The 60,948-nt window shown below is 31.6% G+C and overlaps 2 long non-coding RNA genes across 2 annotated transcripts; both read left to right on the top strand.

Moving 5' to 3' along the window:
* The first annotated feature begins 9,705 nt into the window (after positions 1-9,705).
* Positions 9,706-15,159, top strand: LOC139495430 (uncharacterized). The gene is made up of 3 exons (XR_011657338.1): positions 9,706-10,986; positions 12,645-12,746; positions 14,422-15,159. It is a non-coding gene; the product is annotated as an uncharacterized lncRNA (long non-coding RNA).
* Positions 15,160-18,537: 3,378 nt separating this feature from the next.
* Positions 18,538-23,533, top strand: LOC139495429 (uncharacterized). The gene is made up of 2 exons (XR_011657337.1): positions 18,538-19,115; positions 19,806-23,533. It is a non-coding gene; the product is annotated as an uncharacterized lncRNA (long non-coding RNA).
* Positions 23,534-60,948: the final 37,415 nt, after the last annotated feature.

The raw sequence follows: 60,948 nt of genomic DNA, 5'->3' as shown, positions 1-60,948 counted from the left end.
GTTTTCAAGATGACCACGTGTACTGAATTACACTAAAGAAGGAATTCTCAATATGACCTGCTGAACTGAATTGTATAAAAAAAAACCAGGAAGTTGTCAAGATGACCATGTGTACTGAATTATACCAAAGAAGGAAATTCTCAAAATGACCTGCTGTACTGAATTATACTAAACAAGGAAGTTGTCAAGATAACCATGTGTACTGAATTATACTAAACAAGGAAGTTGTGAAGATGACCATGTGTACTGAATTATACTAAACAAGGAAGTTGTCAAGATGACCATGTGTACTGAATTATACTAAACAAGGAAGTTGTGAAGATGACCATGTGTACTGATTTATACTAAAAAAGGAAGTTGTCAAGATGACCATGTGTACTGAATTATACCAAAAGAAAGAAGTTCTCAAACTGACCTGCTTTACTGAATTATACTAAAAAAAGGAAGTTGTCAAGATGACAATGTGTACTGATTTACACTAAAGAAGTGTATTCCAACAGGTGACATTACACAAATTGTTCTTTTATTAAATGAATGATTTATATATCATCATGATTTGCTTTTTATATAAACCACATGTTGGTACAATAATTATTTACCATATAAACATTGAGTATTATGAATGTTTAATGAAATATGTCTACAGTTGATTGGTTTAAATCATTTAATTTATAAGATTTAGAAATCAATATTTGTAATTATTCAAAAACCCACATTTAAATTATTTCATACTTTAGCATGTTTAGATTTCATAGCCATATTTGCACTTGTAAAAGTATTATATATCCAAATTTTCAATTATTTTACATGCCCAACTTTTATTTTTGTTGTAAGAAGTGTAACTTAAAACAACAATATATCATATAAAGCGAAATAAAGATAAAGTTATATCATGTATATTGGTCATGATTTGTAGAGCCCAGAACTGTCAAGAAATTGTAGACACAATTCAAAATGTTCAGAATATGTCAAGCCATACTGATAAAAAATAAGAATGTCAAGAATATGTCAAGAAATTTCAAGACAGTATTCAAATGTCAAGAAATTTTAAGACATTATTCAGAATGTTGAGAATATGTCGAGTAAATTTCATATAAATTTAATATAAATGAGAATTTGTCAACAAAAATTAAGACACAAGTCATACTTTTGGAGAATGTCATGCAAATTAAGACAAAAACTGGTCTTTTCAGACTTTTAGACTTTTGTAGTGGAACCAGCTCTCTTTTTAAATGCCATTTTCTCTGGCAGCATGATCTTTAAAATGTAAATAAAGGCAACAGTAGTATACCGCTGTTCAAACTCATAAATCCATGGACAAAAACAACATCGGGGCAACAAACTAAAACTGAGGGAAATGCATTAAATATAAGAGGAGAACAACGACACAACACTACAATGTAACACACATAGAAACGGACCAAGCATCAGACAAAATCCCACAAGAATAACAAATATAGCATCAAAACCAAATACATGAATTTGGGATAGACAAGTACCGTGACACGTCTTATCGCAATGTGAATTTACACTAAAAAAAAAGAGAAAAACGACGCAACGTTAAAATGTAACACACACAGAAACAAACTATAATATAACAATGGCCATATTCCTGACTAGGTACAGGACATTTTTAAAGGAAAAAATGGCGGGTTGAACCTGGTTTAGTGGCATGCCAATCCTCCCCTTTTATAGCCATGTGAATTATAACATTAAAATGAAAACTCAACACCACAGGACTACAATATAAATAAATTGGAGAATACAATTGACAAATAACACGAACAACAGCCAACAAAAGGCAACAAGTTGAACATTTTAATACGCCAGAAGTGCATTTTATCCACACAAGATCTACTAGTGATGCCCAGATACAAAAGTCTGAAAGCCGAAACATTCGATCATGTACTTACATAAATTTGAATGGTTGAAGAAGAAAGGTATACAAAACTTCAGATTACTGTTATTTCTATAAATATCTTTTTCTGAAATTGTATCTTTGAAGCTTAGAATCATGAATTAGCTCTTTCTTCTTTACTAATGGATACAACAATGCTCCTAGTGTTGTTTACATCATGTGATGAGAGTTTTTGCACGATCAGCTGCTTGTTCAGGGGTTATGTTAATGATATATTTTCTCTCTCCAATAAATTATTAAAAGGCAAGCATGTTACCTTGCTGTTGGCTTTGTACAAAAAATACTTGTCAATACATTTCCATTTGAAGTTTCACTGGTGTATCAACATATTTGATTACATAGACATCTCTTATAACCCTTTGATTTCTTAGGAAACTCTTCGAACACTTATGATTATCCAGTTGGATTCAAAACTTACCTCCGTAAGGACCTCATTATGTATTCATATATTCATTAATGGCGGAGCTGCTTCTACCGATGAAAATGTATTAATTAAAATTACATACATGCCTGTAAAATGAAAACGGGTATTCATTATATCATAATATAAATTGGCTTACTGCTTCTGTACATCACCCTAGAAACAACCCTACAGAGTGAAATTGACAAAACACAGCGCAGTTTCAATTTGAGGTTATTAGTAGAGGTGTTAGTTAAGACTTATGTTAGACACTTAAAATGAAAGATACAATGGCAGCAAGTACAACTGAAATAATGCAACTCTTTTTCTAATGCAAATTCCTATCATCGCCTTTTCTGGGCAGAACAACAAATAAGCAGTAATGTAAAGTCATTGAAGGGTATGGTGTCTATTCTTGCAGCACAAATCAAGTGCAACATACTAGGCTTTAAGGGATTCTGGTTTCATCACTCTTCCGAGTTGAAGGGCATTGTTCGATTATTCGCAATATACTAAAAGTGACAATAGATTTTTGCCAGATTTAGTGAAAGAATAAAAAAAATGAGGCTTCGAAAAAAAAAATGTGGAGTAAAGTTGATTCGTGGAAGAATCATGTAGGACTTCTTTTCGACGAAATCAAAGTAAAATCTGACTTAGTGTACGATAAGCATAGTGGCGAACTAATTGGATATTGCAATCTAGATAAGGTCGGACACAAGATTAGAACTTTGAAGAGATTATGGAAGATACAAGTACTACAGAGACAGATGCAAACATTGTTTATTGAGTCCCCTTGTGTATTTTAAAAGTGCTACATTCCTTTTGCAATCTAGTATTTTTTTTATTAATTTGACCATGAGTTTAAAAACAAACCAAAAGACACAGACTTAACTCTGATTTTTCAGAGGGAGGAGTTTCCAACAGTCAGCATGTTTGGTTGTCGTATTTAGGTCAAATGTGTCAATGTCGAAGTGCAACACATCACATGCATGATAAATGAAATAATAAGAGTTGGGAAGTGTTTTAGATAATGAATATGTTAAATGCATGCCAATTTGATAAATTAATTATTCTGCAGTAGTCAATATATGCATGTGCAAACAAATCTTATTGGATTTAGAGCATTGGTTTCTTAACAAAGCCAACAGATGAGGGACGCCTCCCGGTGCGGGAATTTCTCGCTGCATTGAATACATAAAAAGTATAATCACAAAAATACTAAACTCAGAGGAAAATCAAATAGAAAAGTCCCTAATTATGGTGACCTTCTACTGTTGTCAGTTCTATGGTCGGGTTGTTGTCTCTTTGACACATTTGCCATTTCCATACTTAATTGTAATGATAGGGACACTGTGTGTCTTTTATCATTGTCTACCTGTTGTTATTGACAGAAACAACAAGTAAAAGTATGATAGGGAAATTGTATGTCTTATATCATATTCTACCTGTTGTAATTGGCAGAAAACAACAAGTACAATATGATAGGGACACTGTATGTTTTATATCATATTCTACCTGTTGTAATTGGCAGAAAAACACAGGTAGAATATGATAGGGACATTGTATGTCTTATATCATATTCTACCTATTGTAATTGGCAGAAAACAACAAGTAAAGTATGACAGGTACACTATATGTGTTATATCATATTCTTCCTGTTGTAATTAGCAGAAAACAACAAGTACAATATGATAGGGACACTGTATGTTTTATATCATATTCTACCTGTTGTAATTACCAGAAAACAACAAGTACAATATGATAGGGACACTGTATGTTTTATATCATATTCTACCTGTTGTAATTGGCAGAAAAACACAGGTAGAATATGATAGGGACATTGTATGTCTTATATCATATTCTACCTATTGTAATTCGCAGAAAACAACAAGTAAAGTATGACAGGTACACTATATGTGTTATATCATATTCTACCTGTTCTAATTAGCAGAAAACAATAAGTACAATATGATAGGGACACTGTATGTTTTATATCATATTCTACCTGTTGTAATTGGCAGAAAAACACAGGTAGAATATGATAGGGACATTGTATGTCTTATATCATATTCTACCTATTGTAATTGGCAGAAAACAACAAGTAAAGTATGATAGGTACACTATATGTGTTATATCATATTCTACCTGTTGTAATTAGCAGAAAATAACAAGTACAATATGATAGGGACACTGTATGTTTTATATCATATTCTACCTGTTGTAATTGGCAGAAAAACACAGGTAGAATATGATAGGGACATTGTATGTCTTATATCATATTCTACCTATTGTAATTGGCAGAAAACAACAAGTAAAGTATGATAGGTACACTATATGTGTTATATCATATTTTACTTGTTGTAATTGACAGAAAACAACAAGTAAAGTATTCTTAGTACATTGTATGTCTTATATCATATTCTACCTGTTGTAATTGGCAGAAAACAACAAGTAAAGTATCACACAAGTAAAAGTATGATAGGGACATTGTATGTCTTATATCATATTCTACCTGTTGTAATTGGCAGAAAACAACAAGTAGAATATGATAGGGACATTGATTGTCTTATATCATATTCTACATGTTGTAATTCGCAGAAAACAACAAGCAAAGTATGACAGGTACACTACATGTGTTATATCATATTTTGACTTGTGTAATTGGCAGAAAGCAAAAAGTTAAGTATGATAGGGACATTGTATGTTTTATATCATATTCTTCTACATATTGTAATTGGCAGAAAACAACAAGTATAATATAATAGGGACACTGTATGTTTTATATCATATTCTACCTGTTGTAATTGGCAGAAAACAACAAGTAGAATATGATAGGGACATTGTATGTTTTATATCATATTCTACCTGTTGTTATTGACAGAAAACAACAAATAAAGTATGATAGGGACACTGTATGTCTTTTATCATATTCTACCTGTTGTAATTGGCAGAAAACAACAAGTAGAATATGATAGGGACACTGTATGTTTTATATCATATTCTACCTGTTGTAATTGGTAGAAAACAACAAGTAGAATATGATAGGGACATTGTATGTCTTATATCATATACAGTGTCCCTATCATATTATACTTGTTGTTTTCTATATGTAATTGGCAGAACACAACAAGTATAATATGATAGGGACACTGTATGTTTTATTTCATATTCTATCTGTTGTAATTGGCAGAAAACAACAAGTAGAATATGAAAGGGACATTGTATGTCTTATATCATATTCTACCTGTTGTAATTGGCAGAAAACAACAAGTAGAATATGAAAGGGACATTTTATGTCTTAAATCATATTTTGCAATTTTTAATTGGCAGAAAACAACAAGTTAAGTATGATAGGGACACTGTATGTCTTTTATCATTGTCTACCTGTTGTTATTGACAGAAAACATTAAGTCAATGTATGATGGGGACATTGTTTGTCTTATTTCATATTCTACCTGTTGTAATCGGCAGCAAACAACAAGTAGAATATGATAGGGACATTGTATGTCTTATATCATATTCTACCTGTTGTTTTTGGCAGAAAACAACAAGTATAAAATGATAAGGACATTGTATGTCTTATATCATATTCTACCTGTTGTAATTTGCAGAAAACAACAAGTAGAATATGAAAGGCACTCTGTATGTCTTATATCATATTCTACCTGTTGTAATTTACAGAGAAAAACAAGCAAAGTATGAAATGTACACTTTATGTTTTATATCATATTTTACTTGTTATTTGCAGAAAACAAAAAGTAAAGTATGATAGGGACATTGTATATCTTATATCATTGTCTACCTGTTGTTCTTGACAGAAAACAACAAGTAAAAGTATGATAGGGACATTGTATGTCTTATATCATTGTCCATCTGTTGTTATTGACAGAAAACAACAAGTAAAAGTATGATGGGGACATTGTTTGTCTTATATCATATTCTACCTGTTGTTATCGGCAGAAAACAACAAGTAGAATATGATAGGGACATTGTATTTCTTATACCATATTCTACCTGTTGTTATTGGCAGAAAACAACAAGTATAAAATGATAGGGACATTGTATGTCATATCATATTCTACTTGTTGTAATTATCAGAAAACAACAAGCAAAGTATTATAGGTACATTGTATGTTTTATATCATTGTCCATCTGTTGTTATTGACAGAAAACAACAAGTAAAAGTATGATGGGGACATTGTTTGTCTTATATCATATTCTACCTGTTGTTATCGGCAGAAAACAACAAGTAGAATATGATAGGGACATTGTATGTCTTATACCATATTCTACCTGTTGTTATTGGCAGAAAACAACAAGTATAAAATCATAGGGACATTGTATGTTTTATATCATATTCTACCTGTTGCAATTGGCAGAAAACAACAAGTATAATATCATAGGAACACTGTATGTTTTATATCATATTCTACCTGTTGTAATTGGCAGAAAACAACAAGTAGAATATGAAAGGAACATTGTATGTCCCTATATGATATTCTACCTGTTGTAATTAGCAGAAAACAACAAGTCAAGTATGATAGGGACACTGTATGTCTTATAGCAGGGTCTAGCTGTTGTTATTGACAGAAAACAACAAGTAAAAGTATGATGGGGACATTGTTTGTCTTATATCATATTCTACCTGTTGTAATCGGCAGTAAACAACAAGTAGATTATGATAGGGACATTGTATGTCTTATATCATATTCTACCTGTTGTAGTTAACAGTAAACAACAAGCAAAGTATATAAGGTACACTATATGTGTTATATCATATTTAACTTGTTGCAATTGGCAGAAAACGACAAGTAGAATATGATAGGGACATTGTATGTCTTATTTCATAGTCTACCTGTTGTTATTGACAGAAAATAACTAGTAAAAGTATGATAGGGATATTGAATGTCTTATAACATATTCTACCTGTTGTAATTGGCAGAAAACAGCAAGTAGAATATGATGGGGACATTGTATGTCTTATATCATATTCTACCTGTTGTAATTGGCAGAAAACAACAAGAATAATATGATAGGGACACGGTATGTTTTATATCATATTCTACCTGTTGTAATTTGCAGAAAACAACAAGCAGAATATGAAAGGGACATTGTATGTCACATCATATTCTACCTGTTGTAATTAACAGAAAAAAACAAGCAATGTATGAAAGGTACACTATATGTGTTATATCATATTTTACTTGTTGTAATTGGCAGAAAACAACAAGGAAAGTATGATAGGGACATTTTATGTCTTATATCATATTCTTCCTGTTGTAAGTGTCAGAAAACAACAAGTTAAGTATGGTATGGACACTGTATGTCTTATATCATAGTCTACCTGTTGTTATTGACAGAAAATAACAAGTAAAAGTATGATAGGGACATTGAATGTCTTATATCATATTCTACCTCTTGTAATTGGCAGAAAACAGCAAGTAGAATATGATAGGGACATTGTATGTCTTATATTATTGTCCATCTGTTCTTATTGACAGAAAACAACAAGTAAAAGTATGATGGGGACATTGTTTGTCTTATATCATATTCTACCTTTTGAAAATAACCAGTAGAATATGATAGGGGCATTGAATGTCTTATGTCATATTCTACCTGTTGTAACTTGCAAAAAACAACAAGTACAATATGATAGGGACATTGTATGTTTTATTTCATATTCTACCTGTTGTAATTGGGAGAAAACAACAGGTATAATATGATAGGGACACTGTATGTTTTATTTCATATTCTACCGCTTGTAATTTGCAGAAAACAACAAGTAGAATATGAAAGGGACACTTTATGTCTTATATCATAATCTACCTGTTGTAATTAACAGAAAAAACAAGCAAAGTATGAAAGGTACACTATGTGTGTTATATCATATTTTACTTGTTGTAATTGGCAGAAAACAAAAAGTAAAGTATGATAGGGACATTGTATGTCTTATATCATTGTCTACCTGTTGTTATTGACAGAAAACAACAAGTATAAGTATGATAGGGACATTGTATGTCTTATTTCATATTATACCTGTTGTAATTGGCAGAAAACAACAATTAAAGTATCTTAGGGACACTGCATGTCTGATATCATATTCTACCTGTTGTTATTGACAGAAAATAACAAGTAAAAGTAGAATAGGGACATTGTATGTCTTATATCATATTCTACCTGTTGTAGTTATAAGAAAACCACAAGCAAAGTATGATAGGTACATTGTATGTCTTATATCATTGTCCATCTGTTGTAATTGACAGAAAACAACAAGTTAAAGTATGATGAGGACATTGTTTGTCTTATGTCATATTCTACCTGTTCTTATCGGCAGAAAACAACAAGTAGAATATGATAGGGACATTGTATAGCTTATACCATATTCTACCTGTTGCTATTGGCATAAAACAACAAGTATAAAATCATATGGACATTGTATGTCTTATATCATATTCTACTTGTTGCAATTGGCAGAAAACAACAAGTATAATATGATAGGGACACTGTATGTTTTATATCATATTCTACCTGTTGTAATTGGTAGAAAACAACAAGTAGAATATGATAGGGACATTGTATGTCTTATGTCATATTCTACCTGTTGTAATTGGCAAAAAAATACAAGTAGAATATGATAGGGACACTGTATGTCTTATATCATATTCTACCTGTTGTAAATGGCATAAAACAACAGGTAGAATATGATAGGGACACTTTATGTTTTATATCATATTCTACCTGTTGTAAATGGCATAAAACAACAGGTAGAATATGATAGGGACACTTTATGTTTTAAATCATATTCTACCTGTTGTAATTGGCAGAAAACAACAAGAATAATATGATGGAGACACTGTATGTTTTATATCATATTCTACCTGTTGTAATTTGCAGAAAACAACAAGTAGAATATGAAAGGGACACTGTATGTTTTATATCATATTCTACCTGTTGTAATTGGTAGAAAACAACAAGTAGAATATGATAGGGACATTGTATGTCTTATGTCATATTCTACCTGTTGTAATTGGCAAAAAGATACAAGTAGAATATGATAGGGACACTGTATGTCTGATATCATATTCTACCTGTTGTAAATGGCATAAAACAACAGGTAGAATATGATAGGGACACTTTATGTTTTATATCATATTCTACCTGTTGTAAATGGCATAAAACAACAGGTAGAATATGATAGGGACACTTTATGTTTTAAATCATATTCTACCTGTTGTAATTGGCAGAAAACAACAAGAATAATATGATGGAGACACTGTATGTTTTATATCATATTCTACCTGTTGTAATTTGCAGAAAACAACAAGTAGAATATGAAAGGGACAGTGTATGTCATATCATATTCTACCTGTTGTAATTAAGAGCCAATCCGCCAGAAAACCATGCAATATTCAGAAAATCGTCCAAATCGACAATCACAACTTGACAAATTTTTATATATAATCTCAATCCTTGACATAAAATAAAAAAAATTGGCTACTTAATTTTCGCCAGAATTGTATCTATTTTTAGTAACAGCCTCATTTGCATAATTATGTAAATTCATTAGAAAACCAAGGAAAAATCCAACATTTAATGCCTTTTAAGAACTACCCAGATGCATATTAAATGGGGGAGTTGAGTTTTTAGAGTAATGTCAGTTGGAACCCATTTATTTTACCATGTTCTGGTCAATACAAATGAAAATTTAAACTATTTGGCACATTGCCAGGAGCACGGACGCAAAGGCTGGATTTTTCATACATGAATTTACATGACTTTTACTTGCTTCTAACTTGCAAGACCCATTCCGTATATGTTTACAACTTATATTAGTTTTAATTATGGTGTATTTTTTATAATAGATTAAAATATTAAGCTTGGCAAATGACTAATACATGTTAATTTTTGCCTTGGAAGAATGGTGATTTTAGTCCCGAATTGGCACATTTTGATTTTGATTTTAATTTAATTATAAATACAATTGTAATAAAATAGCTAATAAAATCATTTAAAAAAGTAAAATAGATATGTCTAAAAATTTAAATAAGACGTTTTTGTACTGCAAGTGCAAAAATCAATAAATATTGGCTGAAACCAGGGAGTACATCTTTTAAGCTCTTCCATTGACTTATCTCCCTTGGACAACATGTCAGCTCCCAGTGATGAACTTGGCAGACAAAGTTTACAGCGAAGTTTGCAACTTTAATAATCTAGGAGGAGTATTTGGGCTATCCCAGCATTATGCATCTTCATATTACAAACTATTTAAGATATCTGAATGCACTAAAGACCAAATTAGCATTTCCCAAAAGAATAGTTACTGCCAATGCAAGAATCTGCCAATCATGACAATAAATTACCAGACAATAATCATAACTTAGTGAATAAACATGATGAAAACTATGGTGTAGAATTTCCAACAGGAGTCCTTGTTTTATATAAGACGAGGAGTGGTTTATTTTCCTATGGTTGTTATATCATCTCGTCTTAGACATGTTAGAATATGCTTGAAGTACAGGGACTTTTATGGAATTCATTGACATCATAGTCAAGCAAGATGTCAACATCCCGTCCAACGTCTTCCAGCAAGCCAATTTGAAAGCTGACCAAGGATCTTCATCATTTCGTGACAGGGTGTATACAGGACGAGTCATTCCACTAGGATCAGGTACATTTTACAACTCTTAACAATCAATTTTCATAAGTACAACTCTTAACAATCAATTTTCATTAGTTCCTTATACATGTATAAAGGCCGTTTAAGGGGGTTTCATTAGGGGGGGTGGGGGTTCTGATCCCGGAACACCGCTTATTGTTTTGTTAGATTCCAGTATCCCAGCTATACTATGCACCTAAGCAATTCTCATTTTTTATAATTTCCCTTGTCCCGCTAGACCTTAATTCCTGTTTTCACGGCACAATAATTTGACTTTCCCCTGTCACGCTTACGAAAAATTGGCAATCCCGCATCACGCTTAGACCCTAATGAGACCCACTATATAGTCAATCTGAAATTAGGGGACCAACATTTGATACAATAGCCAGATGAAAAAAAGAACGGAGGGAGTTGAAGTTAAAAGGGCATGTGAATATTCTTTAACACCTGACCTGTTTCTAGCACATCTTATCTATTTCCTATAGCCAAGTGCAAACAAATAATATACTGTAAATTGAGAAATTATTGTAATGTTTTTATTATTGCTAGAATGTGAAAGGGTAATCATGTAAAACATTTTTATTTTGAAATTGCAATTTAATTAAAACTCACATGTTGAGTATTTTTTATATGAATCAAACAGGATATTTCTGAACATCGCAAAATTTAAATCACATTTCAGTCTTGAATTATAAAACCGCATTAATAAACCTATGCAACAGTTATATATTAAATGTATATGGCATGAGTCTTGGGACCATTTAATTACCAAAAAGAAAGGGGAAGGATTAGAATGGTCAAAATATCCTTGTCAGCTAAGGACAGAATTTAAATTGTTAAGCTATTAACCAGGGTACAATATACATCATGTACATGTATATTAATTTTTTGCTTAAAAAACAATTTATAGACCATAAGCCTGATAAGCATGATAGTAATCAAAATTTATTTCAACATGTTCAACATTAAGCAGGACAATATGTTTTTATTCTCTTACCCTTAGTTTAATTTTAAGTTTTTAATGGAAGTTGTACATGTTCAGGTCTTTGTTTATTAAAAATTACCTGGTTGTAAAGCCTCATTCCAATAGTTATCAAAAGTACCAGGATTATAATTTTATACGCCAGACGCGCGTTTCGTCTACATAAGACTCATCAGTGACGCTCAGATCAAAATAGTTAAAAAGCCAAATAAATACAAATTTGAAGAGCATTGAGGATCCAAAATTCCAAAAAGTTGTGCCAAATACGGCTAAGGTAATCTACTCCTGGGGTAAGAAAATCCTTAGTTTTTCGAAAAATTCAAAGTTTTGTAAACAGAAAATTTATAAAAATGACCATATAACATGTTTTACATACAACATACTGTACATGAAACACTAGGTAAATTTATCTAAAGAATAATCTTGTTTAATGATCTATTATACAATGTCAATGAATGTAGGCCATGGCGACTAAAAAATCAAAAGGCATTGCAAACTTTTATAAAGTTCAATTTTGGGACCTTACATGTACATTGATGTACATGTATGTATAAATGTATGAATTATAATTATAGAGCCCTTTTTAAAAGAAACAAAAAAAAAATGCACAGTGATGCTACACTACCCTACAATTCCTGTGATACAAAATTGAAGAATTATTTTATAGTTTAACACTTTTCATTTGTAGGACTATTGTCATGATAATAGATGCAGGCAATGCTGATGGTTTTTGTGAATGTGACAATAAATAGCCAGGTCAAACTAAATACATGTAAAGAACAAGATACTGGTAAGATATTATTAACTTATATATTAATTTTTAAAACTGTTTGGAAAATATGGTTATCATGACATACAAAGTATATACGTCATCACCTTTATCTATACTATTAAACGAGAAGACCTCATTTTGGGTGTCGCTTCTCTTCTTTCCACAATAAATTAATCAACACGCCTCTGTGTCCTTTAGGTACAGTGCATAGTGCCATTTGTCATCCATTCATATGATTATTCAGATTGAGTTATTTTTGGAGAAAAACGAGAAAAAAGGCATCCGGATATTGTCCCGTCATTGGACGAAATTTTAAGTCAGATTAGACTTCCGGTTTGCGTTTAACTGTATACTTTGAACATACATCATTGTACATATACAAAGAATAAAGTGTATTTTCAGAATTCTATCTGCTATCATTTTCAAGTTTACTATCCACGGCAGTCACAGAGTTTAATAATAGATAGGGTCTGTATACAATATCAATGACCACTATGAATCGATTAGTAAACTTAGAATTGAAAGTAAATACACTATATTTATATAGTAATGAATGTTCATAATATACAGATAAGCGCTAAAAATATTCATGTGAACTTTTGATACCTTTTCTGAAATTCTCCAGTCATTAAATCTTTTACAAAATTCATTGATTACAAAAAATAAGAAGATGTGGTATGATTGCCATGTTGAGACAACTCTCCACAAGAGACCAATATGACACAGATATTAACAACTGTAGGTTACCGTACGACCTTCAACAACCAGAAAACTAGCGGCCTTATTTATGTACAAAAAAATGAACGAAAAACAAATATGTAACACATAACCAAACAACAACCACGGAATGTTCATAACATACTAAATGTATGTTCATATTGAAATTGATAGAAAACCAAAAATGGGAATATTGGAAATAAAGGAGGAGGGATAAAAAAAAAGCATTTTCCTGTCCCCAATAACCTATGACTTATGATACTTTTGCTGAAATTCTCCAGTCATTCAATATTTTACAAAATTCTTCCAACAACACTTTACATACTTTAAACTACGCTCTGAATGCCCGCGATTTCGCGGGTGTGTTCTAGTAATAATCATACATCAGTTTTATTGAACATGTCTTTGTTATCTTGGTTTTCCCATTGAAAAATCACTTTTATACTAATTCAATTTGTAGTAGGAATACATGACATATCAATTATATACGAACAAATTAATATGCAATCGATCTTCAAAAAAGGCAGGGCGCCCTGGAAACTGTAAAAAGGGCACAGGGCGCCACTCGGAAAAGGGCGGGCGCCGCGCCCTCTGAAAACGGCCTAGCTGGAACACTGCATGTAGTACATTCGTACATATGTAGGGCGGCTCCTATGTTTTGCATTCAACAACTATTACATTTTCAAGATGGCCACCAAGGATGGCAAAAAAAAAAAGTTGTCATCTTTATTTCCTGTCAGTGGTAAACATGTAAATGAAAAATATGAAAAAAAGTGGTATGATTGCCAATTAGAATAAATGACATAGAACTTATATGTAAGCTATATGTCTTCATATGCCATATGGCCTTTAACAATGCACAAGACCAATACTGCATATCTATTCAGCCATAGAAGGCCAAAAAATTAGAAAATGAAAAAATATGAAAGCTAACAGCCTGATCTATATATGTACATGTATGTTTTGTGATTTTCAGATCTAGACTCACAGCTAACTGAACTTTTACAGCAGTCAACATCAGATTGGAAGACTGATAATGCTTCTGACAGAAACAATTTCAACCAACCAAACAAGTAACAGAAACTTTGCATCTTTAAAACACTACTTACATCTTCCATGGGATGATGTTCCAAAAAAAAAAACAGTTCATCATTAATGAAGATTTTTATGTTATGGATTTTCTTTTACAAGAAAGTTAATGTACACTTGTTTTTATAGTAAAACCTTGCTGTTCAAGTATCAAAAAAACATTTAACTTTATTGAAATTTGAAGATTCATATGACTTGCTTTAATTTTGTTATTTCTCAGGATGTCATGTAGAGGTACAGTCATGACAGTAATCTAAACAGCTATTCAATTTCATTCAAAATTCTTTGAAAATTTGGCACTAGTAAATATAAACTGAAGTAATTTGTTTTTCGTTTAGTTATGGGATTTTTATGGCCAGTAACAAAGTAGTCGGTGCCTTAAGTTTTACCCTTGTACTAAAATTCAGATTTTCCATAATTCCATAATTCAGTCATTCCGAAACAAACTATTATACGGTGTTTTTTTCTAAACGCCATAGATATTGGCCTGATTTTTGGTATGTAAGTTGACTATGATGAGTTACAGATCAAGTATAAGTTTTGTTCCACTCCCCTAATTTCTTTTGAAATTACCCGCTATGGACTTTGATAAATTGTTGAAAATCACAGTTATATGCACTTTTTTCCTAAAACAGATTATTTTATTAATTTAGAGTTTATTAAGAATTCTAGAAAGTAGATCGATATGCATTTTCAATTTTAACTGAGATTGTGTCATGCAAAACATAAATACCACTATCTGCTGTGTCCAATGCCATGGTAATTTGAGCAGATATTAATTTTTTTAATCATTTGTTGGCCAATGGTAATCATTATATGAGTACATCATAAAACTACATTGACCATTCTGGAATAGCAATACTGGATAAAAGTACATTGACCATTCTGGAATAGCAATACTGGATAAAAGTACATTGACCATTCTGGAATGGCAATACAGGATCAACCATTCTGGAATGGTAAAAGTACATTGACCATTCTGGAATGGGAAAACTGGATCAACCCTTCTGGAATGGTAAAAGTACATTGACCATTCTGGAATGGCAATACAGGATCAACCATTCTGGAATGGAAAAAGTACATTGACCATTCTGGAATGGGAAAACTGGATCAACCATTCTGGAATGGTAAAAGTACATTGACCATTCTGGAATGGGAAAACTGGATCAACCATTCTGGAATGGTAAAAGTACATTGACCATTTTTGAATGGAAAAACTGGATCAACCATTCTGGAATGGTAAAAGTACATTGACCATTCTGGAATGGCAATACTGGGTCCAACCATTCTAGAATGGCAATACTGGATCGACCATTCTGGAATGGCAACATGGGATGGACCATTCTGGAATGGTGACAGTACATTGACTTTTTTGGAATGGCAATATCACATTGACCAATTTGGAATGGTCCTAGGTCTGTTACTATATGGATCTTTTTTTGTTTGGCAGCAGTACTTAAGCAGAGCATCACTGTCTTTCTTGCATCGTGGGAGTTTCATTTCTATCAGGTAACATAGACCATGAAAATATGAGTAATAAACTGTTCAATTTTGTTTTCTGTTGGAGAGTTGTCTCATTGGTTATCATATCACATCTTCTTATTTCTATATTCAAACACTATACCATTAGAAAAAAAAATGAAATACCAGTGGAATATAATTTATGACTGAAACTTTGTAAAACTTGCATGTAAACAGACTTAAAACATGAAATTTGCATTTTGGTCAACAGCATCATTTACAGAACCTGACTAATAACAAGAAATGACATACCAAAAAGTACTTGAAGCTACTAAAACCTACTGGTACCAAAAAAAATATCCATTTCAAGTGATAAATAGAGAACAATATATATTTACACTTTGGGTATTCAGCTGAATTTTGTTTCCAAATGACCTCAGATTTGTCTCCAAATAACCTTTTGAATTGTGGTGCAATTTTTTATGGGAATTTGTGTTTTTCATTAATGTTTGTGATTTTACTTTTCATTAATGGCGGATTAATTTGCATACAAGTGTAAATATGTCTATACAAGATATTCATATGTTTTTTATTCACCTTATTCCCCTTCTTATTAACTATTTAGGCACAAACCATTTTTGTATTGATCTTCACTGCCTTAATCAGAGTTTTATGAAATATCAAAATAAACACAGATATCAATGACTTTATAGCACAAGAACTTTATTTGCATATTTTTAACACACAATTTTCTTGTGTAGTAAAAAAAAAAAAATATCATAAATATTCATAACATGCATGGTAATAATGATACAACATCATTACATATTTATTAACTGGTAAGTTATTTAAACCAGATATAAAAAAAAACTGCATAAACATTTGGAACTAGATGCCATTAAGACGGGAGCCATCTCTGTGGGCCCCACTGTCAATAACGTGGGGTAAACAAGTTGTATGGATAATCTGATATGAAGCATTATTTGAAGTTATTACATAGTCTCATTTGTGATTGTTTGTCAGGTATAAAGTATGAAATAATAACAGCTGTCCTCTCAAAATATAGTGTGGATCAAATTTGTTAGCGATGGACAGACCAACAGACAGACAGACCTTTGACCTAGGAAGTTGTACATACATCAGGACACACCCTCTGGTGTTGGTTAAATTGGATGTCAAGTATAATATTTGAAATCATAACGGTTCTCAAGATATAGAGCGGACACGATCTTCACCACAGGACACGGGGTTGTCAACTGAAACCAAAGTTTTTTTTACCTTGACCTTTGACCTAGGAAGTTGAACATACATCATGACACGCCCTCTGGTGGTGGTTAAAATGGATGTCAAGTATAAACTTTGAAATCATAACGGTTATCTAGATATGGAGCGGACATGATCTTCACCACAGGATATGGGGTTGTCAACTGAAACCAAAGTTTTTGACCTTGACCTTTGACCTAGGAAGTTGTACATACATCATGACACACCCTCTGGGGTTGGTTATAAAAGTATTAAGTATAAAATCATAATGGTTATCTAGATATGGAGCGGACACGATCTTCACCACAGGACACGGGGTTGTCAACTGAAACCAAAGTTTTTTTACCTTTACCTTTGACCTAGAAAGTTGTACATACATCATGACACGCCCTCTGGTGGTGGTTGATAAACATGTAAAGTTTAAAGTATGAAATCATAATGGTTCTCTAGATATGAAGCGGACAAAGAGTTAAAGTGTTACGGACGGACAGACTGATCACTATAGGGCAACCCGCCCAAAGGTGGGGCCCTAATTAAGAACCATAATCTATAATTACATGAATGAGTTGGTGGTCTACATAAGAAGTATAATAAAATTTGCTTATATTTTGCGAGAATGTATACTTTACCATGCTTTTTCATTAATATAAGAAAAATGTAACCCAGGGTTCATAAAAGTTAACTACAGGTTGTGCGAAACTGACCAATTTTAAACAAATTATCCTTTAAAAATACATTATTGTGAATACAAGAAATCTAACAGATAATTTTGAAATAAAATGAGACAATTTTTAACAAGAGACCAAATGACACAGAAATAAACAACTATAGGTCACAGTATGGCCTTCAACATTTTTTCCCAACAAAAGTCTGACTATATAAGCAGCTTCAAAGGATAGAATCTGTTGTATTAAATTTTAAAACATTAAACATCAAGAAAAACAACTGCCTTTATTTAAAGGTTTTGACAAAATGTGTATATTTTAATATGTTGATTCAAACTATTTATTACTGTGCATTTTTGTTGGCAAAATTAATAGCATTAAAATACAGAAAATAGTTTGACAATCAAATTTTGTTAATCAAATAACTGTATGTCACTGCATGGTCATTTGCCATGATATTGAAAGTGGCCGTGCACAATTAAGGATTTGATTGTTAATAATTTGAAAATTCAGTGGTCTTAAATTTATACAATCAAATAAAATTTCAGTAGGCTTAACTCTATACACATCTAGTGTTATCATGAAAATAAATTAAAAATAATCAAGCTTGTCAACCAGTGAATAAGAAATAGTAATAAATTAAAACATCAAATCCATGTTTGTTCAACTGTGACTTATATCAGCACACACAAGTGTATTAGCAGCATTTTGTTTTTGTTTATTTTTTACATACTGCGTACCTTACACAAATATACGACTTGCACAGAAAAGGAAGAGGACAACAGGGCTTGCTCTTCCTAATTTATCATGTTGCTATGTACATGTAAAAATTGTTTGTGAATTGATTTTGTTTTTCATTAAATTTTGTATATTATCCTTTTTAAAACTCTTTTCTCAATGCATACATGTAGGAAGAAAAATTTGGTTGACAAAAATGCAGTTTTTTATTAATTATCCTCTGCTTATATATTTTAGCTATTCAAAGAACTTCAAGGCATCAAAGATGAAGACAGGACATCTTTTCTTCAAGATGCCCTTGACAAGTCAATTGAAGTGTCACTTAGAAAAGTTAAACTTGCAAAGAAAAGAAAAAAATTAGAGGAGTGTATGATGAAAATAACAAAATGTAAAACTCCAGATTCGTGTAAAGAGATATATCCAGACCATTGGGATGGAATTGACAGATTTATAGGTATTAGAAATTAAGTTGTATTACAATTATCTGAAGATAAAAGCAAAAACGTAATTTATAAATATTTAAACAAGGGTTCAGTTTTTATAATACCTGTAAATTTAAAGAATAAACTGAATTAACACAATCATAAACTTATCTGACACCCTCAAATCTAAAAGCTGCATTATAAAGAATTTAATATGACAAACAAGTTCATAGTTGGGGCTAATAATGTTTTTCGTGTGGTTTGGGTATGTTTTCTATTTCTGACATGAATAGATAGTTCTCATATTACACTGTCCTGTGTGTTATACAAAAATGCCTTTATTTGTTTAGCCAATGAAACCTCCTGAAACAATATTGCAGCATTTTCATTGGCTATTTGTTAGGTCATTGGTGACAGTTTAAGGTCACAATGATGTAATTTCTTCCAAACGTTTAAAAATGTTTGAAAAGGACATGTGACGTCACAATGCAGTTTTAATGTGAAAGCGACTGGTCATACATTTCATTGATTTTTTATAATGCAAAAATGAATGTTTACCATAAGAAAAATAGGTTCAACAACTAGTGAGAATAAGATAATATTAAGTACAAAAACAATGATAAGTACCAACTACAGGTGTCAACCATTGTGTTGCTCATGCAAGTTTAAATTTGATGCAATCTCCTAACTGTTTGTAATTCTTTTTAATTGTATATTTGCAGGATTGGAAATAACAAAGAATGTGATTCCTGCAGTATTTGTAGAATATTGCCAGGAAGCATCTGAAACTGCTGATTTGGATGATTGTGTGCTGAAGGATTTTAATCCTGAAATTAAATTCACAGTGACTTTAAATCGAAAAGATATAACGCAAATTTGTCACATTGAAACAATCATGAATACATATAAAAAAAAAGGCTTTCTTGAAATTAGTAAAAAAACAAAATGAAATACTTAAGGCTGTTGATGAATCCATATGTACTGAAAAAGATGACACCATGACCATCAGTAACGACTCGGGTTTTTCTGATACAAGTATTGATATAAGTGACAGCGCTTTTATTCAAGATGAATCTCTTACAGATTCACTCACTGATTTGTTGAATGAAAGTAATGCTGAAACACAGCCGCCAGAAAACTGTACATCACAAGACTTATTCAGCAATTGAAAATAATTGATATTTTGTACAATTTAAGGTGGTACACAACACTTTCACTCAAATGCATTTGGCTCCTTTAATTTTCATTAAATTTTGACAAAACATTTACTTTGACCTGCTCAGAAAAGTATAAAAAGTTATAGATTTTGAACCACATAATTTACGGGCATGATGTCACTGGATAATATAGCAGTATGACATCATTGAGAAGCTTAATTTCTCTTTACTATTAGTACAAGATTAAAATGTTCAGTTGATTTTTCAAGAGTTGTCTCCCTGTAGTGTTACGTACCACCTTAATAATTTTTAATATTTTATAAATCAAATGTGTACATAAAAAATGTAAAATGGTAGAAAGAAAATTACAACATATGTAAATTATTCATCTCATATATATTTTGTAATACAAAGTAAAACTATTCTGTATCAAACTAGCATGTTTTATATGTACTTTAGAGATAAAAATATGAAAAATAATGACTGCACAGGAAAATTTTGTGTTTTATAGAAGGAAATAAACTTCTGGTGTTCATAGATATTTGTGTTTATCTTATTTTATATTGAATTTTAACTAAGGTTATGATCATTCAATGTTTTGTGGGTTTGTCATTCTTTTGATAATCTTTAAATGGTTTAACTTAGATTTTCTCAAACATTAATTAATAAGGAAAACAATAAACATAGTTGGTTAATTGACATAGATTTTGGGGGGAAATTTAAAAAAAAAAGTCTTGTATACTTTATTTTATCACAAAAAGCTTCTAATTAAAAAGAGAAAATGTTTGTTCTTAGAAAATAAATCCCAAAAGAAAAATGGATGGTTTGTGCCTGAATAGTTAATAAGAAAGGGAATAAAAAACATATGAATATTTTGTATAGACATAATTACATTTGTATGCAAATTAATCCACCATTAATGAAAAACACACAAGTTCCCATAAAAAATTGCATCACAATTCAAAAGGTTATTTGGAGACAAATCTGAGGTCATTTGGAGACAAAATTCAGCTGAATACCCAAAGTGTAAATATATATTGTTCTCTATTTATCACTTGAAATGGATATTTTTTTAGGTACCAGTAGGTTTTAGTAGCTTCAAGTACTTTTTGGTATGTCATTTCTTGTTATTAGTCAGGTTCTGTAAATGATGCTGTTGACCAAAATGCAAATTTCATGGTTTAAGTCTGTTTACATGCAAGTTTTACAAAGTTTCAGTCATAAATTATATTCCACTGGTGTTTCAATTTTTTTTCAAAAGTATAGTGTTTGAATATAGAAATAAGAAGATGTGATATGATAACCAATGAGACAATTCTCCAACAGAAAACAAAATTGAACAGTTTATTACTCATATTTTCATGGTCTTTGTTACCTGATAGAAATGAAACTCCCACGATGCATGAAAGACAGTGATGCTCTGCTTAAGTTATTACTGCTGCCAAACAAAAAAAGATCCATATAGTAACAGACCTAAGACCATTCCAAATTGGTCAATGTGATATTGCCATTCCAAAAAAGTCAATGTACTGTCACCATTCCAGAATGGTCCATCCCATGTTGCCATTCCAGAATGGTCGATCCAGTATTGCCATTCTAGAATGGTTGGACCCAGTATTGCCATTCCAGAATGGTCAATGTACTTTTACCATTCCAGAATGGTTGATCCAGTTTTCCCATTCCAGAATGGTCAATGTACTTTTACCATTCCAGAATGGTTGATCCTGTATTGCCATTCCAGAATGGTCAATGTACTTTTATCCAGTATTGCTATTCCAGAATGGTCAATGTAGTTTTACCATTCCAGAATGGTTGATCCTGTATTGCCATTCCAGAATGGTAAATGTACTTTTATCCAGTATTGCTATTCCAGAATGGTCAATGTAGTTTTACCATTCTAGAATGGTTGATCCAGTAATGCCATTCCAGAATGGTCAATGTACTTTTATCCAGTATTGCTATTCCAGAATGGTCAATGTAGTGTTATGATGTACTCATATAATGATTACCATTGGCCAACAAATGATTAAAAAAAATAATATCTGCTCAAATTACAATGGCATTGGACACAACAGATAGTGGTATTTATGTTTTGCATGACACAATCTCAGTTAAAATTGAAAATGCATATCGATCTACTTTCTAGAATTCTTAATAAACTCTAAATTAATAAAATAATCTGTTCTAAACGCTTTCAGATATTGGGCTCATTTTTGGTATGTGAGTTACAGATCAAGTTTAAGTTTCGTCATGCTACCCTAATATTTGCTGTAATTTCGGGCTTTGGACTTTGAAAAATTTTGGAAAATCAAAGTATAGGGACCTTTTTTCTATTAAAATGCTTTCAGATATTGGGCTGATTTTTGGTATGTGAGCTAACCATGATGAGTTACATATCAAGTTTAAGTTTCGTTCCGCTGTGTATTTTTTTCCAGAATTAAGGGTTTTAAACTTTGAAAATTGTTCAAAATTCACATTTATATGGACATTTTTCTATATGCCTCCAGATTTAGAGCTGACTTTTTATATATGTGAGACAACCATCATGTTTGTATCCACATGTGTTATTGAAATTGCAGATTTTCAAATTTTTGAGACGTAGCCTTTCGTGTTGCTTTGACACATCTAGTTTAAGATACATTTATGATTATCATTTTTGTATTGACTACATTACAGTAGATGCATTTATGATTTTCATGTTTTTATTGACCACATTGCAGCAACATAGATATATAGGTACCTGGCAAATATTACCTTGTTAGCATACTAGGTTCAAAGGGCCATAAAAAAGTCCATCTCTTAGTGTCAAAATCATCTCTATATTGCAACTGTTTACATTTTTCTCTTTTAAACTATTATTTTAAAAACTTTAGAAGAAGTATCATACATATATGTATATATATATATATTGTAAAAACTATCAAAATGTCAAGATCTTTTACTACCCAAAATTTTTCTGAAAAATTGGCACGTAACATCTATGAGCTATTGTACCTGAAGTGTGTAAATTTACAAATTTTCAGAGTTTTCTGCTAATATCTGACAGCTATATCAATATGATATAAGAAAATATTGCAAAAGTGGTCAGAAAAACTTATTTTTATAGCCTGAACTTATTCTAAATTATTTTAAATTTATTGCTTTTGAATTATGTGTTTTTTATCGTTTTGAGGTGCACAATTTGTCAATTCAAGCTATTTCGGCTCCTGGGAGCCTCTAGATTTGTAATGAATAATTTGTATTTGTATATGATTTTTTTTCTTAATGTATTAAATGAAACATTAATTATTCTTTTCCTTTTGTTGTTATACTTATTTATAAATCCAGATCTTATAATATCTCAGATTTTAAAAATTAGACGGCAAAATTGAGAAAATTTGAATATGCAGGCTACCCCATTTTGTTGTAGCATATACTAGACACCAACATTATTTGCCGAGCTTAATATTTTTTTTGATTGAGTATATATAGTTATACTTTGCAAGTAGATATGTTGTTTTACAATAATAAACGGGTCTTGGAGTATTTTGGCTCTTAAAGATGACCAAAATCAGCCATTTTGGACTTGAAGCTAAATAGGACATATTGAAACGGTTAGATTATACATACACTTTATAGACAGCATTGTTATTTCTATGCATTCTTACACCTAAAGTGATGTATTACTAGGAACAACTATCAAAAATTTATAAATATTGCCATGTTTTTTTATTTAAACCATCAAAACATGCCAAAAAAGGCTTATTTTTGACGTTTTCGAGCAATTTCTGCTGTTTAAAGATGGCGCCTCAAAAAAATCGGTTCAAAATTTCCCAAAAAAATATTGTGTGGTTAATTACATCAATAAGGTGCACCAATGTGCCAAGTATGAACTCATTTGGCAAAATTGGCATTCGGACAGTTTTGCATGGTTTTCTGGCAGATTGGCTCTTAACAGAACAAAACAAGGAATGTATGAAAGGTACACTATATGTGTTATATCATATTTTACTTGTAATTGGCAGAAAACAACAAGTAAAGTATGATAGGGACATTTTATGTATTATATCATATTCTACCTGTTGTAAGTGGCAGAAAACCATAAGTAAAGTATGATAGGGACATTTCATGTCTTATATTATTTTCTGCCTGTTGTTATTGACAGAAAACAACAAGTAAAAGTATGATAGGGACATTTTATGTCTTATATCATATTCTACCTGTTGTAAGTGGCAGAAAACAACAAGTAAAGTACGATAGGGACACTGCATGTCTGATATTATATTCTACCTGTTGTAATTGGCAGAAAACAACAAGTTAAGTATGATATGGACACTTTATGTCTTATATCATAGTCTACCTGTTGTAAGTGGCAGAAAACAACAAGTAAAGTATGATAGGGACATTTCATGTCTTATATTATTTTCTGCCTGTTGTTATTGACAGAAAACAACAAGTAAAAGTATGATAGGGACAGTTTATGTCTTATATCATATTCTACCTGTTGTAAGTGGCAGAAAACAACAAGTAAAGTATGATAGGGACACTGCATGTCTGATATCATATTCTACCTGTTGTAATTGGCAGAAAACAACAAGTAAAGTATGATATGGACACTTTATGTCTTATATCATAGTCTACCTGTTGTTATTGACAGAAAATAACAAATAAAAGTATGATCGGGACATGGAATGTCTTATATCATATTCTACCTCTTGTAATTGGCAGAAAACAACAAGCATAAAATGATAGGGACATTGTATGTCTTATATCATATTCTACCTGTTGTAATTGGCAGAAAACAACAAGTAGAATACGATAGGGACACTGTATGTTTTATATCATATTCTACCTGTTGTATTTGGTAGAAAACAACAAGTAGAATATGATAGGGACATTGTATGTCTTATATCATATTCTACCTGTTGTAATTGGCAAAAAAACAACAAGTAGAATATGATAGGGACACTGTATGTCTTATATCATATTCTACCTGTTGTAAATGGCATAAAACAACAGGTAGAATATGATAGGGACAATTTATGTTTTATATCATTTTCTACCTGTTGTAATTGGCAGAAAACAACAAGTAGAATATGAAAGGGACATTGTATGTCTTATATCATATTCCGCCTGTTGTAATTGGCAGAAAACAACAAGTTAAGTATGATAGGGACACTGTATGTCTTATATCATGGTATACCTTGTTGAAATTGACACAGAAAACAACAAGAAAAAGTATAATGGGGACATTGTTTGTCTTATATCATCTTCTACCTTTTGTAATCGGCAGAAAATAACCAGTAGAATATGATAGGGGCATTGAATGTCTTATGTCATATTCTACCTGTTGTAATTTGCAGAAAACGACAAGTATAATTTGATAGGGACACTGTATGTTTTATATCATATTCTATCTGTTGTAATTTTCAAAAAACAACAAGTAGAATATGAAAGGGAAATTGTATATCTTACATCATATTCTACCTGTTGTAATTGGCAGAAAACAACAAGAAAAGTATGATAGGTACACTATATGCGTAATATCATTGTCTACCTGTTGTTAAAGACAGAAAACAACAAGTAAAAGTATGATAGGGACATTGTTTGTCTTATATCATATTCTACCTGTTTTATTGGCAGAAAACAACAAGTATAAAATGATAGGGACATTGTATGTCTTATATCATATTCTACCTGTTGTAATTGGCAGAAAACAACAAGTATAAAATGATAGGGACATTGTATGTTTTATATCATATTCTACCTGCTGTAATTGGCAGAAAACAACAAGTAGAATATGATAGGAACATTGTATGTCTTATATCATATTCTATCTAATGTAATTGGCAGAAAACAACAAATAGAATATGATAGGAACATTGTATGTCTTATATCATACTCTGCCTGTTGTAATTAGCAGAAAACAACAAGCAAAGTATGAAAGGTACACTATATGTGTTATATCATATTTAACTTGTTGTAATTGGCAGAAAACAACAAGTAGAATATGATAGGGACATTGTATGTCTTATTTCATGGTCTACCTGCTGTAATCGGCAGCAAACACAAAGTAGAATATGATAGGGACATTGTATGTCTTATATCATATTCTACCTGTTGTTATTGGCAGAAAACAACAAGTATAAAATGATAAGGACATTGTATGTTTTATATCATATTCTACCGGTTGTAATTTGCAGAAAACAACAAGTAGAATATGAAAGGGACACTGTATGTCTTATATCATAATCTACCTGTTGTAATTAACAGAAAAAAAACAAGCAAAAAAAAAGTATGAAAGGTACACTATATGTGTTATATCATATTTTACTTGTTGTAATTGGCAGAAAACAAAAAGTAAAGTATGATAGGGACATTGTATGTCTTATATCATTGTCTACCTGTTGTTATTGACAGAAAACAACAAGTAAAAGTATGATAGGGACATTGTATGTCTTATTTCATATTATACCTGTTGTAATTGGCAGAAAACAACAAGTAAAGTATGATGGGGACACTGCATGTCTGATATCATATTCTACCTGTTGTAATTGGCAGAACATAACAAGTAAAAGTATGATAGGGACATTGAATGTCTTATATCATATTCTACCTCTTGTAATTGACAGAAAACAGCAGGTAGAATATGATAGGGACATTGTTTGTCTTATATCGTATTCTACCTGTTGTAATTGGCAGAAAACAACAAGTAGAATATAAAAGGGACATTGTATGTCTTATATCATATTCTACCTGTTGTAATTATCAGAAAACCACAAGCAAAGTATGATAGGTACATTGTATGTCTTATATCATTGTCCATCTGTTGTTATGGACAGAAAACAACAAGTAAAAGTATGATGGGGACATTGTTTGTCTTATATCATATTCTACCTGTTGTTATCGGCAGAAAATAACAAGCAGAATATGATAGGGACACTGTATGTCTTATACCATATTCTACCTGTTGTTATTGGCAGAAAACAACAAGTATAAAATGATAGGGACATTGTATGTCATATCATTTTCTACCTGTTGTAATTATCAGAAAACAACAAGCAAAGTATGAGAGGTACATTGTATGTCTTATATCATTGTCCATCTGTTGTTATTGACAGAAAACAACAAGTAAAAGTATGATGGGGACATTGTTTGTCTTATCTCATATTCTACCTGTTGTTATCGGCAGAAAACAACAAGTAGAATATGATAGGGACATTGTATGGCTTCTACCATATTCTACCTGTTGCTATTGGCAGAAAACAACAAGTATAAAATCATAGGGACATTGTATGTCTTATATCATATTCTACTTGTTGCAATTGGCAGAAAACAACAAGTATAATATGATAGGGACACTGTAAGTTTTATATCATATTCTACCTGTTGTAATTGGCAGAAAACAACAAGTCAAGTATGATAGGGACACTGTATGTCTTATAGCATGGTCTACCTGTTGTTATTGACATTAAACAACAAGTAAAAGTATGATGGGGACATTGTTTGTCTTATATCATATTCTACCTGTTGTAATCGGCAGAAAACACCAAGTATAATATGATACGGACACTGTATGTTTTATATCATATTCTACCGGTTGTAATTTGCAGAAAACAACAAGTAGAATATGAAAGGGACACTGTATGTCTTATATCATAATCTACCTATTGTAATTAACAGAAAAAAGCAAGCAAAGTATGAAAGGTACACTATATGTGTTATATCATATTTTACTTGTTGTAATTGGCAGAAAACAAAAAGTAAAGTATGATAGGGACATTGTATGTCTTATATCATTGTCTACCTGTTGTTATTGACAGAAAACAACAAGTAAAAGTATCATAGGGACATTGTATGTTTTATTTCATATTATACCTGTTGTAATTGGCAGAAAACAACAAGCAAAGTATGATAGGGACACTGCATGTCTTATATCATAGTCTACCTGTTGTTATTGACAGAAAATAACAAGTAAAAGTATGATAGGGACATTGAATGTCTTATATCATATTCTACCTCTTGTAATTGGCAGAAAACAGCAAGTAGAACATGATAGGGACATTGTATGTCTTATATCGTATTCTACATGTTGTAATTGGCAGAAAACAACAAGTAGAATATGAAAGGGACATTGTATGTCTTATATCATATTCTACCTTTTGTAATTATCAGAAAACCACAAGCAAAGTATGATAGGTACATTGTATGTCTTATATCATTGTCCATCTGTTGTTATGGACAGAAAACAATAAGTAAAGTATGATCGGGACATTGTTTGTCTTATATCATATTCTACCTGTTGTTATTGGCAGAAAACAACAAGTAGAATATGATAGGGAGATTGTATGTCTTATACCATATTCTACCTGTTGTTATTGGCAGAAAACAACAAGTATAAAATTATAGGGACATTGTATATCATATCATTTTCTACCTGTTGTAATTATCAGAAAACAAGAAGCAAAGTATGATAGGTGCATTGTATTTCTTATACCATTGTCCATCTGTTGTTATTGACAGAAAACAACAAGAAAAAGTATGATGGGGACATTGTTTGTCTTATGTCATATTAGACCTGTTGTTATCGGCAGAAAACAACAAGTAGAATATGATAGGGACATTGTATGGCTTATACCATATTCTACCTGTTGCTATTGGCAGAAAACAACAAGTATAAAATCATAGGGACATTGTATGTCTTATATCATATTCTACTTGTTGCAATTGGCAGAAAACAACAAGTATAATATGATAGGGACATTGTATGTCCCTATATCATATTCTACCTGTTGTAATTTGCAGAAAACAACAAGTCAAGTATTATAGGGACACTGTATGTCTTATAGCATGGTCTACCTGTTGTTATTGACAGAAAACAACAAGTAAAAGTATGATGGGGACAATGTTTGTCTTATATCATATTCTACCTGTTGTAATCGGCAGAAAACAACAAGTTGAATATGATAGGGACATTGTATGTCTTATATCATATTCTACCTGTTGTAACTGGCAAAAAACAACAAGCAAAGTATGAAAGGTACAATATATGTGTTATATCATATTTAACTTGTTGTAATTGGCAGAAAACTACAAGTAGATTATGAAAGGGACATTGTATGTCTTATTTCATAGTCTACCTGTTGTTATTGACAGAAAATAACAAGTAAAGTATGATATGGACACTTTATGTCTTATATCATAGTCTACCTGTTGTTATTGACAGAAAATAACAAATAAAAGTATGATCGGGACATGGAATGTCTTATATCATATTCTACCTCTTGTAATTGGCAGAAAACAACAAGCATAAAATGATAGGGACATTGTATGTCTTATATCATATTCTACCTGTTGTAATTGGCAGAAAACAACAATTAGAATACGATAGGGACACTGTATGTTTTATATCATATTCTACCTGTTGTATTTGGTAGAAAACAACAAGTAGAATATGATAGGGACATTGTATGTCTTATATCATATTCTACCTGTTGTAATTGGCAAAAAAACAACAAGTAGAATATGATAGGGACACTGTATGTCTTATATCATATTCTACCTGTTGTAAATGGCATAAAACAACAGGTAGAATATGATAGGGACAATTTATGTTTTATATCATTTTCTACCTGTTGTAATTGGCAGAAAACAACAAGTAGAATATGAAAGGGACATTGTATGTCTTATATCATATTCCGCCTGTTGTAATTGGCAGAAAACAACAAGTTAAGTATGATAGGGACACTGTATGTCTTATATCATGGTATACCTTGTTGAAATTGACACAGAAAACAACAAGAAAAAGTATAATGGGGACATTGTTTGTCTTATATCATCTTCTACCTTTTGTAATCGGCAGAAAATAACCAGTAGAATATGATAGGGGCATTGAATGTCTTATGTCATATTCTACCTGTTGTAATTGGCAGAAAACAACAAGTATAATTTGATAGGGACACTGTATGTTTTATATCATATTCTATCTGTTGTAATTTTCAAAAAACAACAAGTAGAATATGAAAGGGAAATTGTATATCTTACATCATATTCTACCTGTTGTAATTGGCAGAAAACAACAAGAAAAGTATGATAGGTACACTATATGCGTAATATCATTGTCTACCTGTTGTTAAAGACAGAAAACAACAAGTAAAAGTATGATAGGGACATTGTTTGTCTTATATCATATTCTACCTGTTTTATTGGCAGAAAACAACAAGTATAAAATGATAGGGACATTGTATGTCTTATATCATATTCTACCTGTTGTAATTGGCAGAAAACAACAAGTATAAAATGATAGGGACATTGTATGTTTTATATCATATTCTACCTGCTGTAATTGGCAGAAAACAACAAGTAGAATATGATAGGGACATTGTATGTCTTATTTCATATTCTACCTGTTGTTATTGGCAGAAAACAACAAGTATAAAATTATAGGGACATTGTATATCATATCATTTTCTACCTGTTGTAATTATCAGAAAACAAGAAGCAAAGTATGATAGGTGCATTGTATTTCTTATACCATTGTCCATCTGTTGTTATTGACAGAAAACAACAAGAAAAAGTATGATGGGGACATTGTTTGTCTTATGTCATATTAGACCTGTTGTTATCGGCAGAAAACAACAAGTAGAATATGATAGGGACATTGTATGGCTTATACCATATTCTACCTGTTGCTATTGGCAGAAAACAACAAGTATAAAATCATAGGGACATTGTATGTCTTATATCATATTCTACTTGTTGCAATTGGCAGAAAACAACAAGTATAATATGATAGGGACACTGTATGTTTTATATCATATTCTACCTGTTGTAATTGGCAGAAAAAAACAAGTAGAATATGAAAGGAACATTGTATGTCCCTATATCATATTCTACCTGTTGTAATTTGCAGAAAACAACAAGTCAAGTATTATAGGGACACTGTATGTCTTATAGCATGGTCTACCTGTTGTTATTGACAGAAAACAACAAGTAAAAGTATGATGGGGACAATGTTTGTCTTATATCATATTCTACCTGTTGTAATCGGCAGAAAACAACAAGTTGAATATGATAGGGACATTGTATGTCTTATATCATATTCTACCTGTTGTAACTGGCAAAAAACAACAAGCAAAGTATGAAAGGTACAATATATGTGTTATATCATATTTAACTTGTTGTAATTGGCAGAAAACTACAAGTAGATTATGAAAGGGACATTGTATGTCTTATTTCATAGTCTACCTGTTGTTATTGACAGAAAATAACAAGTAAAGTATGATAGGGATATTGAATGTCTTATATCATATTCTACCTTTTGTAATTATCAGAAAACCACAAGCAAAGTATGATAGGTACATTGTATGTCTTATATCATTGTCCATCTGTTGTTATTGACAGACAACAACAAGTAACAGTATGATAGAGACACTGCATGTCTGATATCATATTCTACCTGTTGTATTACCTGTTGTAATTGGCAGAAAACAACAAGTTAAGTATGATATGGACACTTTATGTCTTATATCATAGTCAACTTGTTGTTATTGACAGAAAATAACAAGTAAAAGTATGATCGGGACATTGAATGTCTTATATCATCTTCTACCTCTTGTAATTGGCAGAAAACAGCAAGTATAAAATGATAGGGACATTGCATGTCTTATATCATATTCTACCAGTTGTAATTGGCAGAAAACAACAAGTAGAATATGATAGGGACACTGTATGTTTTATATCATATTCTACCTGCTGTAAGTGGCAGAAAACAACAAGTAAAGTATGATAGGGACATTGTATGTCTTATTTCATAGTCTACCTGTTGTTATTGACAGAAAATAACAAGTAAAAGTATGATAGGGATATTGAATGTCTTATATTATATTCGACCTGTTGTAATTGGCAGAAAACAACAAGTAGAATATGAAAGGGACATGGTATGTCTTATATCATTGTCTACCTGTTGTTATTGACAGACAACAACAAGTAACAGTATGATAGAGACACTGCATGTCTGATATCATATTCTACCTGTTGTATTACCTGTTGTAATTGGCAGAAAACAACAAGTTAAGTATGATATGGACACTTTATGTCTTATATCATAGTCAACTTGTTGTTATTGACAGAAAATAACAAGTAAAAGTATGATCGGGACATTGAATGTCTTATATCATCTTCTACCTCTTGTAATTGGCAGAAAACAGCAAGTATAAAATGATAGGGACATTGCATGTCTTATATCATATTCTACCAGTTGTAATTGGCAGAAAACAACAAGTAGAATATGATAGGGACACTGTATGTTTTATATCATATTCTACCTGCTGTAAGTGGCAGAAAACAACAAGTAAAGTATGATAGGGACATTGTATGTCTTATATCATATTCTACCTGTTCTAATTGGCAGAAAACAACCAGTTAAGTATGATAAGGACACTGTATGTCTTATATCATGGTATACCTGTTGTTATTGACAGAAAACAAAAAGTAAAAGTATGACGGGGACATTATTTGTCTTATATCATATTCTACCTGTTGTAAATGGCAGAAAACAACAAGTATAATATGATAGGGCCACTATGTTTTATATCATATTCTACCTGTTGTAATTGTCAGAAAACAACAAGTAGAATATGATAGGGACATTGTATGTCTTATTTCATATTCTATCTGTTGTAATTGGCAGAAAACAACAAGTAGAATATGATAGGGACACTGTATGTTTTAAATAATATTCTACCTGTTGTAACTGGCAGAAAACAACAAGTTAAGTATGATAGGGACACTGTTTGTCTTATATCATATTCTACCTGTTGTAATTGGCAGAAAACAACAAGTATAATATGCTAGGGACATTGTATGTCTTATATCATATTCTACCTGTTGTTATTGGCAGAAAACAACAAGTATAAAATGATAGGGACATAGTATGTCTTATATCATATTCTACCTGTTGTAATTGGCAGAAAACAACAAGTAGAATATGATAGGGACATTGTATGTCTTATATCATATTATACCTGTTGTAATTGGCAGAAAACAACCAGTAGAATATGATAGGGACATTGTATGTCTTATTTCATATTCTACCTGTTGTAATTGGCAGAAAACAACAAGCAAAGTATGAAAGGTACACTATATGTGTTATATCATATTTTTCTTGTTGTAATTGGCAGAAAACAACAAGTTAAGTATGATACGGACATTGTTTGTCTTATATCATATTCTACCTGTTGTAATTGGCAGAAAACAACAATTATAATATGCTAGGAACATTGTATGTCTTATATCATATTCTACCTGTTGTTATTGGCAGAAATCAACAAGTATAAAATGATAGGGACATAGTATGTCTTATATCATATTCTACCTATTGTAATTGGCAGAAAAAAACAAGTGGAATATGAAGGGGACATTGTATGTCTTATATCATATTCTACTTATTGTAATTGGCAGAAAACAACAAGCAAAATATGAAAGGTACACTATATGAGTTATATCATATTTTTCTTTATGTAATTGGCAGAAAACAACAAGTTAAGTATGATAGGGACATTGTTCGTCTTATATCATTGTCTACCTGTTGCTATTGACAGAAAACAACAAGTAAAGTATGATAGGGACACTGTATGTCTGATATCATATTTCACCTAATGTAATTGGCAGAAAACAACAAGTTAAGTATGATATTGACACTGTATGTCTTATATCATAGTCTACCTGTTGTTATTGACAGAAAAAAACAAGTAAAAGTATGTTAGGGACATTGCATGTTTGATATCATATTCTACCTGTTGTAATTGGCAGAAAACAGCAAGTATATATGATTGGGACATTGTATGTCTTATATCGTATTCTACCTGTTGTAATTGGAAGAAAACAACAAGTAGAATATGATAGGGACACTGTATGTTTTAAATCATATTCTACCTGTTGTAATTGGCAGAAAACAACCAGTTAAGTATGATAAGGACACTGTATGTCTTATATCATGGTATACCTGTTGTTATTGACAGAAAACAAAAAGTAAAAGTATGATGGGGACATTGTTTGTCTTATATCATATTCTACCTGTTGTTATTGGCAGAACACAACAAGTATAAAATGATAGGGACATTGTATGTCTTATATCATGGTATATCTGTTGTTATTGACAGAAAACAAAAAGTAAAAGTATGATGGGGACATTGTTTGTCTTATATCATGGTCTACCTGTTGTTATTGACAAAAAACAACAAGTAAAAGTATGATAGGGACATTGTTTATCTTATATCATATTCTACCTGTTGTAATTGGCAGAAAACAGCAAGAAGAATATGATAGGGACATTGTATGTCTTATATCATATTCTACCTGTTGTAATTGGCAGAAAACAGCAAGAAGAATATGATAGGGACATTGTATTTCTTATATCATATTCTACCTGTTGTTATTGGCAGAAAAAAACAAGTATAAAATGATAGGAACATTGTATGTCTTATATCATATTCCACCTGTTGTAATTGGCAGAAAACAACAAGTATAATATGATAGGGACACTATGTTTAATATCATATTCTACCTGTTGTAATTGGCAGAAAACAACAAGTAGAATATGATAGGGACATTGTATGTCTTATATCAAATTATATCTGTTGTAATTGGCATAAAACAACCAGTAGAATATGATAGGGACATTGCATGTCTTATTTCATATTCTACCTGGCAGAAAACAACAAGCAAAGTATGAAAGGTACACTATATGTGTTATATCATATTTTTCTTGTTGTAATTGGCAAAAAAATTCAAGTTAAGTATGATAGGGACATTGTATGTCTTATTTCATATTCTACCTGTTGTAATTGGCAGAAAACAACAAGTAGAATATGATAGGGACATTGTATGTCTTATATTATATTATATCTATTGTAATTGGGATAAAACAACCAGTAGAATATGATAGGGACATTGCATGTCTTATTTCATATTCTACCTGGCAGAAAACAACAAGCAAAGTATGAAAGGTACACTATATGTGTTATATCATATTTTTCTTGTTGTAATTGGCAAAAAACAACAAGTTAAGTATGATAGGGTCATTGTTTGTCTTATATCATTGTCTACAAGTTGTTATTGACAGAAAACAACAAGTAAAGTATGATAGGGACACTGTATGTCTGATATTATATTTCACCTGTTGTAATTGGCAGAAAACAACAAGTTAAGTATGATATTGGGACCGTATGTCTTATATCATATTCTACCTGTTGTAATTGGCAGAAAACAGCAAGTATATATGATTGGGACATTGTATGTCTTATATCGTATTCTACCTGTGGTAATTGGCAGAAAACAACAAGTAGAATATGATAGGGACATTGTATGTTTTATTTCATATTCTACCTGTTGTAATCGGCAGAAAACAACAAGTAGAATATGATAGGGACACTGTATGTTTTAAATCATATTCTACCTGTTGTAATTGGCAGAAAACAAAAAGTAAAAGTATGATGGGCACATTGTTTGTCTTATATCATATTCTACCTGTTGTTATTGGCAGAAAACAACAAGTATAAAATGATAGGGACATTGTATGTCTTTCATCGTGGTATACCTGTTGTTATTGACAGAAAAAAAAAAGTAAAAGTATGATGGGGACATTGTTTGTCTTATATCATATTCTACCTGTTGTAATTTGCAGAAAACAACAAGTATAATATGATAGGGCCACTATGTTTTATATCATATTCTACCTGTTGTAATTGTCAGAAAACAACAAGTAGAATATGATGGGGACATTGTATGTCTTATTTCATATTCTAGCTGTTGTAATTTGCAGAAAACAACAAGTAGAATATGATAGGGACACTGTATGTTTTAAATAATATTCTACCTGCTGTAACTGGCAGAAAACAACAAGTTAAGTATGATAGGGACACTGTATGTCTTATATCATGGTCTACCTGTTGTTATTGACAGAAAACAACAAGTAAAAGTATGATGGGGACATTGTTTGTCTTATATCATATTCTACCTGTTGTAATCGGCAGAAATCAACAAGTTGAATATGATATGGACATTGTATGTTTTATATCATATTATACCTGTTGTAATTGGCAGAAAACAACCAGTAGAATATGATAGGGACATTGTATGTCTTATTTCATATTCTACCTGTTGTAATTGGCAGAAAACAACAAGCAAAGTATGAAAGGTACTCTATATGTGTTGTATCATATTTTTCTTGTTGTAATTGGCAGAAAACAACAAGTTAAGTATGATACTAACATTGTTTGTCTTATATCATATTCTACCTGTTGTAATTGGCAGAAAACAACAATTATAATATGCTAGGGACATTGTATGTCTTATATCATATTCTACCTGTTGTTATTGGCAGAAATCAACAAGTATAAAATGATAGGGACATAGTATGTCTTATATCATATTCTACCTATTGTAATTGGCAAAAAACAACAAGCAAAATATGAAAGGTACACTATATGTGTTATATCATATTTTTCTTGTTGTAATTGGCAGAAAACAACAAGTTAAGTATGATAGGGACATTGTTCGTCTTATATCATATTCTACCTGTTGCTATTGACAGAAAACAGCAAGTAAAGTATAATAGGGACACTGTATGTCTGATATCATATTTCACCTAATGTAATTGGCAGAAAACAACAAGTTAAGTATGATATTGACACTGTATGTCTTATATCATAGTCTACCTGTTGTTAGTGGCAGAAAACAGCAAGTCTATATGATTGGGACATTGTATGTCTTATATCGTATTCTACCTGTGGTAATTTGCAGAAAACAACAAGTAGAATATGATAGGGACATTGCATGTTTTATTTCATAATCTACCTGTTGTAATTGGCAGAAAACAACAAGTAGAATATGAAAGGGACATTGTATGTCTTATATCATATTCTACCTGTTGTAATTGGCAGAAAACAACAAGCAAATATGAAAGGTACAATATATGTGTTATATCATATTTTACTTGTTGTAATTGACAAAAAATAACAAGTTAAAGTATGATAGGGACTTTGAATGTCTTATATCATATTCTACCTGTTGTAATTGGCAGAAAACAGCAAGTAGAATATGATAGGGACATTGTATGTCTTATATCATACATTCTACCTGTTGTAATTGGCAGAAAACAACAAATAGAATATGATAGGGACATTGTATGTCTTATTTCATATTCTACCTGTTGTAATTGGCAGAAAACAACAAGTAGAATATGATAGGGACATTGTATGTCTTATATCATATTATATCTGTTGTAATTGGCAGAAAACAACCAGTAGAATATGATAGGGACATTGCATGTCTTATTTCATATTCTACCTGGCAGAAAACAACAAGTAAAGTATGAAAGGTACACTATATGTGTTATATCATATTTTTCTTGTTGTAATTGGCAAAAAAAAACAAGTTAAGTATGATAGGCTCATTGTTTGTCTTATATCATTGTCTACAAGTTGTTATTGACAGAAAACAACAAGTTAAGTATGTTAGGGACACTGTATGTCTGATATTATATTTCACCTGTTGTAATTGGCAGAAAACAACAAGTTAAGTATGATATTGACACCGTATGTCTTATATCATAGTCTACCTGTTGTTATTGACAGAAAAAAACAATTAAAAGTATGTTAGGGACATTGCATGTCTTATATCATATTCTACCTGTTTTAATTGGCAGAAAACAGCAAGTATATATGATTGACACATTGTATGTCTTATATCGTATTCTACCTGTGGTAATTGGCAGAAAACAACAAGTAGAATATGATAGGGACATTGTATGTTTTATTTCATAATCTACCTGTTGTAATTGGCAGAAAACAACAAGTAGAATATGATAGGGACACTGTATGTTTTAAATCATATTCTACCTGTTGTAATTGGCAGAAAACAAAAAGTAAAAGTATGATGGGCACATTGTTTGTCTTATATCATATTCTACCTGTTGTTATTGGCAGAAAACAACAAGTATAAAATGATAGGGACATTGTATGTCTTTCATCGTGGTATACCTGTTGTTATTGACAGAAAACAAAAAGTAAAAGTATGATGGGGACATTGTTTGTCTTATATCATATTCTACCTGTTGTAATTTGCAGAAAACAACAAGTATAATATGATAGGGCCACTATGTTTTATGTCATATTCTACCTGTTGTAATAGTCAGAAAACAACAAGTAGAATATGATAGGGACATTGTAGGTCTTATTTCATATTCTAGCTGTTGTTATTTGCAGAAAACAACAAGTAGAATATGATAGGGACACAGTATGTTTTAAATAATATTCTACCTGTTGTAATTGGCAGAAAGCAACAAGTAAAGTATGACACAAGTAAAAGTATGATAGGGACATTGTATGTCTTATATCATAATCTACCTGTTGTAATTGGCAGAAAACAACAAGTAGAATATAAAAGGGACATTGTATGTCTTATATCATATTTTATAATTTTTAATTGGCAGAAAACAACAAGTTAAGTATGATAGGGACATTGTATGTCTTATATCATTGTCTACCTGTTGTAATTAGCAGAAAACAACAAGCAAAGTATGATAGGTACACTATATGTGTTATATCATTGTGTTACTGTTGTTATTGACAGAAAACAACAAGTAAAAGTATGATAGGAACATTGTATGTCTTATATCATATTCTCCCTGTTGTTATTGGCTGAAAACAACAAGTATAAAATGATAGGGACATTGTATGTCTTATATCATATTTTACCTGCTGTAATTGGCAGAAAACAACAAGTAGAATATGATAGGAACATTGTATGTCTTATATCATATTCTCCCTGTTGTTATTGGCTGAAAACAACAAGTATAACATGATAGGGACATTGTATGTCTTATATCATATTTTACCTGCTGTAATTCACAGAAAACAACAAGTAGAATATGATAGGAAAATTGTATGTCATATATCATATTCTACCTGTTGTAATTGGCAGAAAACATCAAGCAAAGTATGAAAGGTACACTTTATGTGTTATATCATATTTAACTTGTTGTAATTGGCAGAAAACAACAAGTAGAATTTGATATGGACATTGTATGTCTTATTTCATAGTCTACCTGTTGTAATTGACAGAAAATAACAAGTAAAAGTATGATAGGGATATTGAATGTCTTATATTATATTCTACCTGTTGTAATTGGCAGAAAACAGCAAGTAGAATATGATAGGGACATTGTATGTCTCATATCATATTCTACCTGTTGTAATTGGCAGAAAACAACAAGTATAATATGATAGGGACACTGTACGTTTTATATCATATTCTATCTGTTGTAATTGGCAGAAAACAACAAGTAGAATATGAAAGGGACATTGTATGTCTCATATCATATTCTACCTGTTGTAATTGGCAGTAAACAACAAATAGAATATGAAAGGGACATTTTATGTCTTAAATCATATTTTGCAATTTTTAATTGGCAGAAAACAACAAGTTAAGTAAGATAGGGACACTGTATGTCTTATAACATTGTCTACCTGTTGTAATTGACAGAAAACAACAAGTAGAATATGATAGGGATGTTGTATGTCTTATATCATATTCTATCATATCTACCTGTTGTAATTGGCAGAAAGCAACAAGTAAAGTATGACACAAGTAAAAGTATGATAGGGACAGTGTATGTCTTATATCATAATCTACCTTTTGTAATTGGCAGAAAACAACAAGTAGAATATGAAAGGGACATTGTATGTCTTATATCATATTTTACAATTTTTAATTGGCAGAAAACAACAAGTTAAGTATGATAGGGACACTGTATGTCTTATATCATTGTCTACCTGTTGTAATTAGCAGAAAACAACAAGCAAAGTGTGATAGGTTCACTTTATGTGTTATATCATTGTGTTACTGTTGTTATTGACAGAAAACAACAAGTTAAAGTATGATAGGGACATTGTATGTGTTATATCATATTCTACCTGCTGTAATTGGCAGAAAACAACAAGTAGAATATGATAGGAACATTGTATCTCTTATATCATATTCTCCTTGTTGTTATTGGCTGAAAACAACAAGTATAAAATGATAGGGACATTGTATGTCTTATATCATATTCTACCTGTTGTAATTTGCAGAAAACAACAAGTCAAGTATGATAGGGACACTGTATGTTTTATATCATATTCTACCTGCTGTAATTGGCAGAAAACAACAAGTAGAATATGATAGGAAAATTGTATGTCTTATATCATATTCTACCTGTTTTAATTGGCAGAACACAACAAGTAGAGTATGATAGGGACACTGTATTTTTTATATCATAATCTACCTGCTGTTATTGGCAGAAAACAACAAGTAGAATATGATAGGAACATTGTATGTCTTATATCATATTCTACCTGTTGTAATTGGCAGAAAACATCAAGCAAAGTATGAAAGGTACACTTTATGTGTTATATCATATTTAACTAGTTGTAATTGGCAGAAAACAACAAGTATAATATGATAGGGACACTGTATGTTTTATATCATATTCTATCTGTTGTAATTGGCAGAAAACAACAAGTAGAATATGAAAGGGACATTGTATGTCTTATATCATAATCTACCTGTTGTAATTGGCAGAAAACAACAAGTAGATTATGAAAGGGACATTTTATGTCTTAAATCATATTTTGCAATTTTTCATTGGCAGAAAACAACAAGTTAAGTATGATAGGGACACTGTATGTCTTATATCATTGTCTACCTGTTGTTATTGACAGAAAACAACAATTAAAGGTATGGTGGGGACATTGTTTGTCTTATATCATATTCTACCTGTTGCAATCGGCAGAAAACAGCAAGTAGAATATGATAGGGACATTGTATGTCTTATATCATATTCTACCTGTAGTAATTGGCAGAAAACAACAAGTATAATATGATAGGGACACTGTATGTTTTATATCATATTCTACCTGTTGTAATTTGCAGAAAACAACAAGTAGAATATGAAAGGGACACTGTATGTCTTATATCATATTCTACCTGTTGTAATTGACAGAAAATAACGAGTAAAAGTATGATAGGGATATTGAATGTCTTATATCATATTCTACCTGTTGTAATTGGCAGAAAACAACAAGTAGAATATGAAAGGGACACTGTATGTCTTATATCATATTCTACCTGTTGTAATTGACAGAAAATAACAAGTAAAAGTATGATAGGGATAGTGAATGTCTAATATCATATTCTACCTGTTGTAATTGGCAGAAAACAACAAGTAGAATATGATAGAGACACTGTATGTTTTATATCACATTCTACCTGCTGTAATTGGCAGAAAACAACAAGTATAATATGATAGGGACACTGTACGTTTTATATCATATTCTTTCTGTTGTAATTGGCAGAAAACAACAAGTAGAATATGAAAGGGACATTGTATGTCTTATATCATATTCTACCTGTTGTAATTGGCAGTAAACAACAAGTAGAATATAAAAGGGACATTTTATGTCTTAAATCATATTTTGCAATTTTTAATTGGCAGAAAACAACAAGTTAAGTATGATGGGGACACTGTATGTCTTATATCATTGTCTACCTGTTGTTATTGACAGAAAACAACAAGTAAATGTATGATGGGGACATTGTTTGTCTTATATCATATTCTACCTGTTGTAATCGGCAGAAAACAACAAGTAAAATATGAAAGGGACATTGTATGTCTTATATCATATTCTACCTGTTGTTATTGGCAGAAAACAACAAGTATAAAATGATAAGGACATTGTATGTCTTATATCATATTCTACCTGTTGTAATTGACAGAAAACAACAAGTATAATATGATAGGGAAACTGTATGTTTTATATCATATTCTACCTGTTGTAATTTGCAGAAAACAACAAGTAGAATATGAAAGGGACATTGTTTGTCTTATATCATATTCTACCTGTTGTAATCGGCAGAAAACAACAAGTAAAATATGAAAGAGACATTGTATGTCTTATATCATATTCTACCTGTTGTTATTGGCAGAAAACAACAAGTATAAAATGATAAGGACATTGTATGTCTTATATCATATTCTACCTGTTGTAATTGACAGAAAACAACAAGTATAATATGATAGGGAAACTGTATGTTTTATATCATATTCTACCTGTTGTAATTTGCAGAAAACAACAAGTAGAATATGAAAGGGACACTGTATGTCTTATATCATATTCTACCTGTAGTAATTGGCAGAAAACAACAAGTATAATATGATAGGGACACTGTATGTTTTATATCATATTCTACCTGTTGTAATTTGCAGAAAACAACAAGTAGAATATGAAAGGGACACTGTATGTCTTATATCATATTCTACCTGTTGTAATTGACAGAAAATAACGAGTAAAAGTATGATAGGGATATTGAATGTCTTATATCATATTCTACCTGTTGTAATTGGCAGAAAACAACAAGTAGAATATGAAAGGGACACTGTATGTCTTATATCATATTCTACCTGTTGTAATTGACAGAAAATAACAAGTAAAAGTATGATAGGGATAGTGAATGTCTAATATCATATTCTACCTGTTGTAATTGGCAGAAAACAACAAGTAGAATATGATAGAGACACTGTATGTTTTATATCACATTCTACCTGCTGTAATTGGCAGAAAACAATAAGTAGAATATGATAGGAACATTGTATGTCTTATATCATATTCTACCTGTTTTAATTGGCAGAAAACAACAAGTAGAGTATGATAGGGACACTGTATTTTTTATATCATATTCTACCTGCTGTAATTGGCAGAAAACAACAAAGAGAATATGATAGGAACATTGTATGTCTTATATCATATTCTACCTGTTGTAATTGGCAGAAAACATCAAGCAAAGTTAAGTATGAAATGTACACTTTATGTGTTATATAATATTTAACTTGTTGTAATTGGCAGAAAACAACAAGTAGAACATGATATGGACATTGTATGTCTTATATCATAGTCTACCTGTTGTAATTGGCAGAAAATAACAAGTAAAAGTATGATAGGGATATTGAATGTCTTATATCATATTCTACCTGTTGTAATTGGCAGAAAACATCAAGCAAAGTATGAAAGGGACATTGTATGTCTTATATCATATTCTACCTGTTGTAATTGGCAGAAAACAACAAGTATAATATGATAGGGACACTGTACGTTTTATATCATATTCTTTCTGTTGTAATTGGCAGAAAACAACAAGTAGAATATGAAAGGGACATTGTATGTCTTATATCATATTCTACCTGTTGTAATTGGCAGTAAACAACAAGTAGAATATAAAAGGGACATTTTATGTCTTAAATCATATTTTGCAATTTTTAATTGGCAGAAAACAACAAGTTAAGTATGATGGGGACACTGTATGTCTTATATCATTGTCTACCTGTTGTTATTGACAGAAAACAACAAGTAAATGTATGATGGGGACATTGTTTGTCTTATATCATATTCTACCTGTTGTAATCTGCAGAAAACAACAAGTAAAATATGAAAGGGACATTGTATGTCTTATATCATATTCTACCTGTTGTTATTGGCAGAAAACAACAAGTATAAAATGATAAGGACATTGTATGTCTTATATCATATTCTACCTGTTGTAATTGACAGAAAACAACAAGTATAATATGATAGGGAAACTGTATGTTTTATATCATATTCTACCTGTTGTAATTTGCAGAAAACAACAAGTAGAATATGAAAGGGACATTGTTTGTCTTATATCATATTCTACCTGTTGTAATCGGCAGAAAACAACAAGTAAAATATGAAAGAGACATTGTATGTCTTATATCATATTCTACCTGTTGTTATTGGCAGAAAACAACAAGTATAAAATGATAAGGACATTGTATGTCTTATATCATATTCTACCTGTTGTAATTGACAGAAAACAACAAGTATAATATGATAGGGAAACTGTATGTCTTATATCATATTCTACCTGTTGTAATTAACAGAAAAACACAAGCAAAGTATGAAAGGTACACTATATGTGTTATATCATTTTTTACTTGTTGTAATTGGCAGAAAACAAAAAGTAAAGTATGAGAGGGACATTGTATGTCTTATATCATTGTCTACCTGTTGTTATTGACAGAAAACAACAAGTAAAAGTATGATAGAGACATTGTATTTCTTATATCATATTCTACCTGTTGTAATTGGCAGAAAACAACAAGTAAAGTATGATATGGACACTGCATGTCTGATATCATATTCTACCTGTTGTAATTGGCAGAAAACAACAAGTTAAGTATGATATGGACACTGTATGTCTTATATCATAGTCTACCTGTTGTTATTGACAGAAAATAACAAATAAAAGTATGATAGGGACATTGAATATCTTATATCATATTCTACCTCTTGTAATTGGCAGAAAACAGCAAGTAGAATATGATAGGGACATTCTATGTCTTATATCGTATTCTACCTGTTGTAATTGGCAGAAAACAACAAGTAGAATATGAAAGGAACATTGTATGTCTTATATCATATTCTACCTGTTGTAATTATCAGAAAACCATAAGCAAAGTATGATAGACAGTGACATACAGTGTCCCTAACTGTTGTAATTGGCAGAAAACAACAAGCAAAGTATGATAGATACACTATATGTGTTATATCATTGTCTTACTGTTGTTATTGACAGAAAAGAACAAGTAAAAGTATGATAGGGACATTGTTTGTCTTATATCATATTCTACCTGCTGTAATTGGCAGAAAACAACAAGTAGACTATGATTAGAACATTGTATGTCTTATATCATATTCTTCCTGTTGTTATTGGCCGAAAAGCAACAAGTATAAAATGATAGGGACATTGTATGTCTTATATCATATTCTTCCTGTTGTTATTGGCAGAAAACAACAAGTATAAAATGATAGGGACATTGTATGTCTTATATCATATTCTACCTGTTGTAATTGGCAGAAAACAACAAGTAGAATATGATAGGAACATTGTATGTCTTATATCATATTCTACCTGTTTTAATTGGCAGAAAACAACAAGTAGAGTATGATAGGGACACTGTATTTTTTATATCATATTCTACCTGCTGTAATTGGCAAAAAATAACAAGTAGAATATGATAGGAACATTGTATGTCTTATATCATATTCTACCTGTTGTAATTGGCAGAAAACATCAAGCAAAGTATGAAAGGTACACTATATGTGTTATATCATATTTAACTTGTTGTAATTGGCAGAAAACAACAAGTATAATACGATAGGGACACTGTATGTTTTATATCATATTCTATCTGTTGTAATTGGCAGAAAACAACAAGTAGAATATGAAAGGGACATTGTATGTCTTATATCATATTCTACCTGTTGTAATTGGCAGAAAACAACAAGTAGAATATGAAAGGGACATGTTATGTCTTAAATCATATTTTGCAATTTTTAATTGGCAGAAAACAACAAGTTAAGTATGATAGGGACACTGTATGTCTTATATCATAGTCTACCTGTTGTTATTGACAGAAAACTGTCTTGTCCAGTGTCTGCCTGTGAAGCCCGGGGACCAGACCTTGAAGGGCACATCCTAGCGGAACATGTGGCCGAGGTGTTCCGGGACATGGGAGTCTCCGACCCAGGGTTAGCCCGAGTGTGCCTCGCGTCGTTGAGCACACTCTTCAGGTCCCTAGGGGGCTGCTGTGGGATACCCTATCCATTGGGTAATAAGCTAACTGGAGACTGTTGGGCTGACTCCAAAGGACCTGAACGCTGAGTGGGGAGCCATGGTAGCAGTGTGCCAATTGGCACAGTGTGAGGTTCCGTCAACCTTCACGCTGTCGCCACTCAACTCTCTTGCAGTGCTGATGCACTGGAGGGCACATGTGGAGTTAATGGCTCTTTTACAGGGGCCTCATAAGATATGGATAACATATTTTCTGATTATGATTCAGCTGCAGTAGTTTGCAGAGAAAATAGAGGAACAGTTTCGGAACGCGCCAATCGCCGAATTGCGGCAACACAAAGCAGCTAATCCGGATTTAGGAATTGCTATGGCTGCTACAATGCAAAACACTGAAGATGAGATTGTTGAACCTTCGTCAAGTACCGAAAATACCAATAATGACAATTTCGATTTCGCAATACCATGCACAATCTGGTATATATTAAGAAGTGGATGTACATTGTCTTTTATATTTTTATAATACAGTCTAAAAAGTACAAGAGAAGAGTGCAACATAAATTTGTTTACCAACAAGCCAAACAAAAGAACAAACGCCAAGTTCAACAGTCAGAGGTAGCACAGCCAAAGGAAGCAGAGCCGGAGGTAGCAAAACAGCCATGGGTAGAAACGCAGACAGAAGAACTAGAAGAGCTACAACTCCAGATTGGAAACAACAGCCGATTAACCGCAAAAGGTACTTTTTTTTACCATACGTACTACAATTTATTAATTTCAACTATGTTTAGGAGGCAACAATCTAACCCGTCTTGCAATTATTTAACAATTAATTGTCAAGGAGGCAACAATCTGACCTGTCTAGGACTTATTTAACAATCAATTTTCTTTTATTTATCAAACTATGGAGGTTCACTACTTCGTTTTAAATAATTATACATGTGAAAGATATATGATTTGCCCCTTCAACAGTAATGGTCCTTTTTATAGGCTATTTTTAACAATTTTAGTACAAAATATTTTCCAATGTTATTACTTAGCCAAGTAAATTACAACTAAAAGATAATTGTAGCAACAAAAATGTTAAAGCAATTTCTGTGCTGAAAAATAATCCACAGCAGCTTTGGCATCGACCCAGTGGTTGCAAATGAACTCATCATATATACCAGGATTAAAATGTTATATATACGTCAGACGCACGTTTCGTCTACTAAAAACTCGTCAGTCAAGCTCGAATCAAAAAATATAAAGAACAATTTTTTTTTAGAATTAACTGCATAAACTTTGTTAAAAAGATGATCTACAAGAATAGAATGTCTAGTATATGACTCAAGCATAAACATGGTGTCACCTATTTCGAGCACCAGAATCTATGAATAAATGTCACCAATCTGGAGCTCCAAGATCTATGTATGAATGTCACCCTCTCAAGCAACAGGATTAAATGGGTGCAAACACTTTTCTGTCAGTAAATCTATTCTAGATAAAATAACATATAGCACACAGATGATACTGATTTTTTTTTATTCCAGCAATTGATATGTATTAACCACTCACAACAGGTAAACCGGTAAAAGCATCATCAGAATCTGGACCCTTATAGATTGTGACGGATAATTTAAATCTGCACCAGACACTGGATACCTCAAACAAAGTACACAATCTGGTGCATTCAATAGGAATACAACACAGAGTAACCACAGACTTGGAGTCACTTTTACCACACACAGACATTTTGTCAATACCGAATGAAGCTTTCATTCCGAACAAAACAGACCATGACAATTTGTTTTCAGATTTTCAAATTTTAATCCAGAGGGCTTTAGTCACCTTTATCCCAGAACTCAAAGATTTTAGACACCTTGTGACATTTCACATTGGACATCAGTACTCCAAGGCTTCAGAGAAAAAAAGTGATATAGTAAGTAGATTTATTCAAATGATTTTTTGTTTGGTTGTTTTTTATTCAATCATGTTTTATACATATCAATCAACTTTCAAATGGTACCTACATGATTTTCAGAAGAAATGAGGTAACTCAAGAACTTTAGAAATAAAAGATGAAGTGAAAATTGAATATTAGACTTTTTTTTTTAAATAACACATACATGTATTATATATATATATGCATGTATATAAGTACTAAACAGACTTTTTTTTAAAGGAAAACAACTATTTGGTGTTTTTTTTTAACAAATCAAAAGGCCAATCAGCTTCTTGGGTAAGTGTCATAATATACTCGGGATTATATTTTAAAACAGCAAAAAAAAGGCAGTAAAGGTGATACCCAACACTTTCAGTAAGGTTTATTTGGCTCGTTTAATTTTCATAAAATTTTGACAAAGTATTTACTTTGACCCTTTAACAAAAATATAAAAATTTCAAAACTTTTGAACCAACCGTTTTGTCAGAAAAATTACACTGGTTATATAGTAGTTTGACAAACACAAATTTTAATCATTGAGAAGCTTAATATTCTCTTTACAACACAATGTGATTAAAACGTTTAGCTGATTTTACAGAGTTATCTCCCTGTAGTGTTAGGTACCACCTTAAATGAAAACAATTATTCATATTGGAACCTTTAATGTAATGACGACTTGTATAAACAAGAATCTTTTTTTTATTCAAACACTAGAATTATGCTTTCCTCAAACTGTTTTGAAATCATTTCACTAGGATTCTGTATTCAAAGAGTTGTCCAAGGCTTTCTAATTTAATGAATCATCTAAGAACAAGAAAGTTATTTTTCTCAAGATAAAACGATTTCCTAGAAGAGGTTTGTTTTTATTTAATTAAAAAATACGTGTCAAATAACTTTTTATTTAAATAAAAGTTTTTAATTTAATAGGGAAGACAATTATAACAATAATTTGCCGTTTTTAATCTAATATTTTCCTTTTTTATTATATTGTATATTTATAATAGTGATTCATTATATTCCTATTTCAATATATGAAGAAAATCAAGTTTCCAAACCAATAGTTTTGAGCTGTTTCGGATAAGAAATGTAGAGCCGTTAATTATCGAGTATAACAGCGACAACGTATGCATAACATGTCCGTTTCCGTATCGTGTCATTTATTAATTAACTTCACGACAAGGACAAGGAAATCGGTTGATTGATTGATGGTTGTTTAACGTCCAGTTGCAAATATTTCATGCATATTCAGGACGAGAACAAGTTCACACTAAATACAATAGGTAGGTTGGTACGATAGAGGCCATCTGGGATGATGGTCGGGGAAATTTGAACTGCCACTGGAAAATGGGGGTATCTTGGATAGAGCAAGGAAATCGACAAAAATAAGGTAGTGTTAAGTCCCGTGAATATATATGTTCCTGGTATATAAAATATTGTGACGAAAAAGTGTTTAGTTGGTTAGTTTGCCGTGATACAACTTGAATCCCATCGCTGCCACCAATGTGACGAAAAAGCTGTTTAAATATGGTGACTTAAACTAAAGTGTGTATTATTGTGTTTGTGCTTTGTTGTTTGTTGTCTACGTTTCACACGTCCACGGACGACAAATGCCAAGTATACTCTTTAACAGGGTAACCCTTGAAATCTCTGGTAGCGTGAATCCTGGTCACATAAATAAATAAATGGATCATGGTGTAGTCTGAACGATGTCTTGCAAGTTAACATAAACACAAAGTCGATTAATAGTTCAATACTGTATTATTAAAATAAAACTACATGTAACAGTAAAATTAGTTTACAACATATAATCTGCAGGCTCAACAATATGGTGGTATAATCATAAATCGCATGTCACACCTCTCGTACGCAAAATCGTCTCCTCTCGTATATCGTATCTTTAACTATTTCTCTCTTTTCTACTACTCTATTATCTCAATTATAATATGGTTAAATGACTCTGAACAAAGAAATATTCTACAGGAGCTATATAACCGGAGTATGGAGCTTATGTCAACTGAGACACCTGCATCACCATCGTAACAGGGCACCAGCTGGTTAACATGCTTGATTTGACATTTTAATAACAAGTACAATCTGATTAAAGGCGAGAAACATAGATTGCAAGGAATTACTTTATAACAGTAAATGAGAATATTTAATCTGATTATATCATGATCATAAAACCCAGTGCTGCATGTAATAAACGAAAAACGTTACAATATTTATACAGGGAAACCTGTCCAAACCGAACACCCACGGGATTTTGCGTTTTGTTCTTTTTTCACAGTTGTTCAGGTTGTAAAGCTAAACGGAAGTCGACACTTACATAATTTCGCCCAAATAATTTTGGCATTTACTGACAAGGGATAATAGGTGACACAATAGACGACAGTTTATTGTTGTGTTGATTTAGATGAAAATGTAAAAATAAAAGAAGATGAAGATAGACGTTTTGCTACATTTTTGTTTATAAATCAGACGCCACTCCGTCAATCACGCTCGTCGTTGGGAAATTTCTGACTTGGAGCGATTTTGCTTTTTATATTTATTTTCTCGTCCGTTATTTCACAGACCAATTCAGATTCACAGTCACTGTCAAGCATCCAATCAGGTTACTTAAAATTGTTGACCTTTGATTGAATAGTTTATGGATATTTAAGTGCCGAAAAGTTCCCGATGGTACTTTTAAAACTTCAGTGCATCACCTTGATCATACTGCCCATGTGCAGTGATGAAATTAATAAACAACTTTTACAAGTGAAATGGATACTAGTATTTGATCTAAATGTAGTATCAGTTGGGACAACATCCCTAATGCGCCTTGAAATGAGGAACTCAAAAGTCACGTGTAAAGAAAAAATCTCTGTGTAGTGATATTGGACATATTTCTATTTTTAGCAAATGACTGAACTTAATTATTTGTGGTGATTAGGAAAGTAGAGGAACATAGAATAAATGTGTAAAAACTATGGAGCTATTGAATGTGTTCAAAGTATTAAATTTTCAAAGAACTTATTGTGTTAAAAAGGGGATATTTTAGCACAAGGAGCCGCATCACAACAGGATGTTCGGGGTTTGCTAATTTACGGAAAAAGTAATCTCACTTCGTACCCCGAAAATTTAACCACATATGTGAAAATGTCACAGCTTCGAAACAAGCTATCATACATATCCAAGTTAACGATATGGACTGAGCTACAGGAAAAAACGTTACCATTACCGCCTATGTAAAAACAATTAAAGATTTTGACCCAGTTAGGCAAGAAATAATGGTGACAGGATGCTTGTACTGATTATCCCCCCAAAAATAAAGTCCCCATTACAAGTATAAACCGATAAAGCCTCCCCTATTATTCATTCAATTCTTTATCAATTTGCTCTATATTGTCATGATTGTAGAAAATTTTCAATATTAAAAGATTAATGTTGGTCATCTCAACCGGATTGAATTTCTCGCTTGAGAAATAATTCAGCCTTCACGCTTAACTTTTAATTCAAAAGTCAGACGCTCAATATTTTTGAAAATTTCGTTGGATTCTGTTGGCTTGAAGGGAATAATTGTATAAGACAGATGCAATGTTGCACGCCAATACTGTACGACTTGTGGTTAAGCGAAGTTGTCTCATTGGCACTCAGACCACATCTTCTAATATCTAAGTATTTAGTTCTTTTGAAAGTGTCAAATAAGGCCAACACATTTTGGAATGTAGAATCTTCTTAACCGGCCTTATTATTCATGTTTCCAAGAAATGTTTTGATATCCCATTAGTATAATCTACATAATGTAAATGTTGTTTGTGTTTAATGTCATTTCATGGTCTCTATTTCTTAATCTTCTAAAAAGATGTTCACTCCTATTGTTTCTGAATTTTTGGAATATCAAAGATTCCAAATAATTCATTTTTAGATGAAATTAAACAAAAGTTTTATTTTGGCCCCTAACTCGATACGACCAAAACCATTTCAATTTTTGCTTTTGCGGTCGTATAAAAATAAAAAATATATAGGCAAACTTCTGTTTGCACCTTAAAAGTTAAAAAGATTTTTTTCCAATCTTCAGTTGGCACTTTAAAAAAATTAATGAACAATTACATTTATGTCTTTCAATGTTTCAGGACCTTGATGTTATGAAAATACATGCACTCCTGGAAGAGGAGCCCAGGGATACAAAGTGAACTACATAGTTACTGAAGGAGGCAGAATAATCGAGTTGCAGTATGATAATAAGTTTACCATCAACTTGGGGGAGTTCAAGTTATTAAAGAAGTACAGGGTCTATGACGAGAAGATGTCATTACCTTCTCATGCCCTGGTTAGTATATGAATTAAATATTAAAAAAACGACATTTCTTTACCTTCATGAAGAAATAAAAAGAAATAAAGCATAAAAATCCTTTTCCTGGATAAAAATAACTTACATTAGTGTCAAATGTGTGTATATACAATTAAAAAAAGAACATGCATCTTAAAATAAAACTTATTTTATATAATATAAAAATAAATCTAAGTGTTCATGATTTTTTTTCTGAAACGAACAATTGAGCTGGTCCAAAACAGTAGATTTTTTTTCAGGTTAAAATAACAGGCGTTCCTTTACCTTCATCAAGAAATAAAATTAAACATTAAAGGAGGAAATCCTTTTCCTGCATTGAAATAATTTTAAAATAAGTGGCAAATGTGTATTTATACAATTTGGGAAAAAAAACATAAAAGATAATAACAATGCTTTCCTGCACATATATGTTAAAATAAATACTTGCATAAAATATTTTTTTTTACATTACATCTTATGAAATGGCATTGTTTTTATTTAGTGCTTTGAATCAGCACCCTTTCCTCTCAACAGTTTTGAGGAGGCTATAGGTCTCTTCAAAAATCCTCCTGTGGTAGCCATCAACTCCATTACCAATCTGCAAGACCATCATCAGAGGATATCTATTAGAGGGGAAATAACCAGAGTAAGTTTGTATTCAAATTAATTTTACATTTTGCAAATATTAGTATGTGGAGAATACATCATTATATTTTACGATATATCAGTTGCATATCATTTTAATAACAAGTTTCTTCAAATGTTAATGTATAAGCATGAAATAAATGTGTTTTTAGAGGTTCACATTTCATCAGCAAGTGTGACATCTTCAAAAACAAGTATTTACAATAAATAAAGCAGTCAAGTACACATTTTGCAATTATTGCAATTGACCAGAAGTTACATAAAGGGACAACATCAAAAGATAAGATCAATGTAGGATAAAATAGTTTAGAGTGAGATGAGTTGAAATTTCAGCAAGTTTTGTTTATCCAAAATCTATTTTTACATAAGAGGGGGTATCATGCCCTTCATACGAACTCTGTGATTTAGGTGTTTTTTAATCTCAGAGTTTTGGAATAGATTCTTTTCGGATCCAGGAATTCTTTTCTCGAATTTTGTGATTTAAATGTCTTTAAATTTGGGACCTCAGGAAGCAAGGGATTTCAGGATTACCATCCCTTTACCATATATCTATATTGGTCATATCAATCAATTTTTCTCAAATTAAATTGAGAAAAGTGGGGTGGGGTCTGTGAAAAAAAAACTGGTTTAACTTTTTGATATCCTACATTGAACTTTTCATGTTGTCGCTAATGGTAACAAACATTTTGATTGTATCTAATTATTAGAATAGAAATAATTCCTGAAAGCTTTAAATTTGCTATAAATACACCAAGGCCTGGCTTGAGTTTTATTTATGCTTATGATGTATTTAAACATAATGGACATGTGGAAATTAAGAACAAACCACAGCTTCTATGTGTTTTTTTTAAATAAACAATAGAAGTGGTGCCAAAGAGCAGATTTTTTTTGAAACTATACCTTTATTGGTTGCAATTGAATAACCTTTACACCTTTTTTTGTTATATTTTTAATCTCTTTTAGATTAATTATTGCATAAAACATACAAGATAAACATACATATAAAACTTAAATTGTTTATTTATTGTAAAATAGATTCCATTAGAGCTGGAACCTGCAGAGGGTGCAGAAAACCCCTATAGGGGGTTGAGGCTGACCAACACACTAATGAGGCCTCGCTCCAGTTAAGTTGTGGAGGGAGAAGGCCTTCATGACCAGTGGGTTCTCTGTTGGGGACAAGATTGTGGTCAAGAATCTGAAGGTCATGGAGTTCAGGGGGTCAATCTTCCTGAACTCCATGTCCGACACCAACATAATGGTGAGCTGGATTTTCTTTCAAGATCTCCATTCATATGAAATATATAAAAAAAACCTAAAACAAAGTTATCTTTTCAAAATAACCAGAACTTTCACTTTAATACCAATTAAATATATTGTAAAAAAACAAATAATTATTAACTGATGTTTGAAATGATAAATATGTCAAATATATTTCTTTGGATTGAACCACATGTTTAAAAATCCAATCTATTAATATATATACTTGAACACATTTTAAGCTAAAATTCAGTAGCATTTGGAATTATTATATATAATGTATAGTGGATCTCTATTTTTAATTATAAAGTAACTATTAAAAAACACAACCTGAAGATCAAAAGAGAAGAAATATGTACCATTCAACTTGGCAATTTTACAATTATATAAAAGCATAAATAAACCACATACCATTGTTTTTTGATAAGCCAATTTAAATTCAATTATATTGCAGAATGACACAGAATTCCAGGAAACGGCTGAAGGGTTGGTAATTGGAGCATCCTTCGTTAGGTAATTAATACATTAAACCTCAAGTCAAACCCTTTCATGTCTTTTAAGACTGAAACACAAATTAAGAAATGGTAAAATGAACTTAAAAGCAAATATTTTGAAATGTACACTATGAAGCTACGATAATTCCATATAATATATTTATTACCTTAAATACAATGGAGGTCTCCTTTTTGTATCTTTTATATCAAAAACAATGTAGATTAATGACATATTCATGAAGTTGGCTTCCCTCACATTCACCAACATCCAATCATCTCCTAAAAAATGTATAATTGCCTTACTGTCAAGAGCTAAAGTACAAAAAAAAACCCAGTCATACTTTTTTTCAGAGATGAACTGTCCATATATATCGAAGATTTCGGAATGGTCACCACATCGTTTGAACAAATGAGCAACATATTTGCAACCAACGCCTTTGAGGAAGGAATCATCCTCCGCTGCGCAGTCAACAACGGGAAACTAACCTACATTGTTGTAAGTTTACTTTTTATGGCATTTAGTATTTTAAGTTCTTATCATGAATTGTAACCAAATTTGGTTTGCTCGAAAGTCTTGCATATTAAGGTTGTACTATCCCAATTTTATATCCATGAAGTAAGCTCTCAAAGAGACATTATCCAACATCCAACCATCTCCTTAAAAAATGTATAAATGCCTAACTGGCAAGAGCTAACGTACACAAACAAAAAGAAAACCTGCAAGAAGTCTGACTTTTTTCAGTAAAGAACTGTCTATTTATAAGGAGGACGTGGGGATGTTAAGCAAAACCCAAGAGATGAGAAAAATCTTCCCATTTTTTTTGTTTTAAGAAGGCATTACCATCAGATGTACTGTTTACAACGGGGAACTGACTTACATTGCTCGAAAGTCTTGCATATGAAGATTGTACTATCCCCATTTTAGCTCCTTAGAATTTTTAAAATAGGAAGGCAAATTAAGATTCATATTAGAAATAAATTTGAAGTTGACAAAGTACAATATTACAGGTGGATTTTCTATTAAATTTCCACACGTTTAGCAATGAGTCAACACAAGGGTACATAATCCTTAAGGTTAGTGATCATTTATGTGGCCTTTTAATTACAAAATTAATAATAGTAAAACAGCCAAGATAATACAAAATGGATATAGACCATTAGGTAAATATATGACAGGGAAAATTTGTGAAAAGTATAACATTATTTATAAATTAATTGCAATATGTAGGAAAAAGAAAAAATGGAGAAAATAAACCCAAGGTTTTTGAAGAAATTCCATGCAGTTTAATAGAGGGTTTTCTCTCCTTCAATGACTAGCTACCGTTTATTGTTTACAAAAAGTCCAATAAAACAACATTTAAATTCCAAACACCACGTGCGAAGCCACTCAAGTCGAGCACACCTTCTTGAATAGGTCCAGATGTACATTTCTTTAAACCAATAAATTTGTTTTAAGGAAATCATTGCTAACACTGTATGCAATAAGACTATATATATCGCGCATCGCATAGCCTTACATGAGAGTACAAGGCGAAAGGTTTGGGTTTTCTGAAAAATTACCATGTCATTGAATCAACACAAGGGTACATGAGATTGAGGAATTCAACTAACAAGTGCTAGTTCACAATTGACAGGCTGACTATGTAAAAACAATAAACGAATATGAACAGTGGTTATCATAGAATTTTACAGACAAATCTGATTAATCAACTTGCTCCTATTTCAAGTTTATGCGAAAAAAGATAAATTTTCAACCAGTACAATGCCGTAGGTTTTCGAAATCAAAGAACCGGTTTAATGATTCGGAATCTTGAATAACATACAATTTTGAGTGGTCACGAATTTAAATATCTTGTTAAGTTTCTGCTCTTACAACTGTGACAAAATATCCATGCAAAACTCATCTCCTTAAAAAATATAATAAATAAATCTGATGGGCACAAACCAAAAACGAACTATTCCTTATGCTCTTTTTATTATTGTTTGAAGATAAAGTAATTCAAGCTAGGCAAATATTCCTTGCAAAGGGAGATGATACAAACTGGAAAGATACTGCTACAGATGTGTTTGGGAATATTGAAGAAAACAAGAATGTGTCCTCAGTACACGAATGCCCCACTCGCACTATCATTTTCTATGTTCAGTGGACCGTGAAATTGGGGTAAAATCTCTAATTTGGCATTAAAATTAGAAAGATCATATCATAGGGAACATGTGTACCAAGTTTGAAGTCGATTGGACTTCAACTTCATCAAAAACTACCTCGACCAAAAACTTTAACCTGAAGCGGGACAGACGGACGAACGAACGGGCGCACAGACCAGAAAACATAATGCCCCTCTACTATCGTAGGTGGGGCATAAAAAGCAAGACCTTGATAGATAATAGTACATTGAACAGCTAACAAATCTGCCTTGTATATAAATTATTAAAATCAAATAAACAAAAAATCATTTTAACTTATTGCTGTAATACAATATTTTCAGACATTGTAAATATATTGTTTTTATCCTGAAATGTGCACTTAACACTTAATACATTAGTGGTTAACATTTAAATCATTGAAGAAAACGACATAGTTTAAATACAGACATCAAGAGGACACAAAAATAACTTTTCTGTTACATTCACATTACTGCCTGATCAGCAAGGAAGTGGGATACGAGTTCAAGTAAAGAAAAACCCATTTCTTGCACGGTGGTTGCTGATTACTGATGAAATCAATTATTGAAATATAAATACCTTTATTGGTTTCTAAGATGCACGTAAAATCCAAACTAGCTCTCTGATCGAATGAAATGCGCTGGCAAAATATCCGATATATATATTTTTATATATAAAGGAGAAGGTCCGATAAGGACTGATTTTGGCCTCAAATTTCAGGTTCATCTGACGAAAGATTTTGACCACTTTTTAAACACTTAACTGTCTATTTCACCTGATTCAATTAGTTTATATGAAAGATTTTAACTGATTTAGTCATTAAAAACCATCCGATTCAAGCTCAAATATGAAAAATCTACCAAATATATCGAAAAATGTCAATTTATAGATGGTTTTTGTCAAAAATGAAAGTGGCCGCATCCGTGTTTATCCACAACCTTAAGATATGTTATGTATTATCATAAAATACAACTTACATTTCAATATTAAGGATGAACACGAATGCGGCCACTTTCGTTTTACACGGAAACTGTCTAAAATTTAACTAAAATGCTAGAATTTTGAAGATTTCAGTAATTTAGCATGACTTAATGGTGTTACAACCCGATATGTGTGCATTGGATTGTCAAAAACAGCCCATATTTATGTAGCAGAAGCATTCTTCTGTCCAATAAATAACTAAAAATCTATAATTTAACAATTTTGTAAAACTGCTATATTTTGGGGCCAAAAAGAGGTCTTACCGGACCTACTCCTTTGCGAAATTTACAGATCTAACATTGTTGGGTTGATGTTTAGACGAGTTAAATATATATATATTAACTTCAAATTGACGTTTTTCTGTGATGGAAGCCATATCAGAAATCGTGAAATATAATCAATAGCAGATGAACATAAGAAAATTATCTCGTATTTTGCTTATAAATAGGACAGGATTATAGGTTTTAAACAGGTTTCTTTTTCACATGGAAAAGTTTTTATTAATTTCCAAAAGCACAAAAATAAGAATGTTATCTTATAAACAGAATGGGACGGAGACACTTACATTTAAATTGAGGAGCTCCAGAGGCAAAATATTTAATAAGAGGACTATATGATATCACAAAGTAAATACATTGACAATATAGTTTACAATGCAGATGCAGTCATTACAACTTGAAACTTATTAATAAACAAATATAGAAATAATATGATGTGATATGATTACCAATGAGACATCTGGTAGAAAATTATTATTATTTATATCACGGTTATCAAAATGTAGAATTATTTGTCAAATTAAAGTTTTGTTACTTCCTACATGCTTGCAAGTTCATTTTAAAATACATCGTTGTAAATAGAACAGCATTTTAACATGTATTTAAAACTATATATGAGTGAAACATAATTGTATAGCTGACTATGTGGAATGGGCTGTGCTCATTGTTGAAGGCCATACGGTGACGTTATAGTTGTTAATGTATGTGTCATTTTGGTCTCTTGTTGACAGTTGCCTCATTGGCAATCATACCACATCTTTTTTTTTTATATGAACTATTTATTTTGATTCATTTGTATTTAAAGCTAAGTAATGTCTCCTTCTTTTATTTAGTATCCTCAACATAATGCCCAGATTCAAGCTTCCATTCAGATGACTGACAGCAGTACACACACAGACCATATCATCATACCACAAGAACTACTTGGAAGTAATGCCAACAGCCAACTTACAACAGTTGAGGAGGATGAAATGAGTGATTCGGATGATCCTGAATGGGTACCATCGGATGAAGAAGAGGAAATTGAGGGGGTTATAGACATCAATGAACAGAAAAATGAGGCTAAGGAAAAAAAGTTTATTGTTTTTGAGACTGAATTACATGATTTATTTAGGGAATGTGCAAAATGCAGGAAAACCCTTACCTCAGAGGAAATAGTTAAAAAAAAAAGTGACTGGAAATTTTATTCAGATCAATATAACTTGTGATTGTGGGTATACGAAAAGTTGGAAGAGTCAACCAATTTATAATACCATGCCGGTAGGAAATTTAGTGTTGGCTGGCGCTATTCTGTTTTCAGGCAATAACCCAAGTAAGGCTGATTAAACTTTATGAAACATGCTGGAGTTCAGTTTTTTTCACTACGCATATGTTCTGGCATATATGATTGATTGAGTGTTGGTTCCTTACGTCGTAACTACAATCCCCTTCCCTTTCATGAATGTGACCTACCGAATTAAGACTATTTACCGGATTTGTAATCACATAAGCAAAACGACGGGTGCCACATGTGGAGCAGGATCTGTTACCCTTCCGGAGCATCTGAGATCACCCCTAGTTTTTGGTGGGGTTCGTGTTGTTTAATCTTTAGTTTTCTATGTTGTGTCATGTGTACTATTGTTTTTTCTGTTTGTCTTTTTCATTTTTAACCATGGGGTTGTCAGTTTGTTTTAGATTTATGAGTTTGACTATATATTGTTTACATTTTAGACGTTATAAAAGCGTAATTCTGACCAGGAATACAGACCCTCAATCCGGATTTCCAACATTGCTATTTCCAGAACTTTTTATGGCGGCAAAGTATAAGTGTCATAATATTAAAACGTTTTATTTATTTGCCAACGTAAATTATATTGTGATGCTTTTAAAATTTTGTAAATAATTTATTATTTTGCATTTTCCTATATCCGACCGGGTTTTGGTGGTGACCAATAGGTTGGAATAGCTAATGATGGCGGAAAATAACTAACGGCCCTACATGAGCTATCTTTCTAATCCAAATCTTCCAGTCCCAAAGCGAACCCTGTACCAAAAGGTGTTTAACGTAGACTAGCAAGAAGAGCCTATGTTGCAAGTTTATCATGAAGTAGCTTCGCTTCCGGTGAGGGAAAACTCCATCTTTGAAGAAGTTGAGAGTACATGTATGTACGATCTTTTGAGTTTATATGATTTGTCCAACTTAGGAGTAGGACAGAATGAAGACAACGAAAACATTTAACTGACAGAGGAAGATTCACATGATTATGAAGGAATGATGCTAGATGAGGATGATGAGTTTGAATTTACAGAAAATTCCAAAATCTGTGAAAATTCAATCATGCAACTGACATTACCGGAAGGGAACAAAATCCCAAGTTTAAATTCAATCCACAAGTACTTTCTGGGACAGAACATACTTTTACGGAAGCATAATTATTGTGGGTTTTGTGATTGGTATATTGGTATAAAAACTCAAATGAAATGTGAAAAATATGGAAAATCTGACATTCATTTCTTTGTAGACTTGCCACTGGAAGAAGAATTTAAAAGAATTATTGAAAGTAAGTTGACAAATATAGCATAGATGTGTCTTTAAATTTGTGAAGATATCATAATGCAAAGCCCATACCGCATAGTCAGCAATGAAAGGCCCCAAAATGACAGTGTAAAACAATTTAACGAGAAAACTAACGGCCTTATTTATGTAAAAAAAATTATTCTTGAATGATTTTACTCAGAAAGGTGTAATTAAACTTAAAAGTCATCATAAATGTAATGATATTGAATAATTGATCACTGATATTTACCTGTTGATAGTCAATTATAAGACTTCATTTTGCCGAATAATGCTTGCAATATAGCATCAACATTTTCCAACCACTCTGGCAACATAGAAACAGAATTGACCCTAAATTCACGAATGATGCTCACTAAAACCAAAGTTTTTTTGACAGAAATGCATTAAACTCAAAAGTTGTCTATTATTCCAACTTGTCCAATATTATACTTCATA

The sequence above is a fragment of the Mytilus edulis genome, chromosome 11 (assembly GCF_963676685.1).
Source record: "Mytilus edulis chromosome 11, xbMytEdul2.2, whole genome shotgun sequence".
NCBI classification, from domain to species: Eukaryota; Metazoa; Mollusca; class Bivalvia; order Mytilida; family Mytilidae; genus Mytilus; species Mytilus edulis.
The sequence above is the reverse complement of the archived record's forward strand: the minus strand, read 5'-3'. Positions and strand labels throughout refer to the sequence as shown.